Source organism: Sipha flava, unplaced genomic scaffold (assembly GCF_003268045.1).
Source record: "Sipha flava isolate LNK unplaced genomic scaffold, YSA_version1 34_pilon_pilon, whole genome shotgun sequence".
NCBI lineage: Eukaryota > Metazoa > Arthropoda > Insecta > Hemiptera > Aphididae > Sipha > Sipha flava.
In genome coordinates this window covers 990,829-1,062,917 of record NW_020273045.1, presented here as the reverse complement: position 1 = coordinate 1,062,917, position 72,089 = coordinate 990,829, and the positions used below count along the sequence as shown (strand labels likewise).

Genomic DNA, 72,089 nt, shown 5'->3' with positions numbered 1-72,089 from the left:
CGAAGGTATGTATATATTTTGACTTCGTAAAATCTTCAATCCAAAACCTTTTATCGGTCTGTTTTATTTAATTTGTTTAATGTATTTACGAGTACTAACACTGTTCACCAACATAATTTTATATCGAAAACCGTAACAATGAACTACAGACGATCCGATCGAACCTGTATCTTCTAAGAATCGTCAAAATGGTTTGTACTTACATCGAATGGCGGGTATATTTGATCAAGAATTTCTTCGGAGCGTCTTATACCCGTTTTGCTTAGATTTAACGTTGAATCCACTGAAGTGGTAACGATTTACGAAAAGGCTATTACGATACAGGCATTTTCTGAAAATCATTAAATATTCCAAACCTAATCAATTTTTCAGTATTATCGATGTGAATTAAGTTATAGTAAGTCATAGTAATTTATAATAGTTATATTTAATAGTTTCAAGTGTTTTTCTCTGTAATGTATAAATGTTATTATTGAACAAATTAATAAAATATTATATCTAAAAAACCGTTATTATTGAAAATTATTAAAAATATTTAATAACGTGATGTATATGTTACGGGTAATGTTAACATTTGGATAATTTCGATATTATCTGGCTAATGTGTAATTTTTCGTTTATAAGCAGGGATTATTAACATTATCCGGATAATGTTAACCTTAACCAGTCAATATTGGATAATGTTAAAAGTTGTATATTAAATAGACTATAGAGTTTTATTATCATTCTATACAATAATAAAACGTCGGACTTCCAGAGTATAATATTTTATCTTGACTTTTAACCGAATTAGTCAGTTATCTTACCGATAAAGTGAACAATGTATCGATATATCGATGTATTAATGCAAATCATTTAGCATTTTGTGCGATTCAAAATGTCACGAAAGCATGCCATGTAATAATAAAGGTTAAAACATTAGCGTTTTAATTCTATAGGTACCATTGATTAAATATACAATATTATAATTAATAATAATATATTATATTTAATCAATGTAGGTACTTAAAATAATATTTTAAGAAACGATTTATAACATATTGTATCATTAGTAGGTTAGATTATTAAAAATAAAAAATAAATTCATATTAATAATATTATGTAATTTATGGCAATTACTAATTTATTGTATGTTAAATGTATTTAATATTGTTTATGTTTTTCAATGATTTTATCTCATTCACGTTAAATTTTTATGGTTGTTAAGACATTATCCAAAAGTTCTTGGCTAATATCATATTATCCGGTTGATGTTAACATTAGCCAACATTTAATAATATTCATGGCGGGTAATGATAACAGTTGGCTAATGTTGACTTTAGCCGGATAATGTCGATATTATCCATTTGTTAACATTACCCGTAACATATATATATATATATATACAATGGTCGCCGCTTATATTGTTTACTGCTTATAACAATCAGCCGCTTATAGTGATCAAAAATGCCAGGAACGGAACAAATAGCCGTTATAAGTGCATTTTTCGTCGCTTACAGTGTTCAGGTTTTCGGTTATTGTGATCAGAAATATAAAACATGAGTATAATTTACAATAATATCACCTCTTTTTGTGTATAGGGAAAATGATTACGAATGACAATTATCTTAATTGTGAACTTTAATCCGCAATAGGTGAGTTGATTACCGGGTCATTAAGAGGTACATACGAGTTGATTCCTAGGTCATTAAGAGGTCCATACTAGTTGATTCCCAGGTCATTATATATTTTATTCAACATTTAGTAAAATATTCAGCCTATTAGCATAACCCAAGAAATAAATAACGGTCAAGTATTCATTGTAATCTATATATCACTCATAAATATTCCTATTTGCCCCCTTCCAAACCAGGCTTCAGATCCACCCCTGGACCCAGCTCTAGATATTATCATTGATTATAGAATAGATTTTTTTCCATCCAAATTGAACATAATAAGTACTTTAAGACTATTATTATTAATAAAATAGCACCGATCATAAAAAAATCCTAGATCCGCCACTGCTTATAATAATTTTATTATTTTAATATACGAGTCATATAGTAGTAGTCACTATTTTTCAGTAGCAGTTACTTGTAGCAGATGCTACTGCTACTGAAAAAAAAATCACAGTTTACCACCACTACTTGACTGAGAGATGATTGTAATTTATAAGATCTATTCTATGCGCGATAACTAACATACAATCTAGACTCCTGAACAGTTGAACGTTTTATAGACAATTATCATGGTTGCATAAGGTCAGACTTGGATCCAGAAGGGTTACTAGGGTACTATAGCACCCTCCTTGGCATATTGCCACCGGGTTAAAAACAAATATTTTACACGATACGTATTTTTCAGTGGGTCGGGTACGTTATACTAAATTGGTGATAAAAAAAAACAATTATTTTTTTTATAAATAATTTTTCCCTCAACAATACTGATAAGTGATAACCAGAAGTTGTGTCACGCTGTTTAAAGGTACGGTGTCCAATGCGCGACCGGTCGCCGCGACCAGTTATAATTTTCGGTCGCTGATGACCGACTGGTGTTCAATGCGCGATCGATCGTAGGTACTAGGTTCTAAATTTCGTCAGTAGCACGCCGATGTCTATCGAAGGTTGACGTAAAATTTGGTACCAACATGTCTGATTATGAGTTGCTGTGTATTTTTAATAATAATAAATTAATTATAAACTTACTAGAAGATGAGTTGGAAGATAATGAAATATTATTTTCGTATTTGTTGTCTAAAAAAAGGAATCCAATTGATTCCTTATTTTTAAACCACGATTCTGAAGGATATTTTAAAATCCTAATAAATAGACATTTGTTCGAAAATATTTTGGGAAATTTCTTTCCATTTTGCATCTTTAATTAATAAATTAAAATATTGCATGTGTGAACAGTCATAAAGCTCTGGATATTTACGCACGGATTCAATAAAAAGTTTATCTTCTTGTGATGTAAATGCTATAGCCGACATATTGACACCGAGAACGAATCGTCGACTGCTCTTGTCGCGGTATTGTCACGGGTCGCGACGGCAAATTATCTGTCGCGCGTTGCAGTCGCGGGTAGGAACCAATCAATGGGAAACGCAAATAATCGGTAGAGCGCGACCTGTCGCGGCGACAGGTCGCGCATTGAACACCGTACCTTAAGAGGACACCACAACGGGCGGTCATCGTTTCCGCTAAAACGAAAAGGTTCGATTTTCCTTTTCGTCAAATCTATTTCTACTTATATTATTGTGATGGCGTTTGTTGGCTTGTTTATCTGCAGTTCTATCGATTATTAATGTATATCGAGATTCGGGATAAGCTATCATTTTATATTGAAGATATATAAGAGATAATTGATTTAATAATACGTTCAATAATTTTCACGCATTATAAATAAATATATATATATATATATATATATCAATTATTCTGTAAGATGTAATATAAAAAAAACGATTAATAAATACAACAAACGCAATAGAAGAATAAAGAAATAAAAAAATATTAAAAATGACGTTTTTGAAAAAAGTATGCAACAATTATTTGAAATAATAAATAATTAATTGAACTATAAGAAATATTTGACTTTATATATATACAAATTTAATTATAAAATGCAATTAAAGTTCAAAAATATGAATTCGAAAATTAAGTCAAACAATTTTTTGGGGGGGTCAATAAAAACCATCTTTCCGTGGTGGCCCCTAGGTAACTCTAAATGGTTCTCAAACTATTATTTAGACAGTTGTCTAGAAATCGATTTGCCGGAAACGAAAATCAAGTTTTTTGGTGGAAACGACTGACACTCGTCACAACGGTCATTTCCACACAAAACACGTCCACCGAAAACAAACAAAACGACATCAAAAAGTGGTTTTAGAGTAAAAATACTTATTATGAAACTCATAGAGAACAATATTTTGGAGGAAACCAAATTGGTGTTTTTCGAAATATTAACTATTAAAAAAGACATCTAATGTACATAGGGTTGTCATACGTCCCGGAAAACCGGGATTGTCACCGGTTTTGGACTTTGCGTCCCGGTGTCCCGAAAAATGTTTTCAGGACGTCCATATGTCCCGGCTTAGACGTTTAAAGGAAATGTAGTATTGTTTAATTTTTAATTTCGATAATTTGATCTCAAAGTACATTTTTAATCGTAATCGATCAACAATATATAATTAAAACATAATTCGTAATTTACACATATAATATATACCTAATATATTTTATTTTACAAACATTTTTTTAAATATTATATTGCCGGCCATTTATAGTTCTCTTCAGTGGCGTAAATATAACTTTTATATGAGGCGGATCAGGGGTATCATTTGCAAACAAATCATTATTTTTATTTTATCATTATTTTTTTTTTTTACGTTTCTAAAGCTCTCACACTAAGAACATTATTTTGTAACATTTAGAAAAAGGCCTAGGGGAAATCTGACCTCCACATCCCCCCTTGTATACGCCTCTGGTCCTCTCAATATATTAAAAGTTGTATAAAAAGTATATTACTCAATTTCAATACTGTGTCCCGGTTTCACCTTATAAATTTACGGCAACCCTAAATGTATAGCAGAGTCAGGGGTTAAAATGAAGGGAAAAGTAGGAGGACCAATAGTCCCCCTTTAACAAATTATTCGTAAGGTATGCTGGATTATATTTGTGTAATTCGTTATTATTAAAAATGTAGTATTATTTGTGATTTAATTTTTTCATAAAATTTCCCATTTTAAGTCATAAGCAGAGCGGTATCCACTTTCCCACCTTTATTATGTTTATCTCTTTATAATATTATTCATTATGAATTAATTTTTTGTTTAAATTGTTATTTGTTTTATTTTTTTTTTTTTTTTTGTTATTACAGAGAAGATTTTTCTTTAAAATAAAGGTATTATAAAGGTCTTAGATATATTTTTAAACTGGTCACTTATGTTTATTCTTTAAAATATTTAGCACATTATTAAGACTAAAAAAAGGTCATGCCATGAGGATGTAGTCAGGGCTGTATTCAAAACAGGGCATGAGGGCGTGGGCCAAGGGCGCAGTTCGAAAAGGGGCGCAAATTTTAACACTACTTATGTAATATTTTTCACGAAGTATGAAAAATATGTAATTAAAACAATTTCATTTGATAATGTCATGGATAAATTTTCCTCTATAAGAGCAAGAAAAGTACCATTGTAATATTGTAATAAATACATTTTAAATCGTCTAACACAATTGTAAAACAAAAACATTTGGAGAAAATGACATGTTTTTATAATGTATTGATTGTTTTAATTATTTTTATTTTTCTAAATTATTTATTCATAGTTTTTTTATTTTATTGTTTATATTTTAATTGTTTTTGAAATTTTAAAGTAATACAAATAGTTATTAAAGTTTATTAGTAATTATTACCTTGTGTACTATGTTTTTATACATGATTTATATATCTCAAATGATTTTTTATACAAAAATTCAACTTCAAATCCGCCCCTGCCAAGGCGGATACACCATCTTGGCCCCTGTATAAGGCATTTACCACGGAACGGGTGACATGGATCTCTTTTCTATGTTTTTTTCCACTCCGTTACACAATTCTGTAGCGCTGAACAAGTATTTTTATGGAGCGGTTCACCCCTGTCTTTAACTTTGTGATGGTTGATATTATTACTATACTATATCATCATGTGGCCGGTCATAATTTTGCTTAAACTAATTTTTCTACTTAGTCTCACCAAATGAAATACAAAACAACGTCATTGACACAGCTTTTGGGATGATTAAATTAAATGTAGATAACCGTTTCGGTATTGTTTTGCGAATGCTGATTTTGCCTTGGGGTCGACGCTTTTTTTTTGTGTAACCGGCACTGCACGTTATCAATTTTATCTTTATCACTTTATCTGTTTGATAACGACCCGTCAATCGCGTACACGGTTATCTACCGTGATCGTTAAGACGCAGTCTCAAACGTAAAAATGTGAACTCTTTCGTCTCAGATCGTTTGTTTTTTTTTTTATTATTATTTGATTTTTAATTAATTTCTTTCTCAGTTTCGTTAAAAAACTTGTGGTGTCGTCCTACTTCATAGATGTCTACCCAGATTCCGTCCTCGTCTTTGACGTAAGTGCTTGGAATTCTATACCGTTAATACTTTTTTTGATTTATGTTTAGTTACTTGCATAGAATGTTTTTTTTATTCGAAATTATTTTAAACATATACATTCAAAATTAAAAGTTGATTTAGATTTCTGTAAGATATCATCTCCTTCATCATATCAAGAACTACAATCGTTATACTTTATTACATAAACCCAATAACAATACAGATTGATGATCGAAAAAAGTCAACAAAAATATATTATCAATTTAATTTCAATGAATACACACGTGCATTATTCTTAGTTCGTGATAAGTTTTATAGTAACATTTTAAAGGTTAATAATATCGTATTAGAAGATAGTTGGATGGAATATCTATTACTATTGATTTTTCTATACCTACGCAAATATTTTCTTCTCTGATAATCAAAACTTGAATAAATTCATATCCCATATGTGATAGGTATAATTTTATCAAATTAGATAAAATTACAATTCAATAAAAATAATGTGTAAATAATTGGTACTTAATTTAATATTTTATTTTTTAGGATGGTGGACGGAGTCAGATCTGTATCACCTATGTTTTATGATGAAGAAAAGATATTAGCCCAGGAAAATATAGAGCTCATATCCGGTGAAAATATCAAAGAAGATACTTTAGACAACAATTGTATGTTCAAAAATATTTTTAAATGCTTACGCTGTGAACTAACTTTTGAGAATGAACACCAAGTACATGACTGTATACCATTGCCTTTAAATGTCAATAAACAAAAGAAATTGAAAAGAGTTTTCATGTGTTTGCTCTGTGATAAACATTATCTCTTTCCATCATTAGCTATGCTCCATTTGAAAAGACATCAAAAATTTATGGATAATAAAATTGTAAACTCGTGTAGTATTTGTGATTCTATATTTCAATCTGCGAAAGAACTTAAAGTTCACTGTGAACAGGAACACAAAATCATTCAATATCAATGTCATATTTGTGATAAGTTATTCAAACAAGCTAGAAATTTACAGTATCATATCATGAGCCACTCAGGAGAAAAACCATTTCAGTGTGAGTTGTGTAGACATAAATTTACTAGAGCTGATCATTTGGCTCGACACAGAAGAGATAACTGTGACCAAATGGAATTTGAATGTGATTTATGTGGAAAAATTTACAACACCAAAAGAGGTATAGTTTAGTCAATTAGAATTTATGGTAATGGATCAAATATATTAACACTAATCATATAAATTATTTTCAGGAATTAGAACACATTTAAAAGTGCATTATGACAGTCCAAAACCAGGTGCAATATGGGCTTTGTATACAGAATCCGGACAGAAATATTATGAGTGTACTCTATGTGGTAAAACATTTACTCAATTTTCTAGATTCAAAGAACACATACGAACTCATACTGGTGAAAAACCTTTTGAGTGTCCCATATGTAATAAAAAGTTTACTTGCCATTATAAACTTAAAATGCATGGTGATGTACATTCAAGTGATAGACCCTTCAAGTGCAACTATTGTGAATTGAGTTTCAAAAATCGAAGGTACCTTAATAAGCACATGCGTAAACATGATGAGCATAAACAGTACCAATGCACAATTTGTGATAAAGAGTTTCAATGGTACAACAGCCTGAAATACCATTTAGCTTCACACTCTGGTCGTAAACCATATGTATGTGTTAGCTGTGACAAATCCTATTCCCATGTTAGTACCTTGTTAGCCCATCAACGAACTCATAATGGTGAGAAAAATCATGAATGTCATATTTGCAACAAAAAATTTGCTCAAGCTAGTACCCTGAAAAATCACCTTATTACTCATAGTGATGATAAACCATTTAAGTGTCATCTGTGTCCAGCTCAAGTAAGATTTTCATTTCTCAATTGTTAAAAAAAATTCTATAATTCTCTATTGTTACAGGTTGCTACATGTGCATCCCTAAAATCGCATCTGAAAACGCATGGCGGAAATTATCAATGTAGTTTCTGTGGCAGTACATTTTATTTACTATCCAACTTAAGATGTCATGAGCGTAAAATACATGGTAAAACTGATTTCTATGAGTGTGACCTTTGTGAGGAAAAATTCAGTTCTAAGTTACAAATGAAAGAACATTTTAAAAATGAACATAACATTCAATTAACAAAAACTATCACTGTATATGAAATTGATTATGCTCATGGTATCTATGATAGTTAACTAATTTGAACTTATATAATAACTGTAAACAAAAATATGATAAAAATGTAGGAAAATCCAATGAAAATTTCAATATTAATGAAGGGGTTATGATAGCTGAATAGAATAAGGTGGCTATGTTTTTAACACATAGTTATTGGTACAAACCTTGTAAACCATGGTATCGCTTTCCAGACGGGTGACAACCATTTAGAGAAAATAAATCTCCACTCTTCATACATATAATATATAATACAATACTAATTGAATTCTAAAAACAGTTACTGTTATTTCTTATTTACAAAAAATAATTAAAATAGTTTTTAAATTTTGCTCTACAGTTAAACCTCTTCTGAATTATCTTTATATATATTTTTTACTGTATGAAATGTATGCAAATAATAATATTGTACAGTATTATAATAGCATGTTAGTAGATACATTATGATGTGTATATTCAAAGGTGTACTAGCAATTATTTATTAAATACGATTCCATGAAAAAATTTGTTACGTAGATTGTCATTAAATAGACGTTTATATTTTAAAGTATAAATTGTTATATTATGTACTATAGTTGCGTTTTTATAAACAAATTGTTCAATACATTTAGATACATAATACAAATATTCAATTTATGTTCTATGTTGTATATAAATGAGAATTGGATGGAAAATAATTTGTATTTTAAGTGAAAAATGTGACTATTTTTATACAATTAATATTAAACAATTTTAATAAGTTATAACTTTATAATATTTATTTAATAAATGATTCAGTACGCAAAGTGCTTACACTTTGTAATACTATTAAATTATATTTCCATGAACATTTTTGTTTATCTTTTTTTATATATATTAAATAGATATCTAAAACAGTGATTCTTAAACTTTTTGAGATCACAGAACACCAAACAATAATATTTTTTTATGCGAACCTCTATAAAAATTATCTCCAAAAAAGAAGGTACACAAAACTTAGCAATAAATGGTAACATTAACAATACACTTCTTTTTTTTCTCTTTCGCCTTTATTTCAACTATTTGTGGTCGACCACCTATGTTCTAACACTAAGAATACACTAAAATATTAAATACAGCAAAATATAATTGAATTATTTATTTATGAGGTATACCGTAGCATTAAAGAAGTAACATTTCAATTCAATGACAGGAAAATAATAATACAACGAATGCATGAATCTTAATGGGACAGATGAACTTGTATTTTAATTGACTGCATAAATTATCAATGTCTGGAATAAGATTTGTTAATGAAAGTCTTAGTATCGACGTAAAATTCAACCAATTTCGATATATACAGTTCTCAGTGGCTGCTGATATTCCACATAAGTACGTTGAAATAAAAGGAAGAAGGACTCTCAATGCCTTTTCACTTAACACCTCGTATTCGTACTGCACTGCACGGCGCCATGTCACTCGAACAAAACGTATAGTATCGCTAACCATGGTCGACGGTCGTACTAAATCAAGCCGTCATTTTGTCTGTTATGATTACTTGGACACTTGCAACCTACTAATTTTTCGTTGTCGACGGTAGTTTTTCGACCTTTCTTATATTGTTTAAGTACGAAACACTATTATTGACTGTATAATATTATTAAATAAACATTGCATACTGTAACTGACTATTATGTAATATTTGAATATAGCCAATAGTAATTTATAAACATGCACGCCTAACATGACTTTTTCCCACAAACCATCTCTGATATTTGGTTTTAATTTTTTTTAATATTTTTAAAAAAACACTAGAGTTTTGAGGAACCCTAAAGTGATTTCCACGGAATACAGTTTAAAAACACTGATCTAGATAAGTAAAATATTTACGTAAGCAATTAATCCACGAAATGTATCAACAATAATAATTACATTTTTAGCGTTAAATAAATTTGCAAGTTATATCTTTACGGTGGATTATTAATTATTATAAGTAAATAATTTAAAATTATGGTATAAGTGATAATTGTGAAAGAATAAAAAAAAGTTAAAATTAAATATTACCTGTTATTAATTTGATAATTTTGTCTTAATGTATAATCACTAGGTAATTAATAGGTCTTGATGAGGTTTGTTATTAAAATGTTGTCATAGACATGATCAATTTTGGTGATTTAAAAACCATCTCATTTGCCACTAGTTTTTTATTTTTCAAAATCAAATTTTTAATAATCATTAATTATAATTAGTAATTTTTTAAATTTTTTCTAGTTGCCATAATTATCTATGAATTGAAAAAACACTTTATTTAATTACATTTATGTAATTTATAGATACAAACTAATATAATTAGCAGTAACAGAGAATTTAGTATTTGTTCGTACCAAAAAATGGTTGCGATTGTCGAGGAGAATGCATGCATTGAAAATTAAACTGAGTTTGCTACAGTTAAGAATTAATGTGAATCGTTCGTAACCTCAAAATTCAAGATATAAATGTAATTGAAAAAGTTAACTAAACTTGTACTGGCATATTGTTTATCTCAAGATATAGTATTCACTGGCTATATAACATATGCAACATAAAATTTGTGAATACAATAAGTGTGTTGTGTTGGGCCACTTTTGTTGGTAGATACATTTGTAAAGATTTGTTAGAAGAAAAACAAGTACATATTAGATCTTATTAAGAAAATTATAAAGTATAGGTACGTAATGGTTTATATTTCTTGCTGTACACGCATTACTACAAGTTACGAACGCCCATGTATATGTGTATGATTTTTTTTTCGACCGCGGCTAAGTAGAAACCGTACATAACTACGCGTTCTACACCTTTGATCACTACGTTATGGTGTAGACGACCAGTATTAGAAAAATCGTGTATCTAATTACCCGATTGTCATCGTTCGTGGTTCACTTACTAATTGTTAATTCGATATTTATTCTGTACGAATAGAATAGAAATAGTATCATAGTTGCCGTTTAAGATTACAGAAAAAGAGATGCAGCCGGAAACCATTAAAATGCCCATTGCTTACCAACTCGATGAGACATTCTTCACGAAAACGTGAGATATAGGAATTTACTGGTTTTACTTTTCTACGGCTTTAGTATCAAACCCCATTTCGATCAAAAACTATATACGGTTCAAATACTTAGTTTTTAAGCAAATCAATAAAGAATATAATATTTAATATTTATTTATATTAATATTTTAGTTTCACAAAAAATCTTGAAAATTTAATAAAAAGATCGTTTTACGTTTGTGTAAGATTTAAGAAAAAATAAAACATACATTTAAATTCGTAATACATTTTGGCAAAATGATAACATCCATGAAAATCCATTATTTTGTAGTAGGAAATTCATAAAATTTCAATTTTATATTAAAGATTTGAAAACTGAATAAAGGTTTTTTCATATGATTTTTAATAAAAAATAATTAAAAAAATGAATATTGTTTAAGACAAATTTTATAAACTGTTTCGTGACATCAACTCAAACGTTGAAAAACATGTAATTATACTAGGTAAAAGAGCTTTTTTCATTACAGGAAATATTAGAATTTATTGAAGGCTCTCCTCGAGGAGTTATTTATCGTGCGTCCGGTTACTATGTCTATGTTACCAGATAATATTCAAAATGCATTTAAAGAAGTGCAACACAAATACGTAGGGGAAACGATAGAAAAACTGAAAAATGTGAAGATAAACAAATGGTTTTCCCAAGGTGATATACAGCGTAATAGTGTTCGGATTGATATGCATTTCCATGTTTTTTCTGAACAATCCAAAAATCTATTTTAATAGCTCGTCCCGTAGTAAAATGTTAACAAACAAATAAATAAATATATAATAAAAACTAATGCGTGATTAGATTTTTTTTCTTTAGCCTCTGTATTTTAATTGATCGTCCCGTTAAATGTCAACAAATAAATAAATAAATAAACAAATGAGTGTGTTGTCATCAGTAAAAATTGAGCAGTGCAACACGAGTAGAACACAAAAGCTGATTTCGATTTCTCATTTTCACATTTCACATAGATTTCGATTGCACAGGAGCGATCGATCTCGATCTCGAATTCCTAAACAAAACAACCCTCGCACCATTCGCGTCACCACGGGGTGCGACTCCCCGAAAAAACTTCGGGCACGGGGCTGTGGTCCACGCGCAACCGTTGTCCAGCGCGTACACGGAGGCGTTCCACGTGGCCGTTGTCCACGGCGTCGCACGTGCTCTCGTCCCACGGGCAGCCGTTCTGTTGCGCGTCTTGCAGACACTACGCGTGGCCGCCGCCTCGCACGTGGCCGCGTCCCACGGGCACTCGTGCGCGTACCGCGAACACTCCAACTGGCCGCGGTAAGCGACGTCGCGGCAAGTGACCGCGTTCCACTGGACGCCGTTCTCGTGCGCGTACCTCAGCGCCTCCAGGTGGCCGATGACCGCGGCCAGCTCGCACACGGTCTCGTCCAGCGGGCAACCGTTCCGGTGCGCGTACGCCAAGCACTCCAGGTGCCCGTTGTGCGCCGCTTGCTCGCACACGTCGACGGTCCTCTGGAAATGGGCACCTCTCGGCGAACTGCATGCATTCCAAGTGACCGTGGAACGGTATATTGTTCACAAATTTCAATTATTGATAGTTTTTCATCTTCGTTCATGTGTTCGGTACGTATTAAATTTTTTATTTTATTTATTCGACTTGTTTAATTCGAATTATATTCAGCATTATTATTATTCATTTTTAACAATTCATAATCTTCTTCAATTTCATACATTATTTTACTTAATTTATATAATTTTATATTTTTATCTTCTTCAGATGTATTTAGTAAAACTCTCATATTTACTTTACCGCTTCATGCGAGGAAACCGATTACAAAATCCATTGAAATATACGGAAAACTCTCACCCGTATACAGATCCTATGTCATTAATCCACCGGCTCAATTTTATAACAGGTATTTCACGAACATTAGTACTGCTGGAAAGGTCGAGCCGTTGAGCGAGGGTTGAGCCATCGGGCAAAGTTGACGCCTCGTTGCTCGTCTCGTCGGCTTGGTTTTTGATGTTGCTCAGTGCATCCGTGCAACACTGTTCCACTTCGATTGGCACCGTTTTCAGATCGTCGTAAAAGAATTTCTCATCCTCGTCGCACACGATGTACAAAAGTTTAGCTAATGTAAACATGTTGCGGCTGCAAGGCGAAACGTTCAAATTTACAGCACGTCTTACAATGGTTAACGGTGGAACTGACAGATGCACTGTTGTTATAATTGTCTATTGTCTACCGGTAACTCATGACAATAACAACAGTAATAATTCACTAAACTACGTTTGGCTGGTACATTATTTTACTGTTTTTAATATTCATATATGTTATCGATTAAAAATAAAAAATATTAATTTGAAAATTGACGAACGTGTGAAAAACTTTACGAGTTAACGATAATCCCATATCGGAGAAATTCAGCGGTACCGATCCCTACATATTGCGGATGCAGTGTCTAATTGAGGTGAATGATCCCGTGGTGAACAGGGGTACACCGATAATGGATGTAAAAGTTATAAACATTTGGATTTTGTGTAAAAGACTGTTATATAACTAACTCACTTTACTCGCCATTTATTGCAATTATATTCAGATGATATTATTTTTACACAAATAACTTATGAAACAGACATCGGCGTCACTGGAGAAAGTTTTTACTTATTTGGAAATATTTAATGGTAAACCAAACAAAAAACATTAATGCAAACAATTTGTCAAATTATACACGACAATATTTGTTTGAGAATCGTACTTGAGAAAAATTAAAGAAAAATTAGAGAACAATAAGAAATCATTCATAAGTAGACCAAAAAAAATAGTCAGAAAGGTGTCAAATCATATTTACGAACTGAGCCTAATCTAAAGACCGAACTGTCAGAGTTAATAATTTATAATATAACTCATCTTAATTATACCTACCCTAAAATGTTAGGTTACCATTAAATTGTCCACGTTTTCGGCTACCAAAATTTCTGTCCTTCTTGGATTACTCCTTGCCTACAAAGGAATATCTTGGATAGAGATAACGATTTTTTTTATTTTCTTGAAAAAGTGCAGTAGCCACTTCTAATATACACTCTTTTACTATTTCGGAATCGGAAAACGGTTTTTGGTGCTTATTAAGAACTCAGCACACACGCAACGCTGCTTCAGTTTATTTACCTTGTTCACTCATACACCGAATAAGTGTAGTCGTACTATTTTAGTGAGATAATATACATGTATGGAGCTTATTTTTACGCACTTCACTGTCTGGAGGAAAATTTGTATGAAAATCTTTATGAGTACCTAATGTCTTAATGTCAATTTAAATTTCCACTTTTAATAATAGCGACAGTTGAATTGCAAATTAAACATACTGGAATGGCTCCAACCCTTTCCGGCAATACAAAACAATGCAGTTCTGTCCACTCGTTCATAAACTTTCTATTTTCGCTGTCAATTTTGCGTTTTTACTCAACATATTGAACAACGAAACACCCACTGTATCCACGCGAATGCATTCGTACTAAATCATTAACTAAATTATTTAGTAAATACGGATTACAGACAAATAATATAACTATTTCAATGGATAGCAACGATAAGCAATAAATGCAATTTTACCACAGATCTTATACTAGTATAAGATCTATGAATTTTACGCATTGGTATATTTGATGTGTGGTATTGTCACGACTCGGCCGTCGGATGATAACATCGTAATAAACCCGATTATTACCTGGCCGAATATTTGCAATTAATTATGATTAGAGCCCGGATTTATATGCATTTAAAAAGTGTCAAATGAGATGCAAATATGCAAAGAAAAAGTGGCTAAATATGCAATTATATGCATTATGTAACACTTTATAAAATGTGTTTTTTTTTTTTTTTTTAAAACCACACTTTTATACCAAATAAAATTCTAAATATTTTATCAAAAACAAAAAAAATTATAATATCCACTGCTTTATATTTTAAATCATTTAAGTCAATTTAAATATTTTAGGAAAATTAAAAACGAGAATACAAATAAAAAAAAAAAAATTAAAAATAAATATTTTAGATTTTATCAACACTTTAGATCATTTGAAGTTACCTATTCTCCTAAAACTAATCGAAAATTTTAAAACAATATAAATATTTTAAAATAATATTTTTGAAACTTAACATCTTTCATGTCTATTCGTGCACTATTCGAGGCGATTACAAAATTTACTGTAAATTAAAATAGTTAATTTATTAAAAACCCATTAAATATGCATGTTATACTCGTATGCGTTTATGAACAAATATATAAAAATATGTAAAATAAAATATGCAATACAAAACTAGTGTTTAAATTCGGTGTGATATGAATCGTGAAGATTTTAAAACTCCATAGACGTGCATACACTTAGTACAAACATGCAAATGCATATAAATCCAGGCTCTAATTATGATATAACTATAATCTGAATTTGATAAATTAAATTAAATAAATATTATCTATTAACAATAATACTATACAGTATGTATGTATATATATTTTATTATAGTAATTAACATAATGAAGTACAATGTGTTGACCGGGTCTAGAGTTTTAACTAACCCAGTGGTTCTTAATCGGTGTTCCGCGGACTTGGTATAAGTGTTCCGCCAAAATTTTAAAATCAGTGAAAAACAATGTTTAGCTCCATTATCTTAACATTTTGACTTTTATGGACTTCTAAAACACAAAAGTATAAGACGTGTATAACAATAATTATATACTGTATAGTGTATAGAATTATTTTAGGTTGGTTTATTTTTGTACACAAAAAACGTTATCGTTAACCTTCGAATTATATGTGTCAGTAAACTATATAATATACATTATTATTATTATTATTATTATTATTATTATATTATTCGATAATCACCACCGTACTGCGATAACATACGTCATAGATATCGACAATTTTAGTTTTCCGCACTAATAATAAAAGTTATAAAATACATTAGTATTAATGCGTTGCCCGCGGTTTTCAACGTTAGACGTGTGTACAACTTCGTAAATAAGGATTCTGTTAATTAGTAAGTTCAATTTGAAATTTATTTAATTAATAAAATATTCTATCAAATTATTCTAATTAGAAATTCATCTGTAACGACCATTTTAATAACAAAATGGACAAATTTCTTAAACGAAAACATGATTCTGGTACTGATAATGCAAGTACAAATACAAGCAATATCAATGATGATATTTTCAATAATGAGAATAAAATAAAAAAGGTCAATAGACAATATTGCAATGATTATTTAAATTTTGGGTTCTCTTATGTTTACGAAAATTATTGTCAAATTCCCCTATGTGTGGTTTGTGGGGAAAAGTTGTCTAATAGCGCAATAGCACCAGCGAAATTAAAACGGAATTTTTCATCTAAACACGCCAATCTCTCGTCCAAAGAAAAAATTATTTTGAATGGTTGTTGAACATCAACACGTCAAGTTATGAATTTACGTTAGAAGAAGAGGAAGAATTCATAACGCTAACAACAGATCGAACTCTCATTTTCTGAAATAACAGTAGAAGAATTTTGGATTTCAGTTCAAACCGAATTTAAAAAATATTCTGAAAAAGCAATTTCAATTTTATTACAATTTTCAACCTCATACTTGTGTGAGCTTGGGTTTTCAACATTGACGAATATCAAAACTAAGAAACGAGAAAGCCTGACAAATATTGAAGAGGAAATGAGAGTAGCAATATCCTACATACGGCCAGATATTGAAAATATCCGTAAAAATCATCAGGCACAAATAGCTCATACAAAGTATTTATTTCAAATTTTTACATTTTTTTTTAACTTTTTTTTATTATTTTATTACTTTTTAGTGACTAACACTAACAATTTTATGCTATACAATATACATCCATTGTTTAATATATTATAAAATTTAAAAATGTGTGTATTACTATTTTATTTTACGGTTGCGTTCCGCGAAAATCTTATAAAATGTTAAGTGTTCCGTTATTCGAAAAAGGTTAAGAACCATCGACCTAACCTAACCTAGCCGGATCCGGACCGCGGTCCGCCAGTTGCCGACTCCTGTGATGGAGTATGTAATCCCCGCCACGAAGGTGCTCCATATTCGAAGACTGGCGCACACGATTTGACGCGGTATCGCTGGACAACCAAAAATTGTACGACCAATGATTTTTCATTTATTTCTATTTAAAATCAAATGTGTTGCTTTCAATTTTGCCGACTGTAAAACGGCATAACTATTTTAACGACGAAACTTTCGTTATTTCTTCATCACCCCCGTGCGACGTCTAAATTCTCCACTGGTTGGGAACTACTGGTCGGCGGCGCGCGTTAATTGATTCATATCGTCACAGTACCACCGGCGTGTACGACGCCGAACCACTCGAGACATAATCTAACATGTGCAACGTAGAACGGCACAGTGTGTCACGAATAAATCGGACGTGGTCACGTACCGCGAACACGGTGTGGCGCGTTTTGTTGGGTATCAGTCCCTATTTTTTATAAAAATTCGTACTACACATTTATTTAATAAACAATGATATTATACAGAGCTCCTCTCTACCTCCTTCCATATGATTATAATTTTTAGTACAATGTCAGTAATAATTTTTAGTAATAGTTCTTTTTTTTAATCGAATTGCTCATTAAAATTAGTTAAACTAAAAACCAATCTGATATTATTTTTTAAACTGAAAATATACTTTTGTCTGGTATAAATCTGAAAACTGTTTACAAATTATTTATTTTAATGTGGGATATGTAACTTAAAATACAATAGATGTATTTAAGTCCTCATCGGCTATCTGCTTAAACCGACTTCCCGAAAAAACATCTTCATAGTAGCTTATTTATTAGTATTTAGTCGGTACACACTTCTCGAATCCCGTAGCGCACACTTGCAGTTTCGGACTACACACTTTGTGTTGGGGTTCACTAAAAAATAGGAGCTGTTGGGTATCATTTACGTTTCGTAAACGCGGTGCCCGCAACGTGCGAAGATGCTGCGCTCGAGAAAGGTGATCGCGCCCAAGTACCTACGGTTGATAACGATTTTTGTTCGCATCGTTTGTTTTGATTTCGACAAACCGACCGGTGTACGTATTACGGAAAATTTAACACCGGACGCGCGATATCGTTACGGAACAATAAACCGTTTCCTCCTGCGGGGCGGCACCGGTGTACCGCTAATTGTCTTAATTCAATCATGTGCCCCCTATCGGGACCGTCGCGGAGGATGTCGTAAATGAAACGGTTTCGACTGAACGGGGTCGTCTCGCGCGCGAATCGCATAAAATCATCGCGACCGTAGCGTAACGGACAGGGCCGTACTCGGACCGGTTTTCTCGGGTCATTTGTCCAGGGCCCGCGACCCTAAACCTATTTTTGAGCGGCCCGGGTTTATAAAAAAAACAACTCTTGAATCATGACTACAAAAAGATTTAAATTTTAACGGGCCGCTGCTGGAGCTTAGGTATCGACCAACGGGCACTACCGCTTTGTTGAATTTTTATTCGTATATTAATACTGTGTACCCGTGTATTATTGCAATGATAAATGATAGTTGCAAATCGTTCGATACATCGAAAACATTCGAAACAACTCAATTATTTGAAAACCATTTATTGCGACCGAATACTTATATTCTACTTTAATCTTATCAAGGAATGTATTTAATGTCATTTTGGACGAAGTAATTGCAGATATAAAAAAACAAACTATTTGAATTACTGAAAACAGTTATCGATATCTTTTCAATTCTTTGGGAGTTTAAATATATAACAGAAGGAGAAATTAAATTAAAATCTAGAAATCTGGTTTTGAAGTATAATGATGATTTACAAGAAGATTTAGTAGATGAGCCACAAAGTTTTAATATATTTATGTTACTTACTCCGGACATAAACAACTAAACCCCTTAGAATTGCTGAATCACTTGCAAACATGTTCCCTAATTTATGTATTGCATTACGAATCTTTATTCCTGCAACTGTTGCGAGAACGGGGAACGATCTTTCTCAACATCGAAGAAACTGAAAAATGTACTACGATCAACAATGACACAACAGACTCTCAAACTTAGGTGTTTTAGCGGTGAAGGCTCAAATGGCAAAGACGATTGACATGGACAGGGCCATTGATGATTTCGCAGCGAGAAACGCAAGAAGAAAAACCCTAGGACTATTTTAAATTTAGGGTTATTAATTATACAAGTTATGGTTATTAATATTATTATGTCGTTTTGTGCGTTATCATTTATGCGTTTGAGTGTTTAAATTTTCTTTGAAAAAGTGTCAACATTGTTTAGATAAAAATAAAACATATTAAAATAGCGCGGTGGCAATGATATTCGATGTTTAAATAATTTAACCGTTAGTTTTATACGCAATTAGACAAATTTTGCCGACGAAAACCGGGAAAACCCCTTTTGAAAAATAGGGAGCCCGGAAGGTTTAGTTCGTCCGGGGCCCGCCGAAGCGGAATACGGCCCCGGTAACGGAAGAAGAGAGAGAGAGAGAGAAAAGCAACACCGTTTTAAAACACAAAACAATGTGCCCACACGTCGTTGACAATCGATACGTTTTTGACGCGAACGCGTCACGTGAATATCGATTGAAACATTGAACATCGACGCGTATTAAGGCGCGTTCTCATGAGTCAAGTTTAGTTGATCGATTACAGTTGATTCAGTTGAATCAGTTTTTGTTCACACATTTCAACAGAAAATGTTTCAATTTTATTTTAAACTCAGTTGAAAATCCGCGGTCGACATGTAGTTGACACCAACTGTCATGCTTATTATAAAGTTCTAAGAATTTTAGCATCACGCTTTCAGACCACTTGAGGCTCATTTGTAAAATTAAAAACATTTAACACGTTAAAAATTAAAAAAAAAAAAAAAAAAAACCACAACTGACAATAAGATGCACGTGTGACTGCCCACCGGTCGAAAACAAACTGAAGTTCAACTTGAATCAACTGTAGTGTAGGTTGTTCTCACGCGTCAAGACGGGTTTCGACTTGAAAGGAATTGAAAAACAACTCATTACTTGAACGATAAAGATTGACCGGGTCAAACTTTTTTTGATCAACTAATTAGTTGTTCAATTTTATTGAAACAAAGGTTCTCACTAGAGATTTTATTCGATTTTTGTTGATCAACTGCGATCGGTCAACTAAACTTGACTCATGAGAACGCGCCTTTACAATCATCGTGGCGCGCGTGTTGTTCGCTCGTCCCGCCGTCCACGCGCGACAGTCATTCGTACAGCGCGCGGTGCGGAGCCTCCGCCGTCGGTAGATCATTTACGAATTAATTCGTCGCCGAGTGTAACGAACACCCGTACGGCCTCGAAATCGACACCGTCGTGCGGCTAGAACGAAACCAATGAAAAAACTCGGGGGGGGACTTTAAACGCAACCGAACCACTCCGGACACGTAGCCCGGTTGTAACGCGAAAAACGTCGTCATTGCCACTCGTCGCGAGCACCGAACTTTTCGTTCCTGTTGACCTGTGCGCGTCGCTTGTCGCTTTCGTCCGCACCTCTGTACGGTGAGTACGAGTATTTTTACCCGTGTTTTATTCAAAGCAAACGTTTACGAGATTCAAATCATTCCTAATACGGTACCGTGTAACATTTTTAAGTGCGCATAGTAAGATACGAGATTGGACGAAGCTTTATTTTTTTAGTTTTTTTTTTTTTTTTTTTTTTTTTTGAGCTTTTAGTGCACTGTTAAGCTCGACAGTCGAACATAAATATAATATACGTTTTGAAACGATTACAGATTTGAAATACGAAAGAGACAATAAGGGTGTGTAATGACGGGTACGGAGTTTGGATTGAGGACGTAGTGAATGTTAAAGGAGATATTGAAGGCCTTCGGAGAGTTAAATAGGACAAGACGTTTGGAGGATAGGCAAGAACGTTGAAAAAGAATATGATTTTGATTGCAAATACTAGACGAAGCCTTAACTGTTTCACAAAGTGTCTGTTAAAATAAAATAAACGTTAAACTGATCCATAACGTGACGTTTAGCCGTCCCAAAACAATTGATCGGAACGTCATGTTCAAAACCAGTACTGTCCCGACCAGGACGTATGACAACCTCGGTGCAGAGCAGCGTTTCCCAAAATCTTATGACCGCGGAACTTGTAGGAAATAGTTTGTGTTTCGCCGACGTCTCGAACTCCAACTTAACCCAAATTTATAGATTGTTTATTGAAAAACCAATACCTAGTCAAAAGAATTTTTTAAATAATCGTTTATTACAACTACCGGTCTCTGATATTCATATATACCCACGAGCGGAAGACGGGCATTCATTTTAGAGGGTGTAATTTTTCTGTAACAACTAATCTGATATTTTTAACTTTGTTTTAATACTGATATTAGGTTAAGACTCAATAAGTATATTAATTATTAGAAAAACAATTCTCGAGAAGAGTATTTGATTATTGGTCTATGATAGGGCGTAATTTTAACATTTTCCCTGGGCATATAAATTTCTAATTTATCCAATAATTTATAAATTATACCTCTGCATATACCTCGCGAGACACATTTCGGGAATCGCGTCATCGTGCATCGCGTTTCGCAAACAGAATAACATCACGATTCGTTTCAGACGAATCTTCACAAAAACGCCACAGGCTTCTTACGTTCCTAAAATGTCGAGAATTATCATGCTGGTGAAAGACACGTTTCGGAAGTATCCGATGGTTGCCAACTCGACGGTTTACGGTACAATGTGTGTCGGCGCGGAATTTTCACAGCAAATATTGACTAAACGGATATTGGTAATGTACATCTAACAACGTTATCCATTTGTGTTACACAGATACAGTAACGTAGTAAACACTACTTTTCATTTGCAGAACAAAACGGAGCCACCGCAACCGATTGACACTGATGTATTGGGACGGTACGCTATTGTGGGTACTTTGATCAGTCCGAACATATTATACTTTTGGTAAGATGAATTACATATATTTCCTAACAGATGTTGTACAGTAAATTATTTACAAATTGATCTAGGTATAAATGGCTTGACAAAACTTTTGTGGGTACAGCACCGAAAATAATTGTTAAGAAGTTGTTAATCGATCAATTCATCATGACCCCACCGTTTTACGTAGTGTTCTTTGTCGGTAAGTGAGATTGTAAAGAGTACATTATTTGGAACCAGACATATGTAATGTTTTTGCAATGGTGGTTTACAGCTATGAGTTTCCTAGAGGGTAAAAAAGATCTACTGGAAGAATGCAAGCAGAAGTTTGTTCCTACATTCAAAACAAGTTGTGTGTTTTGGTTACCAGCACAAGCTATTAATTTCATGTTGGTGCCGCCACCAGCTCGAGTGATTTATGTTGGAATGTGTTCATTTATATGGATTAATATGTTATGCTATATTAAACGAAATGATTACAATACGATCAAAGAAGAATAGTACAAACGCACAAAACCTGGTAACAAGTACCAAACACCTCTCATATTATGTGTTCATAATATTTTTACTATTATTATATTAGTATTCAAGTTGTTATTATGTAAGATTGTTTTTATTGGTGACAATGAAATTAATAAAATTAGCATAAAAAAAAAAAGGAAATGGATTACAAAATATATAACATACATTAATTTTCTACTGATTGATTTTAATCTTATTTTTATTTTCTATGAATTTTAGTAAACTCAAACAACTCTGAGTATAAATCTGTGACTTTCTTATAGTCGATTTATCATTTTTATCCAGTTTAATAGCATCGACTAAATTTTTGGCAGATTCTTCACTTAAAACTTCCAATGAAATCAAAGAAAAATTAAGTTGCATGTATCTAAAATATGATTGTTAAGAAAAATTAAATTTTTATTTTATGTAAAATTCAATATTTTCAGTTTACAAAAATAAAATAAAAAGTTATTAAAAGGTTTTTAGTTTTCTGACTTTTAATACCAAACACTTACCATCAAACATACCATGTTCAATGAATACATTTATAGTTAAAAATTATTAGAGCCATTATATACTATTTTTTAAATTTAATTTTATTAAAAATCTTTGTTAAGAATCAAATGTATGTCTTGAAATTATAAAATTCACTTTAAAATTATCATTTTTTATTCATTCACTTTTAATCAAAAAATGTATAAATTATGGAATATATAGATAATGTCTGATAAAAGCCAGAAAATTAATATTCCTTCTTTTAGGTTCCCTTGGTCAAACTTAGGATTGGGTTTTGACTGCAATGTAAAACATAGTACACACAAACAAAGGATACAAGCAATGGAGACATTTCCAGCAGTCTTCTATCCACATGATATGTTCAAAAACTGTATGTTTGAGCTCGATATGTTCCTCAAATGACATCTGTTCAACTGTGTCGTTGATTTGATCCAATTTAGCTTTGAGACTTTCATTGATATGAAACATACGGCCACTTAAATACAAGGGATAGGATTATAGCTCATTAATAACTAATTTATAAAATAATACACAATTTTACAATACATATGAATACTTACGCAAGTGAACGTAAAATAGAAAGTTGTTCATTTCCTACATATTCAAGTTTTTTTGCCACTCTAGTTCTGATATCTGGAAATTCTTCTAGAAAATCCAGATCCAAGGCGGCTCTGAAATAGTTTAGAGATAAGTAATAATAATATACAATTATATTTTACTTAAAAATAATTAGAAATAGGCTTCGAAAACTAGCGATTATAGAAACATACATTTTCAAATGTGTAAAACATAGTAAACCTACTATAACTCGAATCTAAATAAGTTTTGGTGTAGTAGAAATTAAAAAAAACACAAACATATTTAAATTAAGATAAACCATTAAAAGCATGATCTGTGGCGCTTGTTCACGAGTTATTCAAACATTTAAAATTAAACCTGATTGAGTGGTGTTGGTTGCAAAAGTGTTTGATTTTCACACATTTAATCGCATAATTTTACTTTCGTAAAAATGAGTTCATGTTCAAACCTGAGCAACAACAACCGTGCTTTACCTCCAAGTTACGTTGATTTTGTCCACCGTGCCAGCGTACAACTGCGAAGATTTATTCCAAGCGTCGGTAATTTCGGTCAGGTTAGCTGTTACGGTGCTGGACACGAATTCGATGCACTCCAGTATGCTGCTAAGGAACACGTACATGGTTCGATGGGTCAAAAATACCGATTAAGAAAACAACAGAAACAAAACACATAACTGATTCGTTTTAAAAATTCCAGATAGGTGCACTTGCCGCCGGTTATCGCGGTCTTTTCTGGACGTGATAAGTTTTAACATCAATGGGCGGTAAGAGGTTATCAACGAGAAACTCGAACGGCAGTGCGGCCAACTGTACCGCATTTGATGCACGTGCAAAGTCCCGGACTTGGAAGTCGCGAGATCTCAACGCGTTTTCTTAAACGAGCGTCTAGATACAGCGCAAGAGCAAATTCTATACCAATTGTCATGTCGTATTTCTTAATACTGATCACAAATCTATTATCGTGTACAATATATTGTTGCTTCAATTCTTTCTAGTTTCAATATTTCTTTAATTCGTGATTGGTTAGTGTTAAATTGTTAAATTGTAAAATTTTAAGTGCTGAACACATGAAATATTATAATAATATGACTGTTTGCGAATGCAGTATACATGTTCACTGTTAACTTATAATTCGTATAAAAAAAAATTGCATTAATTAATAAATAATTAAATTACAAAGGAAGCCCGAGAAGGAGAACAATAATAATAATAATAATAATAATAAATAATTGAATTACAAGTAAGTTAATGACTAGTTATAGTTTGCTATTCGTTCATATGCACGGTCAAAATATGAGTCTATATGGACATAAAGAGACTCATCTATTATCTGTTTTTACATTACAGTCTAAATAATACAGTTATTTAAAATTTCAAAAAACGTTTTGGCGTTAAAACGATTATAATATTTTGATAATGGTTAAGAAATATGATATGAGATAATTGATATAAAATTTGCTCTTGTGCTGTCTATAGACGCTTTTTTTTCTAAAGGTTACAGTTTCCAAGGCGCGACACGTCGCAGCGGCACAACTGTTTTTCGTTTTCCGGTCTTCGTAGAGTCGGTTCTGCACACGGTACGATATTGATACGATGGACGACGATTTAAAAAAATTGTTTCGGGACAGCGAAAGAAAGTTTTAAAGAAAAATGTATTATTCTTATACGTGTGAAACCGGCTTCATCGTTTAAAACTGATGACATTAATCGTTGGTATTTATGACAAATCATCATAAGACGGTCTACGAGCAATTGATGATTCATTTTATAAACCGTTTTGTGTACAGCCAGTCGAGGGCGTTGTTGATAGAATCGTTGAAAAGCTTGTTATTCATTTTTCGCTTTTTAATAATTACATTATTATTATTCACAGCAGAATTATTTATAGTTAACGTTTTAGAGTTAATGGATTTCATATTCACCTAGTCTTAGCAATTTAAAATTTTATTTTTAGTTCAGTTTTTTATACAGCGTTTGTCCAGATGATATAACCGGTTCGGCTTGTTCAAACATTAAATATGTTTACAATTATCTTTTATATGGTTCTTTTTGAGGTTTAAATTATTATCAGTTAATAAAAAAAGGTATTTAAAATTTAAAATTGTACGATCAAAAGTATTATATGATTTTTATGATTTCTTAGATTCAAAATTATATTTATATTTTATCTATGAAGATATAAAGTATGAACTAGTATGGTACTTATGTTTTCTTACGAATCTTTAGTTAAAAATTGATAAACCATAAAATTATATGTGTATGTACTTACAAGTTGCTTATTTTATAAAATTTCAGTTTTTTGAATGGTTTAATAAGCTTATGGCAAAAAACTTTTTGTTTAAAGTGCTTACTGAAATATTTTCCATAGAAGTTTTAATTCAGTTCTTATACTAATTTAAATATTTAAATGTTGGCTCTGATCAAAACGAATAATTTAACAATCTTTATATATGTTTATAATATATATATATATATAAATTAATTCGTTTATTAAAAGTTTAAGTTAAAGTTTTCTGAACTTAATTTTGTTCAAGCGTATACATTTATATATTAAATTTTATTTCATTTTTTTGTTATTTTAATCAGTTGAATTAGTTAGCTAATACATTATGAAATTAAACCGACGAACACAGCCTTTTTCGAGAGGGAGGTAGAACCTCAAACGCTACGGGCGCACATATCGATGGCACCAAAAAGTCTTACAAGATTATCTTAACAGTATCCAGGGGCGTCATTTAGGGTAGGGCAGGGTGTGCAACGGCACCTCTAACTAAAAAAATTTGACAATTGGCTCGCCATTAATACTCCAATGTGCCGTTATAATAAACTTATGCATTATGTTTTCATATATATATATATATATATATAATAGTATCTTTATATTTATTTTAATATTTGGTTTATCAGTTTTCTTATCAAATGTTTTCGGCCCGTGGGATTGATTTAAGCGTATTGGTGAGATACATTAAACTTGTCGATGTCTCCATATATCAACCATTTATCGTGAATCTATGGTGCCTCCAAGCCTCCACGCGCTCGTCGACGACGCGTTGTGGAATCAATTCATGTGTGCGAACCTTTTTGTATAACAACAACAACATCTTAGAAATGAAATGAAATTTGTTGATTTTACTCATTAATAAAAACTATATTAATTCTTTTCTAAATTGCACTTTTTTAATACTTTTCAAACGGTGTCATAAAAATGTCATGAAATAAAACTGTCATTTTTTTTAAGGCTAAAGAATATGATGTATTGATGTACATTGTTTATATAAATATAATTGTCTATTGATATTATTGTATGTATGGCCAAAACGATTGACAAATTGATTATTTTTAAAATCATATCGGTTTCATTATACCGCGATAACCATACTCTAAATAAATAAAATATATCACGATAATCGGATTATATTATATTATATTATATGCATATATAGATAAGATTATATATTAAACACAACAAATAATGAAAAGTTCATTTAAAATTATGAAAAAAAAAAAAAAATACTGTATTTAGAACCATAAGTATAATGAATGACTGGAGAAAGAAAACTGTTTATTCGAAGATTTGACGTTAAGCGATTTAGTTTATTTTAAGTTGTGGAGGTTCACATCAACCAACGTAGAACGATGTTTTTCGAGGTATAAAACTAATTGGCTCCTCCAAACCGAAAAACATTGGATTTTGAAAATTTAAAAAATTAGTTACAGTTCAAATGTTACACAAATATTAATTTTTTTTATTTAGGCCATACAGTACTTAGAATTATACAAATTAAAAAAATATTATAGAATATACAATATAAAACACTAGTATTATCTTGCGATGACTAAAGGAATATTTTTCAAGTATTTATGACGATGTAATTAACTAATAATCATGAATAATTCATCTTTTTGATAAATGCATCAATAAAAATAACTACATAAAATAACAAAAACATTATTTTTATATAATTCTTCAATATTCATTTTTGCTTTAACATCCCCAAGCACCACCCTATTTGTGCCATGCTAATGAGTATGTTAATAATAATATATAAATTGCAGTAATTTATTAGAAGATAAAATAAATGTATGAATTATAACGAAACATTATTTTTTTTAGTGCAATTTTAGATTCTTTAAAATGCAATTATCGATGTATCTTAGTGCAATACTGTAATCAATTTTACTACTATCTTACTACTACAACATCCATGCCCAATTTATTAATATTACAAAAAAATTATCATCACCAAACATTACAGAAAAACCGTAGGGTAGTAGAATTCATAAAAATATTAAAAAAAAATTACACATTATGATCAAAAGTGAAAATTGTTAATTTAGGATAAAAAAAAGGTGAATATTCGGTAACACTATAATATTGTAATATAATTATAATATAATAATAATATGATAATTATAATTATTAGAGATTAAGAGGAAAAAACCCTATGAAGAAAGAAAAAACCAAAAAATAACAAATCATATAAAATGTACATATAAAAATATAGCATTTTTACACAAAAGAAGGTAATGTAGTAAAAATTATGATAATATAAAAAAAAAAGTTGAATTTTTTTATAAAATAAGAGAAAACTTGGTAATATAAAAAAATAAATATGTTATGAAATTGGTAAAAAAAAAAAACCATGTGAAAGAATTAAACTAAAAATATTGACAAATTAAATGAAGTAGTTGAAAAAAGAAGTAAGTACCATACAATAAAAGGTATAAAAAATGTATAAAAAAAATATAAAAAATGTATAAAAATGTATAAAATTTATAAAAATTTATAAAAATATATAAAATGAGAATGTTCTAGATCCCGATGTCTTCATTCTATTGCCGATTGAACATGCGATTACGCATACGGTCTCTGTGGCGTTATTACCGATTTCGGATTTAATAGCACTTCGGACACTGTTGGTTCGATCGCTTTCCCGCCCTCGCTCAACCTGTCTATATACAGAACGGCATTTGAGGAGTTATTCCACCCTTCAACGCTGACGTGTTCGATCTCCACGCGCCCAAAACCATGGTCTCTCGACACTTCCACGGTCTGAGACATGTGTATGGTTTTGGACACGTGGAGAACGACAACGGGGGCGATCTCACGCACCAAATCAAGAATGCCGGTTAGTCCACCTTTCTGGCGGCTGCACAAACCTTCGGCACTGAACGCCGGTTTCGATCCCACGCCGGGGCCGTCTACGGCGGCGAAGTAATCACCGCCTCGGACGTTATTCCGGACAGCGTCACGAAGCTGTCGCCGACTCGAAACTCGATCCGGTGGGCGACTCCGAGCTCCGCGGCCTTCTGGCGGGCCAACCGTATTTTGACCGGGTCGATGTCCACGGCGATCACCTTTCGGCACGTGCGCGTCAGCCGAACGGCCAAGCGGCCGACGCCGTAAAACGGGTCGACGTCCGTGCCGAAAGCGCACCTCCGGGCCATGTGCACGGCCAACACGTCCGGGAACGCGGACACCGAGAAGTGCAACTTATCGGCAACAGGTCATCGCTAGAACCGCCAAGCGGCCGGTTTCGCCACAGCGTCGGAGGGACACGGGTCCCGAAATTTTTGGGCGGTGGTCGGCGGTTTCGGCGGCTTCAACGCGGCGGAACCATCGGAGGGGCCCGACGGCAACGTACTGGGGAAACTGTAGGTAGAAGCGATCGCTTCCACCACAGCCCCTCCGGTTGTCACAACCGAGTCTTCCTCGGGTCCGTCTTTGGCATTGATACGCTTCATATAATCCCTTATGGTTCTCAGCCAGTGCTTAATGTTCCAAGTTCCGTGGGCGGCGTCAGATGTTCCATATCGGTGAACGCTTCCGTGGTCACCGGCAGCTCATCCACCTGAACGCCGACGTCCGCTTACTTTATCTGTGCCATTTTCTTGGTCGCCGTAGCACCAGTATCTCGGTCCCCGGACCACCGACACTCTGTCTGGGTGTAACCATCCCGAGTGGTGGCATACAATTTTTCGACGGTGGTCGACTTCAGGATCACGTCCGGTGACCAAGTCGCTCGCTGCCGTCGACGTGGCACACAATTTTTCGCACCAGTAATGGATAGAGTAACGGGGGCCTGGTCGACCACCCCCGTACCATCGCGGTCGCTTGATGACGACCGAAGTGGGCCCGCTACATTGGAACCAGTTTTGACACCGGAACCACCCACTCCTGCCGACCACTGGGTTTCCGAAGCCCCTGAAGTGGTAACAATACTCGATTGATAACAACTCATATTGTGGTTTTTCAAGCGATTTCCTTCACTACATTTTAACCCTACTGCCAGGGGGTTTTTGATCAAGGTTTTCCTTCCTCTAGGACGGCTGCCACCCAAGGCAGAAGAGCCCTCCCTACCCTTTGTTGAGAACCGCTTTATCAGCCCTCAGTTCGTCGACCTGTCCAACATGGGAGACCCTGTTGGTAGTAAACTACCGTTGGCATAGCTATCGGAACTGTTGAGGGACGCAAGCCCCGCCACCACGTCAAGGTGGGTCCTCGTGGGGGGGTTAGTCAAGACGTCACGCTTGACGAGAAACATACCCAGTCGACCTCACTCATTTTGATTTATAAATGATAATATACTTCATCTCTCGTTAAATACTAACATAAATAATAAAATATAATATCAAATTAATTAATAATAAATAATAACATTAATAATTTAACATAAATTCTTATTGTATGTAAACTATTCAGATTGTATTTTTTCAAAATAAAAAAAAAATTAATTAAATTATATTATAGCTTTAACTGTTTATGTATAATCACAAAATATTTTATGCTCTAATAATATAACAAATAATCTGTTATTTTTAAATAAAAAATTTAAACCAATTACTACTTGCAAAATCAACATTATCCGTACCCGGGAATCCCCCGTAATGTAGTAAACTGGGCCCCTAAAATGTATGTCTGAAATTGAGGTTTTCCTATTTTAACTGATGTTGCATAGGTTAAATGTAATTTATTCTAATATATTCGCCAAAAAATAAATCATGTTTCATAATATAATAAATAATATAATATATATATTTTATTATATATTATAATAAAAACTAAAACTAAATTTTCGTGCAAAAATTTATTATGATAATACATCAGCTAAAATTGACTACAAATGTACAAATCATAAATAATTATAGCTGTCTGAAAGATACATACTAAATTCAAGGAAAACATATCGATGGGACTAATGACCACAATATTAATTAAAAAATTTGATTTATGTTTATTTAACTAATTATACATTATAATATATTAAATATACCTAATTAACTTTTCACTTCATTAAATATACATGTTTTGTTAATATAAAACCCAAAAGTATAGTAGGCAGCCCGTTAAATACAGGTATCCACACGTTTATGAGTATAGGATACTAGAATGAAACAAGTTATAGGAAAAATTTGTATCTGGCAATTGTTAATAATTTATTTAAAAATAAGGTTTATAAAACTTAAGAAAATTTTTCAAAAATTACAAAAATAATTGTTTATTTTCATTTGACCCAAAAATCTTCCGAAAGTTTTAAAAATTGACCCTTAAATACATCCTAAAATTTTCTTAAAAATTATTATTTTATTAGATATTTATTAGTCTAATGCTTAAAAAGGTTGGAAGAAGATTAAAATACCTTACCTGGTAGAAATATCTGCTCGACAGATGTCTGCATAGACTATCTCCAATGACTGGCGTATCCAATATTTCAAAAGTCAACAAATCGCCCACTGATCAGCGGATATGGGGATAATAGACAAATTAAAATTGCTTACACTTGAAACTTTAAAGTATTAATGGTTTCAGTAAATTTTAGAAGGAAATTGTATGTGTTCTCTTTTGACTCCGTTGTTGATGTGACAAATATTCCGTATGAACAATTTAATTTAAAACGTCATAGCAACGCGTTTTTGTTAGTAGCCAATAACAGTTATTGTGTGAATGATGTAATTTTTTTTCAATTTTTTCAATATACCAATCAAAAGCTAAAAGATTATTATTTTAAATGCGAAGGAGTAAAATCTTCCAAAAATTAATGTCATGTACCATCAAATAAATCTTCTGATGATAACCGTATATAAGTGTTTATAATAATGTTGATACCTAGTAGGTTATATATGTATATAAATAACATTTATTACAAAGTGTCGACATATAATATGTAATTTACTCAGTGTAATGCCCAGGAATTTTCAATGAGAGTTTAGGGATGTGTAAAATAATAATATAATTAAGAGATTGTGATTTGAAGCCAAAAATTTTATAAGGAAACTTTAATGGTTAGGCTATTCAAACTGCTTGTAACTCATAAAATTAATGTGTATACAAGTGTTGATAAATCATAGTTGTATTATGAATACATTTAATAAAAAAGACAATCGAGTCTTATCCTTTAACCTCCCCTCCCTCTGAACCAGCGCGTCATTTGGGATATGGCAGGGTGTGCAACGGCATCTCTAACTTAAAAATTGTTAGCAATTGGCTTGCCATTAATACTCCAATGTGCCGTTATAATAAACTTATTAATTATTTTCATATATTATATATTAAATTAAATATATAGTTAATAGTACCTTTATATTTTTTTCAAGTTTATTTTGTTAAATTTTTGGGTTTTTTAGCTTTCTTATCAAATGTTTACGATGCGTGGAGTTGATTTACACGTGTTGGTGAGGTTCTCTATACTTGTCGGTACCATGATAGATTAACCATTTATCATCAATTAAAGTACCTCCAATCCTTCATGCTTTCGTTAACGATGCGTTGTGGAATCAATTAATTTGTGCGAATTACTGCGATTTCGTCTCTCAACTGTTGTAACTTGTAACGTGTGTATTCTTATTTCGTTTTTTTTATATAACTACAATAACATCTTAGAAAGGAACAAAAAAAAAAGGCGTCGCTTCTCGTTTACTAGAAAGCAAAAAAAAAAAAAATGACTCCTTGTAGCCGATTCTTCTTGTCATAATTTAGTCAGCATGTTTAAGAAATCCGAATTTAATCATATGGAAATAACTGTAAGTTTTAATTTAATAATATGAATACACCTACCTATATATTAATTTATAATGTAACTTGTGTAGCAATGTAAAGATTCACTATCTTCTAGTCAAACTATCTTAAATGCAAGTCAAACCCGTAAATATCCGCTAATTTAAAATAATTAATAATTAATAATTTGATGTTTTGTACGATTTATTATTATTTATTTATTACAATCGAGTGGCGAAAACTCGAAGTTGAAGAGGGATAAAATTTCAATTCGAGATATCTAACTAATTTATAGGGGAAGTATTTTCTGGGGGAATTAAACAAACTTTGAGTTGTCAAGTTTTTCAAGTTATCGAGGTTTGAGTCATCGCAACTCGATTGTATTTATTTTTACGATTTATAAATAAAATTTTTTTTTTTTGATGTTTGACTTGGTATAGTTTTTATTCGTTTCCTTAATCAGAGAGTTATATTTGCTGCACCCTGTATTAATGATGTTTAATTTAAGAATTAAAGTGTTTTTCATTATACCTTTTGTCTTTTTTTTCAAATAATAGTGAAATGATTTTAGCTAGTTGCTTTACTTTAATGCCATAAAAGCTTTTAGTTCTATGAATTGCTAGCTATTTAAAAGTTGCATTAGTCGTAATGAGTAATTTCAATTAGAATCATAAAAGGGAAGGAAAACACATTTACATAGGTTTGCTTAGGTTACCTACATTTGTATATATATATAATTTTTTATTGTGTTCTGGTGAAATGTCGGAATTGGCCTGCCTAAAATTTTGCACACTTGGAAAAAAAATTGAAATGACACCCCTGACAGTATATCAACTCTAGTAATAGTCATACTTAATTTTTTTAAACGATATTTGAATTGCCAATATTAGTGTGTTATTACTAGGTAACGGATTTATATGTAATATTAATAAATAAATATGGAAGGTCAATTAGTAAAAAGTATGTGCTAAATACATCCAAATAAGTTGAAAAACAATTTCAATTTTCTATACAATTGCAATAAATATAAGGAAAAAAATACTAAATATAATTACTAAGTACAATAATAATTATAAAATATATCAAATTATGTATAGTATTGAATAATTATAATTTCTTTTAAATTATTGAATGACGCCTCTTAGATTTCAAAGTATTTTTTAAAACGGCTAAATGATCTTTCAATATCAACCGACGTAATTAGAGCTTATTTAAAGCGCGAAATATACAAAGGCAATAATTTTGAAGTTTTAGAAGGTTGCCTGCTAATCATTAAAATATAATAAGATATTATTATTGATCGTCTTTGAATCAAAAAATATTTGGATTTTTTTCTATAACAGCATGAATTTTCTTTTTTACAACATCTCTTATTTGTCCGCTTAAGAATTTTAATTTTTCCATCTCTGATTTGACAGATTGCATACTATCATTCGAGGACACATATTTTGTTTGTAATGTTGCAATCGAATACGCTAGAAAACTAAAATTCACCGAGACGAAAATAAAATAGTTTTCTTCAATGTTTTATAATATTTTGAGCTTTTCCAACAGTTATAGAAGTTGTCACAACAAGTCCTACACAAATATATTTGAAAAAATAAAATAAAAACAATGGTAATCTTCAGAGTTGAGATTTATATGCGATAAAAAATTGTAAAACATGCATTTTATTTATAAAAATATGCTAAAACAAATTTTTTTGTTTCTAGAATTATTATTTTTTATTACTTAAAATGTAAACTTATACTATTATATATTACATGCTGTTATTATATGTAGTTTCAAATGTTTAAATATGAATCACCGGCGATTTGAACGTGGAATAGATTTATATTGACTAAAACTCCTTTCCGTGTGACACGATGTTATTGGAGCATACTCAAATGACTCGATTTGTCCCGGAGTTTAATTAATATTAAAATCTTCTTCTACCATTGTATATTCATCGTTTATAACACGAGTTCTCAACCTGGGGGGCGCGCCCCCCTAGGGAGGCGTGACAAAATTTCAGGGGGGGCGTGAAAATGTTGAAAAAGAATACGAAAAATGAAAACGTTGCCGTTTTCTACGCCGTGCATTGCCGGTGTGTTGATCGCCGCCGGGGTCGATCAATAGACATACACCGAGCGATTATTATGATTTTATAAGATTATACAAATCATATATTTATGCTCTTTAGTATTCTGGATATTAATAGAAGCATTGTTTCGGCGAAAAACCGACACTCGACGCGATAAGAACAAGTTTTGGTGACCCGCAAAAAATATTACGATTTCACATCAATCTTATACCAGTGAAGAGGTGGGAGGGGGCATAAACTCATAAAATAGTTTGAAAGGGGGCGTGGACCTCAAAAAGTTGAGAACCCATGGTTTATAATATTACATATTTTTAAAAGTATTTCAAATCCCATATTATTCTTCAGTATTAGGCCCATTTTAGTTTTTACTAATTTTGCTCTGTTCCGTAACATTTGTATAGTTTCAATCTTTCACGTTTAAAATAGTTTTTAAACCATAATTAAGAGATAGTGTACTTTTTTCTAGGTTAGTATTCGTTTCGGTGAGCAAAACAATTAATTTTTATAGGAGCTAAATTAGTTTTTAAATATTTATCTTCAGACAATTCTTTGAATTTTTCAACAATATTATAAGAACTCGAATATCTAAGGTTGAAAATAAACGAAATCAACAAGATTCTTAAAAATACATAATTATGAAATCATACGCGTTACATTTAGAATATGGAAAACACAAATAGTTTTATTTGTTCAAGGATAAACAGTATCGTGGACATATTTAACAACCAATATATTTGGACTTGAGAAAAAAACATGGATACACATACAAATCCTTTATGTATCCCATGTCGTGATAATCATTATCAATGAACAGCTGGTGGACAACATTTATGGGACCGCCGTCAACGACAGATCGCCTGAATATAATACCAAGGCTTGGTGTTTAATTCAGCTTTTCCATGTTTCGAGACGCACTATTCCACTATCGGCGTGTTTCGTCGTCAAAAATCATTTGGCTAGAAAACGGTTGTCATGCGAGACAACCGCAGTGAAAATAATAAACATTGACCGCCGAGTCGAATCGAACGTTCGTTTGTGTCCTTCTAATTTGGTTCGTGTTTTTCGTTCGAACGCAACGAAATGAACACGTTTCATCAGGAGAACTTCCTCGGACGGATATCGAGTTATAATTTTTTTTAAGTTTGTAGATAACGAACGGCCGGAATACGTTTGGTTTAATGAATAAACTTTTTATTTTTTAACTTTTTCCAACTTACCACGCATGAAAGTGAGCCGAATAGATAGTACGTACCATCACTCCAGCCCAAACAGTTCGTAATTTTTAAACATTTTTACACAGACAGAATGCAATCTGTTTGATTACGTGAGACTTTGCTCAATATCAGTACTCTTACCGTTCTGGCTATTAAGATTTCCAGAATAATGCCGTCACCCCCGGTAAAAATTGCGATTAATCATTCTGTTCACAGACCAAAAAAATGTCTTACATTATCATGCTTATATGTTTATTATATATTTAATTTTTTGACACAGGTGATCATGAACAAGCTACATATTATTTCAACTGCACATGATTTGAGTAGTATAAAAAGACATTCTGATAAATTTACCGCTTTATGTTAAATGAAAGTGGAAAATGATTTTAAAAATGTGGTTCATGATATTGGTGTAGATCTATTTTATCTTCACTATCATATTGGAGAGCAGATTCACTTATATAGTAATTATGCACGCAAAAATAAGTGCCCACAAATCATTATAAACACGTTTGGTTCTGTGATTTCAACATTTTAAAAGTATGTTATGAAAAATATTATCTATAGATATATTTCTTTATAATGCATCGGTTTATGATCAGGAAAAAGATATTAATTTTACTGTTAGTAACATACTAAGTGAGATACATAGTGAAGTGACAATTTTTAATTGGCTCGCCAATTGGAAAAATTGTGAAGTACCGTTACCATAAATAACAATATGTGATCATTCATTAAAAACACTTTCGACAATCGTATAATGTTTTACTTAGTACTCTTCACTACACGGCTATATTAACATTTGTGCCAATTTAATACTGAATAATTTATCCGCTTATAAACATTGGATTCCAAGCTGTTTTGTAAGAATAAATGCTGCTAATTTCTTAAAATTTATTACTGATTGGCTGCCTCTCAAAACTTTAGGAAAAGAGTTAGAGAATTTATACTTCGATCATTATGTTTGCTAATCAAATGTCAGTCCCTAGATACCATTTCATACTTATTTTCAAGTTTGTTTACAGTGCTAATAAATAAAACGGATGGTGCAAATATTATAAGTGGCGAAAAAACTCAGTGTGAAACGCATAGACGACGAATTATCCTTGCTAGTTTACACGGTTCAATGGATAACGAAACACTGATCGGAAGGTTATTAGATCCGGAGAGTGATGAAGAAGTAGAACTTACTCCAGAAAATCGCAAAAGTTCAAATGATGCACTGGGAAATTTAATCAATTCATTTAAAAAATGGGCCGAAGGAATTCTTAATGAAAGCAAATCATTTTCAGAATTGATAAATAATATTAATTTTACCCGAAATAATTCCATGTATAATAAAATGCATGAACTTGATGCTTCTTTCTTCGCGTGTAATGATAACCATTTTTGGTTATAAAAATGAAACGGTAACAGTTGTTAAATAAAGTTTAAATGAATTAAACAATTTTTTGATGCCTAGAGATATTGAGTTGTTTTTAGAAAATCAAATATCTTCACTTCCTGGTACATCACTATTAAAATTGAACCATTGTTCATGTTGTATCAGAAGACATGTCAAAAATAATGAAAATGAAAACTCAAAAAATCATGAGGATAATGAACAGATAATCCATGTAGAGAGTGATGAATATATTTCACCAGTAGTTAACGATAAAAGTTATTTCAATAAGGGCGATACACTAACACAACTGTCTATTTCTCTCAATGTAAATCACAGTACAATAAAAAATATCGAGAGAAAATTTACAGAAGTTAAATATCCAACCGATAATTCACTATAGCAGAAAAAAATGGAATCATGATGGTATCATGTTCTCGTGATGTAAAAGATATGGCAGAAGAAACTACTTCGGCCGAAAATTGGAATAAGTCAACTAATAAGATGAGAATCCGGTCCAATATAAGCACAAATCCTCCCCAAAGACAGTTACAAAATATAAAAAGCTTAAGATTTTACTAATTTTAAAAAACGGTTCTCCACGTTTTCGTTCTGGGGAGTTTAAAAGTATTACGGTTAAGAATTACAAACAAGCTATGTAACACGTGTGCATTCGATTCACTTGCATCAATATTGATGGTACCATATTGTGATAGCATTAACTATAAAATAGCGGTTGATGGCAAAGAAAACGTTTTCCTGAAGTTCATTACTGGAATAGTTAAAAATGGAATTTCGGCCAAAGCATATTCGACTCGAAAGGAAATACTGGTAACTATGTTCATAATGAATACATAATAAAGTTATGTGGCAATAATTTTAAATAAAGTATCTACATCATCTAAATATAATCAGATGTTAGCAATCGAAAATATTTTAATGTTATTCGAATTTTCAACAAATAATTTACAATTTTTTGTTGATTTAACATCTAACTTGAAACGTTTTTAGAAATTGTTACGATATTGCGTTTTTTCCATAACCAAAAGAATAATGTATGAGACTCTTGGTTTTAAAACGCGTATGTATTATGCAGTTTGTGTAAATAAATATGATTTTAATTTTTAATTTTCATGTAAAGTTTTCATAAAAAAAAATTTATAGTTTTTGATATAATATTGTTTGGTATTAACTCTATTGCGACTTCGAAATTCATGCAGTAGAATAATCTATAGTATAATAAACATCAATTGTTTGAGCTGATATTCTTGTTGACAGATATTTATAAGTATATTTATATTTATTTTATAAGTATTTGCAACCTAATCTGGAGTATTTAGATTATAATACGACATTGGTGTCATGTGAGACCATAGTGGGAAATGTTCTTAAAGCATTGTTAATACAATTACCGACAATAATTGATGATATCAAATGCTCAATTCCCACGTGTATAAAAGCTGTACTTTTGTATTTGTCGTACATAACAATACTTAAGCATAAACGGAAATTTAAATCTGTTTGAAGAAGAAGTTAAAGCAAGATTAACGATTGAAACTTCCGAGTGTGAAAGTATAAATCGAAAAGGAAAAATTTGTAAAGGAATAAAATCGATTCGACCAAGAGTTTTAGCGATTCATTTATTTATTAAACTGTTCAATTGAGAAGGTATTTTACGACCATCACTTTTACGTTTTTATAATAAATAGTTCTTTATGTTGATGACATTTCAGAAAATGCAACTGATCAAAATGTCAGTTCCGAAGCGGTTCAACAAGTTTTAATAAGTTTGGAAAATGTGCCTCCAATCGTAAAAGTGAACAGAACTCAGTACCATCTGAGAGGAATATGTTCTCACACGCATGAACTGAGCGAACAAAGGAACGCTGTAGGATATTACCGCGCCTACTGCAAAAAAAATGGTGGAAATAACTGGGAGCTGTACGATGACCAACGAACAAAGTCCATCTCGGTAAACTCGAGAACGAAAGGACCGTGTGAATTATTAATGTACTCAATTTAAACAAATTGAATAATTTATAAAGTATAATTATGTTTACAAATCAATAAATCGAATTATTACTAAACTGTATTCTCTTTCCAATGACTGAATAATAAATGATAGGTATTCATTTTCAATGAATAGTCAAATGTATATTATATTTTTCTAAAATGGGCCAATATGATTCAATTTTAAATTGTCAAAGTTTGTTTAGAAATCGTCATGGCGATGAGAGTGTAATAGCACATAATTCCAATATTTAACTACGTGGCTATATATATATGTGCGTGGTTATATATATGCGTGGCTATATAAGTGGTGACAGTATTTTTATCTGAATGTTTTCAAATAATCTTATTAAACCCGGTTTGGAAATAATTTTAAGCTTGCTAAAAAACGGTCATCAAAAAATGTTCCTAATCTTAAACAATATTGTTGGTGACACAATTTTTATGAATACTTAAATGATTTTCTGATATTAAAATTAGATATTTTTGGTAACGAGACGATGATACCATAGGTAATGTACTAAATTGTTTGAAAACTGTATTTAAACATCCAAACGATGACAAAAAGTCAAAATATTTTAATCGGTTAAAAATGAAATTGTCAAAGCCTAGACAATTTAGTGACGTATTCAAATTTGCTTTCAAAATCAATATCAGAACATTATATTGGGCGTAGTTATTGAAGTCGTGAGCTATGTTTTCGACCGAAAATGAATCACGCTCCAGCCCCCTAAATTTATATTTATAAACGTCTGAGATGATTTCGATGCGATAGAGCAAAATTAAAGCTGATTTATGAATTTATGAAATAATAATAACAATAATAATAATAATTATAATAATCATAATAATGTATTTAGAATTTTCTGATTTAACAACTTGACGACCGCAACGAAGAGTGTCGCAATTCATTTTTTTTTGTTATTGAGTTAGTAACGCCATCTGTTAGCGCAATTTTTTCTCTTAACACCACAATAATAACAGTATCTCGACTGTAGCCGAAGACACTATAAAATATTATTTTCTATAAATATTAAAATGTTAATTTCCCGCGAAAAAAGTCTTATCATGAGTGACCACTAACTTTAAACAAGATTACCAACGAAAACTATGGTAACTCGAATATTATAATTTATAATATTCTATTGTTGGTTTTCTACTTGCTTACCTTTGTGGGTTTTAGCTTTTAGCATAATCAATCACAATAACGATTGATAACAAGTAATGAAAGTTTCATAATTTAACATTATTTAATTCAATATTGAGATATTATGTTATTAATTGTTAAAATATTAGCAATATTTTGTTTATTTTACTTTTGTGATAGAATACACAATGAATAATATTATAATTAACGAGTGCGAACAAAGCGTAAGTATTATTAAAATTTCTCAGATAGTTAAAAGTATAATAAATTAGGTGATGTATCATTATTTGTCACTATAAAATTTTCTGCAGGATTTAAGTAATGACTCGGATAGCATTTTAAATTGCTATAGTATTATGCATGGCATGATAAGCAGTGATGAAGAGTATCATAATGCTCATATTGAAAATTGTACAGTCATCGAAGAAAAGGTAAAAGTGCAATAAAAAAATAATAAAACTACAGATTTTCCACAAATTAGATAATAACTTTAATATTTTTATTTTTTTAATTTCTATAGTATTTGATTATACTTAAGTATACAAAATGTATTGTTTGGTGTCAACACAGTATATTGTAAATACCCAATATAAAACATAATATTGTTTTAATAAAAATGTGTAGGTATTTTTTTAAATGTTTATTATACCTACTAAGAGTAAGATTTTTTATTAAAATAATAATTATTCAATAACTTTATCTAAATTATTTAAATCATATTACTGTATATGCCATATTCCAAACCTGCCTACTTTCTTCGTTTTAAATTATATACAATATATTGTGTTATGACTTATAAATATTATAAAATATTATATGTATTATAATTATGTTGAGTTGTCATAATAAATATTATTTTGATTAACAAGACATTACAATTGTTATTACGTCTTAACTTATTTTTTTAATTATTTTTCCATCGAAAATAGTCGTAACTCATAAATTTTTTTTGACCTATTTTGTATGGTCAACAAATAGAGTTAGCTGAAAATAGAATAAGTGGATTTTAGGAAAGAACCTGATAGATTATGAAAATAATTTTTAGCTTTACAATTTTTGAAAACCAGAATAAGATTTTATTTTTGAATGTTTATATTGTATTTCCTGATTCCAAAATTTTGTAAAAGTGATTTACGACACTCTTTATAAGGGACGTCAAACTATTTCTTTTTAAAATTGAAATACCCAAGGTCTACGTAATTAATTATATTTATAACGATTCTCGTATTCGATTGTCCACGTAACACTTGCACATTATTATAACAACACGGGCGGTGCACAGGGCGCACCGAACATAAAGTTTGAGGAGGGCGAAGTTGATATTACCGTCCGGGTCACCCTGTTCACACGTCTCGGAGCGACCGGTGACGTTGGCCAAAATGGGACGGGACGCGGTTCGAGATAGGATCCGATGCGCACACCTCGTCCGGTCGGATCCGTGTCTCCGGCTTAAAAATTGCGTTTTTCAACACTTCACCGACCACCGAAACATTGCACGACTAAATAAGCGATGAACGCGTACGTTAAAGCTCGTGTACGTTGAAAAACGGTGAAGAAATCAATGAAACTTAAGCTGTCACACGGTGTCGTTGCATCACAGGCGTGTTTTCGTCGGTGGGTCCACGGGAACGGCAGGGCGTGCAGCCGCCCCACTGCCGGTGAACCGTGCCTCGCCGGAGAGGCCGTGACACAAGCAGAGTCGGTCCGGGTTTTTTGTACCGTTATCGTGGCGATTGTTCGAAAAACTACCCGCAGCAGGAGGAGCACCGACGTTGATAAGGTCTTCATCGGACGCATGGGGTTCGAGTCAAAGAGGAAAAAATCCCGAAGGCTTGGCCTTTCACCCACTACGTTCATATTTCAGAGAGGGCTCGCTTACGGATAAGCCCTTCTCCGAGAGCTCACGCACTGTAATACTGTCAACACGATTTGGTTCTACCGACCTCTTCCCGGACGGTTTCGAAAAAATGCCCTTCTGGCCCTGGTGGTTCAAACGCGCCTGTGACGGTCACTATGATCGTATTCGTAAAAATATTATGTAATATGTACATATGATTTGATTTTGAACGTGGCGTAGTTGGTGCGTGCCACTGCGGTATGATACCGTATTGTACCGCAGTACTGTACGGACATAATTGTTATTACGTTTCTTGAATAATGGTGCGCGATTACTTTTTTTTCACAATAATCGAATATCTGCATGATTTTCGATTATAATCGATAAATCGATTATTCGATTAACTGATTGTTAATCGATAAACGGTTATTCGAATGTTTATCATTCGTTAATGATAATCGATTAAAATAATCGCGCAGCTCTATTCTCGAAACGTATACATATACTATAATAATATATACCAGTATATATATATATAATATATATACGTATATTTTCTTTTTTTTTTTTCATCACGATATAGTAACATATTTTATTTTTCTTGGCCGGCACACACACAATAATGATATTATTACGAGTGTGTGTACCTCCCCTACACATCATCTAATAATTTAATATAAATCAAAAAGAAAAAAATAACAGTCTACATGAAAACGAATATTGTTAAACAATAATATTTGAATAAAATAAAATGTAATTGGGGATCAATATATACGAGTATATAAATATATAAATATATATCTATATATGTATACTCGGTGGATAGGAGCAGAGAATTATTATATTTATGTATAATCGATGACGTGTTACGCTTATACGCGCTGCAGACGTTAAGGCGCCACCACCACCAGCTCTTCCTCTTGTCTTTTGTATTGTCCGATCAGGTCGGGCAGGTCATACGCGATGGCCATGTCCAACTTGTTTATCGGACAGCCCCGGAAGTACGTGCACGTGTCTTGCAGCCGTTTGAACTCGTACACCGGGTTCAGGCGGAAGAAGTCCCGGTACACGTCTGGGTCCGGCAGATCGTACCGGGATATGTTGGTCAGCGTGCTCAGTCCCTCGTAGATGTGATAGTTTTGCGGGTTCTCGATGATGTCGTCGCTGACCGTCTTCTTGTTGCCGAAGAACGTCTTGTGGTTGTAATACGTGGTCAGGTAGCAGTCCACCATCTTCGCGTGATTCCTAACCCGGACCTGGAAACCGATTTCCGTCAACGTTATAATCACATAACACACAACCACGTTTCCCTGCGATGTTATCCAGTCGCGTAACGACATTATCATAATGTGAACGTATGCACGATTAAATTACACCCGCGGTCACGGAACGATCGTTTCAGACCAGGGGTGTAAAATTAATCAGGTCTCATGATGATGCCAAGCCGCGCGATGTCACTTTTTAGTGTAAACGTTTCTTTTTTACACTCCGTTTCGTTAGTTTTCAAAAATTGTGATTTTTTTTTGTTTTTTGTTATAATAATATTATGTAGTATCCTTAACACGGTTCACATAAAACACAAATGTATTTTCAAGAGAAGGCGATAATATGTTATTATGTAGAGTGTTTACAACGCGTAAACATCCCCCTCTATCGATTTACAGTCACATTGACCACTGTTTGCATGGAACCGTGCCGACAACTTAATGTTGAGTAGAACGTATAACACTTAATGTAAATCGTGTCACTATGTCAGTATACTATTCGGAATAGTTTCAGGACAAATGTGTTTACAAATGTTTACGTTATGGCAACCTACTATTTGATCTATATAAATTTTTCTTTGTGCCAAACGATTAAGAAATAAACATTATTTTTTGTCTCGTTTTGTATTTAACGTGTACAAATATTTAAGTTTCTGTAAAGAAAGACTCTATTGACTATATCTCGTTCGTATTGATTGTTATGAAATCTATGTGAGGCTCACTCAAATAATTCATATAGGAAAATAATTATACGGACAGAACGATATATTGTTATTCTATTTTCCAAAGTCTTATTATATTTCTGTTATACATAAACAGTGTCGTAGTTAGACAATTTACGCCCCTTACAGTGACTTACACATAGTGAGATAGATCCCCATGAGCTCTTTAAATTTTCAACAAAGCAAAGAATGTTATATACATTTATCTCCATTTATCTGCAACACATGCCTTGCTTGTACATATACATATACGTATAAATGTATATATTTATTTAATTACATTATACCCATTGTTCACCAAAAAAGTTGTATAATGATATTGAAGTTTGGTAGTTCATTGATAATACTATTATAATAAAAATATCGTAAACTAATTTAAATTTTAAAAGTTTTAATAATTCATAATATATACAAATATATTTCAGTGAAAAAATTTTCGACCACCTTAAATATTTGGCGTCCCCAAAATTTTGGCGCCCGGGCGGTTTTGACAACTGTACCCCTCTTAAATGTGGCCTTGTATATATGTATATATATATACATGTATAGGTATTGAGAATTTTTTTTGAAAATGTTGAAGATTTGCCAAGTGTCTCGAAGTAGTTCTAAAATGAAAACTACGATAATATTCTTATTATTTTTCAACGACCCATTAAATATCCGTGACCTATAGACATGATGTAAAAAATACTATTTAAAAGTATTTTGAGTACCTACAACTCAAATGCTTTAAAATACTATAAAAAAAATAAATAAAGTTTTCGTCGTACAATTATTTAGTTATGAGCATCTTTATGCATTACGATAGAAGTTTATAATGGTCGTTAAAGTAAAACTGTAAAGTATACATTTATTATTTAAAATTAATTTTTTATGTAGGTATAAAATGTAAATATATGTACTATTTAATTGTTATTTATGTCTTGTCATAAGATTGTCGGTCACTTAAAAGTACGTTTTAATTTGTGTTGAGTAAAAAGAAAGAAAAAAACGATAGAAGCAAAAGCAGTAAAAACCGTTGAAATAAAATATTCAATACCTGCCAAATTATTCGTCGGAATTTCTATTCAAAATATAATAAGTGAAAAACGGTGTTTAAACATCATAACGGTTTCTCGTGAATGCACATTCCCCCATCAAATCATTTTCTACAGGGCATGTTCTAAGTTTGAGTATTATATGATTACATACACTTCCTATATGAGTTCTTAGTCGTCAAAGAAACAGATAATGTACATGCAGTTGACGAGTGTGTCATATCAATAATAATAACCAGTGATCCAAATTCGACCAGAAAAATAGTATTATTTTATTTCGTGTTTCATTTAAGTCGAATTGGATTTGAAATGATTGTAGTCATAAAAGAAATCGAATAGTAGAATTAATGATGTGAGGCACGTGATAAATTGAATAATGATTCGGTCGGCCATAAGTTACATAGTAATGAATTTGAAATCGGGCGCAAGACCGAGAAATCGTACAAAAATCACAAGATCCGCCCTCTAAATTCTCAATCATGACCATCATCATCATTTTATCTCAGAATACTGTTATTTTCATTTGCAATACAATCCTGTACGGTAATCGTCTTTTACGGTCTTAACGTCCGTCATCGCGACCTGACTTTAACGAAACGCTGAAAAACACGTACCCGAATCCCCGACCCGTGATAACGGCAACCCGAGCGAAAATCGTTTCTCCGCAAATCCATCCGACAGTACCATTCCAACGATAATTCGGGGAGTAATCGGTAATAGAAAAAAATTAAAAGGTGCTGGACGACAAAAAAAAAAGCCAACAACAATAGTGATAATAATATATAAAAAGAAAACGGCAATGAACGCGCGGCCGTACGCGTACGTACCGCGAACCGTCGGGCACTGGCGATTTTGTTTTCGACTCGTCGGTCGACGGCCGACCGGATGTCCTTCAGGAACGACAGCTCTTGCGAGTGCAGCAGCCGGGCGGGCGATCCGATCTCGTACGGGTTAGACCACAGGGACACCGAGTAGATGACCGGAGGTTCCGCGCTGGACATGAGCGGGCTGATGTTCCATATGAGTGTGCCCTGCACGCGCATCAACTCCTCGGCGCGGATCTTGTCGGCTTTGTTCAACAGTATCCGGGTCTGAAAAAAAAAAACAGGACACTCGCACGTTTCAACACTTCAATGCCGATTGGCTTTCGACAGTATATGCCCCCCTCAAAACACCACAATATATGTCGATGATCAGCCATATTACATAATTTCTCCTATAAAGTTCCTCTCCCCCGACTCTAAATAGATGCTGGATCTACCCTTGACTTTAAGACATACTTGGTTCTCGCCGCTTCGCCGCCGGCCGATGATTTTTTTTCCTGATTAATCATCGCGACGTTCTCGCACGATTTTTATATTGTACACAGCAGACACATAAAACATCTCGAGCGATCGGATTTAACACTAAGGCTGTTCGTATAACTATTTCGAACGCGTGACACAGAAGTTGTTTTTTAAGAAGTCTGTTAAACTACTATGGGGTGTTCCCCGAGGGCTTGCACTATAACCGCGATAATATATAGCCTTCGTTATTGAAGATCAACAAACTCTAGGGTATTTTTGGTTTTTTATGACTCGCATGAATAAATATGACATTTATAAGTATTTTCAAACTCTAATAAAACGATTCAACATAAAACACAATTTAAGAAATATTTAATGCTTTTTATAATTTTTTATTTTGCTGGAGTCGTAAGCAACCATTTCATAGGCGTTTTATTTTACAACAAAATAGTATATTGTTTTACGCATAATTTGTGTTATTGGAAATTAATTTCTCCTTGGAAATGGATTCGTCCTACAAGATTAATTTTTCTTCTGTTAATTAAAAATAAACGATTCTATCGGATTACGGAATTAAGAATCGTTGGATCGTCAACATTTTCAAAAAAATGAAGTTTATAAAATGTTAAGTAACTATTTTTGCAGAAAAATATATTATTTATTTTTAAATTAATAAATATAATATTTATAGTCACCATGGATTGTTAAAAATTATATTTCATGGAAACAGAAATATTTTAATTAGTAAAAATGCTAATGGGATATTCCATTTATTTTTTATTTTTTATTTTTATCGATATTGAGCAATAGAAGACTGTATCCCCGACCATCGCGGTATTCATTCGTATATATTATATTCATTATGCTGTCACTCCATTTGCAATGGATTTTCACTAAGTTGAATAAAAAAAAAAAAAAAATGTTTGCCTTGAATGGGTAAACTTTATTATTTTTATTATAGGTACTGTTCAAAGGGAATATCAAAAACGAACTATTACAATTTGCAACTCGAATACATATTTACATATACACTCGATTTTAATATCTATCAACTGAAATAAATAATTTGTTTCCTGTATATTTCAAGAATAATATTACGGCATAATAAATGGTAAAATATACTGCAGAATGTCAAACTTTCGTCATCTATAATTTACAATTTAATGTTATCCCTTTACGAATTTGAATACGCGTTACAGGTATTTCGAAAAAATTACTACATAAATTCATAATTCAATTCCGTTGAAATAGAATACTGTCGTTATCCGATCCTTTGCTTTCTCCCCCTCTCTCTCACTCTTTCTCACCTATTCCATTTGCTAAATTGTATACAAAAATACGCGAAAATCGCGTGCACACGTACCTGATACTCTCTACCTTTGAGTTGATCCAATATCGCTTCGGTCTCCGGGCCTACGTCCAATTTTGACGGATCGTACACCAAGAATATCATGTCAGCTCTGTCGATGAACCATTGGCACACGTCGTTGAACGGGAACACGCGGTCCACGTGCTTGCGCATTTCTAATATCCCCGGAATCTCCACTATGTTCACCTGTGCGTAGAAGGTTAAGTCAGATTAGGCTGAGATTAGTGAGACATGAACGTTAATGGTCATCCGACGGTCAAACGTCAAAATTCCAACGGTGTAAAGTTTTCACGAGTACATTCTTATTTAAAACGCATTTTTTATTCACGGTAATATCGAATAGTTTATACCTATACACATATCATGTGTATTACGTCACAGTAAACGTTACGAACTTGAGTGTATGAAAGTATTACTCATAGGATACTTACCTTATATATTAGGATATATTAGATATATTTATTAGGATATTATTTTAGTCGTTTCGGTAACGCCATTCGACCGTAACTTTATTATTTCCATTCCGGAGATAAATCTATTAAAATTTATAGTTTAACTTTACAACTATAATACAATTATTGCTTAACACAAGCTTATTAGGTAAATGGTTATTGATTTTATAAGAACGTTTAAGATGAATTAGTATGAAAAAATAAAATACACAATTCGATGATAGAAAGTTATAAATTACTGTAACAACAGGTATATTCGTATGAATTTTCGATTTTTAAAGTTATTTTTAGTATATGTATTTGTCAAAATTACCTAACTGTCGGACACGATGAACACTACTTGATGACTGCCATCGTCAACGCAGCCTAAACAAAACGTATCACTTACCTTCTCTAATAAAGGATGAGGCAGTTTGAGTCCACGGAGTTTGTCCAACAAACCTTGACCGAATTTTTGAAGACCCGAAAACGTCCAGTCGGCCGCTAGTTGCGTACCGTCCAGGATCGCCTCTCGGTTGTTGTACATCATGATGTTGAAATACGCAGGTGACGGTTCCGCTCCTGAATTCGCAACAAGGCACAACACAGGTTACACTATATTCTTATAATATACGACAATACGCGTTCGGATCGTGTGAGCCCGCTGATTTTGTTTTTAAAATTTAACAATTTGAGATGGAGCGTCAAAGCAATACAATTTGTAATTCAATTAAAAATATGGAAATTCAGATTTTACGATTTAATTTTATGCAATTTATAAACATATATTTCAAATCGAGTTTTCGATAATGAAACGTAACAATATTATCACTAAGATGTTGTCAATCGGATTTCGATTTAAAATCTTTGAACCACTAAACCACTAAATTAAATTTTAAATAAACGATTTAACCCGAGCAATATTATAGTTTTCACCGAGGATTAACTGAAAAACGCCGAACATATTAAAAATGCTTATTACTTTTCACTCGTTATTTCGGTATATTTAGTATTTCAAAAATTATATTTGTTAATCACTTAGCGCGAAAAGTTGTATTATATTTTCGCACAGCATACTAAACGTATTTAACATCAGTTATTCATCGAAATCCTATATTTACCTTTGTATTAATATTATCGTTTGTAGTGATCGTACAGTATTTTTTGTGCAATTCCGATTTTGTATTTCGCTCAAACAGTTGTATCGGAATTCATTATGCGATTCCGATTTTATAATATAATCATCGTTTTTGTTATGATAACCTACTTACCAGTTCTTAATGAGAATTGAGAATGTTCGATGTCCAGGAGATAGTTAATTATAGATGATTTTCCACCACTCCATGGTCCCATGAACAATATAAGTGGCTTGGAGAATATTTCTGGTTCTGAAAATGAATGTAAATACAACCAAACAAGCACGTGCAATTACTCATACGTACGAACAGTGTAAGATATTAACTTGACCGTTACCTCCAAAATGTCTGTTACTCAGATCCCTGTATTTGAAAGTCATTTCTAATGGTTTGATAGCCGATTCGTAAACTTTTTTTAGCTCTTTCAGAGTTGTGTCCACAATTTTTGACAGAAAACCGTCATGCGATGCGGTCTCTTCGCCTATTTTTAACGTTTGCTTGATGTGACTTTTGTTTCTTAGATTTTTTGGCACAACTTCGTCCTAAATAAGAATATAGTGAATACAGTGTATTATTATATACATAACCGTATTGTTAATATTGTTATTTCGATATTACGTATAATAATCTTTAATAGTCTAATTTTTATTATCAAAGAAACACAATGTATTATATTTGAACTATTATTGCAATAAATGTTTTTATTTGCACATGGTATGTTATTATGAAGGGTGTTAAGTTAAAATTATATTACCATTGTCAAGTCTTCAACTGATAGATCTTCTTCGACTCTGATCTTATCTAAATACATCAAAATAATCATGAGCGAATAGGCATTTGACAAACATTCCACAGATTAATAATAATTACCTTCAGTCGATTTAATTTTTTTGTCCTTCGATGGTTTTTCTTCGTTATCTAGTTTCCAGTACATACCTCGTTGAGTTTCTATCAATTTTTCTTGGACCGCGTCCACAGGTTTTTCATCGGATTTCCAATATTTATTTTTTTTAGTGTTATCTTCTTCTTTCACTTCTTTTTGTACCTCTGTTTCTTCCGTTTTCCAGTATTTGTTCTTTTTAGTTGCTGGTTCTTCTGGTTTTGTTACTTCTATCGGTTTTACATTTTCGACTTCTTCCTTTTTCCAATATTTATTCTTTTTTGGTTGCTCTTCTTCTTTTTTATCTACTATTTTTTGCGTTTCTACAGTTTGATCGTCTGTATTCCAGTATTTATTTTTTTTGTTAACTTCTTTTTCCTCTTTCTTTTCTTCGACTGGTTTTTTAATTTCAACAATCTCTTCATCAGGATCAAATTTCCAATACTTAGGGTTTCGTTTTGGTTTTACGATTGGTTTTTTAACCTCTTCTACTTCTACAAATTCATCTGGGTCAAATTTCCAATATTTTGGGTTCCGTTTTTTTGTTCCTTTAAAAATCTGGTTAGTTTCTCTTTCTGAGATTTTTTCCTTTGTTGTACTTTTTTCGGGATTATCTTCACTTTTTTTGCTTGTTTTTTCTATTTCTTCTTCATCTGGATCAAATTTCCAATACTTGGGATTCCGTTTACTTTTCTTTGGAGCTGATTTTATTTCTTCAGCTTTTTTAGCCTTAAGTAAGTTGTATAATTTTTCTTCTTCCGGGTCGAGTTTCCAGTATTTAGGATTACGTGGTTTTGGAACTTCAACTGGTTTTGGTGGTTCTTCTGGTGGAAACTCATCAGGATCAATTTTCCAGTATTTTAGATTTCTCTTTGGTTTTTTTACTACAGGTACCACTTCTTCAGTTTCTTCATCTGGATCAAATTTCCAATATTTTGGATTTCTTCTCTTTGTCCCTTTAAATACTTGTTTAGGAGTTTCTAGGTTTGTATTTACTTTATTTTCAATTTTTTCTTCTACTTTTACTTCAGCTATGATAGGTTCTTGTATTTTTTCATTTTTTTCAATTTTTATAGTTTCTACATCAACTATAATTTCAACATTATCCTTAATTTGATCTTTGTTCAAAATAATTGTGACGGGTTTTTCTTCGGGTTCTATTACTTTATTTTCGACAATGTTAATAACATCAGGTTCTGGGCTTTCATCGTCCGCACTTACGATGTTGATTTCTTCATCTTCTTCTTCAGTTTTGTTCGTTTGATTTTCTTCGGGTAACTCAACTTGTTGAGTTTTTTCAAATTCAATCACTACATTGTCAATTTTTTCATTTGCATTTATTGTGTTCTCACTTTCACTTACATTTATTTCGCTTCTGGTTGTTTCTTCTTTTTTTTCGGATTTTTCCTAAAATCATATCAAAATATTTTTAACTGAACCCTGTTGTATAATTATTATAGATTATTGTTGTTATACCGGTTCGGACGGTGTACTCGGTCTGCTATCATCCGGAGGATTACCATTTTGAGAACTCGAGCCTGTAACATCATCATTTGGAGTGCTTCCACTTGGGGGGCTTTCATTTTGAGTATTTTGGTCGTGCCCTGTACTTCCTGAATACGACACACTTCCTGAATATAATATGTATTGAAATGTATAAATTTTAAATATCTAACTACCAATAGGTTCTGGAGTAACTAATTCTTTGATGGCTTTCTCTACGTATGGCTGACAGTCCACCTCCGATGGAGCTATAGACGCCGATGGTACACTGGCAAAAGTTTCACAAAATGTATCTAAACCAAAATCAGTGATGGAGTAAAAACTGATCGTGAAAAAATACAAATGAGCCTATAAGATTTACATTTATGCGGTAAAACATTTTTAATTAGCAGGAAGAAAAGTGTTAGAAAATAATAAATAAAATAGTTAAAAGATCGACGGCGAATGAAAAAATAAAATAAAAACGTACAGCAACATGGATTGTAGAAGAAAAAAAATTAATGTCGATTGATATAAAATAATCGTGTGCGAGATTATTTAAAAATCCCAGACGGTCGCTGGTAATATAAAAATAGAAAATTGCAACCAGAGTGTCCCAGTTGTTCTGTCGGCACACTATTAATACACAACATAACCTAATGCCCCTACATAAATAGAAATGTCGCGAGCGGTGGGACTGTGGTTCAGCAAGAGAGTTAACAATTTTACGAAAACCTGTGTGTATTAGGATCTTTTCTACGTGATCGATTAAATTCGTAAAAATACAATTGTAATGGTTTATTTTTAATACGTCGCACCGTTTTTTCTTTCTACAAAAAAATATTTGCAAGTCAAAATCATCCCATGGTTACAATACTTAATCATATGACTTTCACATAAACATGCACAGTCAAAAACATACATTGTTGTACTACATGTTATCTATTCGTTAGATTATATCATTATAGGATATTAATCTAATTTTAAACGAGCACATTGTTTTCAGAGACAAGGATTAAGTGACAAATAACGATGGCATGTTAAAAGGTATGAAGCGAAAAAAAAAAAAAAAGAACATTATGTAAATTATGCTTAATATGTAATTGCCGACAATAATAATTCTTCGTTACAATTATAAAGTACGCACGTTATTGGCGCTTGTCGAAAAGAGCAATTTTCTTAAAATGTTTTTGATATTTTCCGAACGGCGTGTTTATGAGATATTATGTTATATACTATTTTTACGCGGATAGTGTATTTACGGGCTTTTAGTCATGTTCCAATTATAATACTTCCCCCGCATAGGCCCGAAATAGGGTCGTTTGTGTGATTTATCGGCAAAAGGAAACTTGACGGTGCACGTAAAAAATATATACTTTTTTAATGTTAATATATAATAATAATAATAATCCCATTAAAAAAAAAAAAAAAAAAAAAAAAATAAAAAATAATAATAAAAATCTCACAAGTCATTTACAGGTAAGTAATGTATATTATTAAAAGGTGCAACGCACGAATATTATTATTATAATTATAGTAGATTTTTCACGCGGTTCAAATAATTTATATGGCCGGACCATATCAAAAATAAAAAATAAAATCGGTCGCGGTATTTGACGTTATTATAATATTATATAGAAAAAAAAAAGAATTACCTCTGACGCTAAGCAGGGCGATAATCAAAATCCATCTAAGATCCATCGAGCCCCCTAAAAGAATGAATATTCACTACCGAAAGCACATCACCACACGACACTCGGTTGACGCGTTCGTTCGTACTTACAGCCAGAGCATAACTCCCCGTCGTACAGTTCTGCGCCGGTTGGCAATGAGATTTTTTGTGAAACATTATTTTTTCTTTTTTTTTTTTTTTTTTCCACTAATTTTTTGGCAACTATTTTACTGTCGTCATCTGTTCTCGCGGCGCACGGAGCGATATTTCGAACGGTGCTAGCGCGTACACGTATAGAAAGAGACAGTGTGGTAGAGAGAGGGGAGGGTTCGCACAACATCGGAAGAAACTTATATAACGCACGTACGTTATTTTATTTAATATCAAGTTCAACTGCGAATCGGACACACACGTCCGTCAACCGTGTCAACCGTCGTAGTATGTTGTGTTATCGAAATCCCGTTCGTTGACAAACGATAGGAGATAATATTGTATTATTATATTATATTATAGATAATAATATAATATATATAGATATATTTGATTACAATAATACTTTGTATATTTTAAATTTTCGTTCGCGGACCCCCTCTGGTATACGTGCGGACTCTTAAGGGTCCACGGACCGCAGTTTGGGAAACGCTGTTCTAATATGGTGTTCCGGACGGATTTGGTGCTTCTCGCGCGATTATGCATACCGGCTTTGCGTTTGTAATAATATATTTTTAACCCGTACGATGTACGCGCAGCTTTCCGTGGCAATCGCGTATACCGGCTAGATAAAAATCGCGACGCGGCCGTATGATCGTCACCGCGCGCGTCTTTCTTCTAGCCGCTGTATTGTTTTTGGCAAAGGTCACGCGCCGTTCTCGGATGATAATTAGATTACCGAACGACGTTTCGGTCCGCCGGACGATCGAGTCCATTCCGTTAAAACACGTGGTGGGTTTTGCTAGGCCCCTGGTAAACGGATTGCACAAAAATCAACGGCAAAAACACACTTTTTGACGCCTCTAAATTTAGTGAATTTAGTTTTCTTGTCGTAGATTTTTCGAAGAATTCATTTTCACAAATAACACTTTTGTAAATCACCTAATCATTTCTTTTTTAACCGATTTGTTCAATTATTATTTGATTCTTTTGTAACTCTAGTCTTGAAAATATTTTTTTCACTAACAGCGATGAATAAATAATATAAAAAAAAACCACAGCCATTTAAAATTAATTTTTCTGTTTTTTTATTTGCTACAATTTCGTCTACGATAATTTCATAGTTTACGTGTTTTAGGATTCTTCCCTTTCTACCACTTAAGTGTCTATAATAATAATAGGCACTATACAATTATTGTATGACCATTAATTGGTAAAAATCCAACATTTCATTAAATAAATGATAAAAACTAATTCACATTAATAACTTTTAAATCTATTATAAAAGGAAAATAAGCGTGTTTGGCTGTATGTATTATTGTACCGATTTTTTGTAATTTACCACCGCCAAATAATATTACGATTATTTTATCAGCGAGATTTCAAAAAACGCGAGACCCTGGGCACATTTCCAGTTCGCTTCCCTCCCACATTGTGGCTGCCCTGCGTATGATGCTCGTGTAACGTATTGATATTATTATTTTTAAATCAAACCGTATTCTACCCCACTGTGTCCTATGGATCTATTAAAACATTCTAGAGGTATCCCTCAACATCACGTCATGGGAAAATATTTGTTGAATGATAGCGAGATTTAAAAAAAAAAAAAAAAAACGTGAAACGTGTCCTTTACAATAAACATCGTTACAACGTACAACATTGTATCGCGGGTCGATAAACACATAATGTATGTACAATCATCCTTTATATTACAATATCAATGATGGATACCATATCTATTTTCGCGCAGCAAAAGGATGACGTTCGACAAACGTAATATTAAACGGTACAATGTTCGTGCATTATCTGAGAACCGTTTTGGTTGGTGTTAAATGTGTAAAAGACATTAAAAGCTGTGTGAGTATTTTAGCTCTGGCCGCGGCGAGTTTGTTCGCAAGAATAATACCGAACGCGGTTACTATATTTACGCTTATCCACTCCGACCGATATAATACAACAATGTATCAATGCGTCTGCTCACGAACATACTAGTCGAGTCTCCTCCCCCCCACAAAAAAAAAAAAGTACATAAATACTCGAATTGAGTTCTTACAAAAAATGTATATTAACTATATAAACATTTGATTGTTAAAATTGTAACATTATAACTTGACCAAAATAACGGAAATCGGCTACATTTATGTAGAAACTCAAAATATTTTCAAGTTTAGTACCAAAGGCTTGAAAATCGAGTGCAAGGTTCTTCACAAGTTGTTATTGGCAGTCGATAAAATAATATCCGACGAGACATTTGCATGTAGACATATTCTATTTAACAAAATATCACGAACAGAATAATGCATGATGTAATCATCGAATGAGTAAATAGTTTCTACACTACTTACTGGATGTTTAAACTGTGCAATTCTGCAAAACGTATCCCTTTGAAATATTAATTGAAATAATTATTTTAAATTTTTTTTTATAATTGAAAGAAATAAGAAGAATGTAGAAAAGTGTTTGAAGAGTACGCTATCATTGTATAACAATTCGCTACACATATACAGTTTATAATATTCGGTTTTATGTGGGTTGAAATTTTCAATTTGAAACTATGAAATGACATAACGTTATAGAACCTTTAACGAAAACGTTTATTTCGCCCACAATATTACATCGGGTATTGATATGGACATGATATCATTATATGCGCTGCAGCTATTGTTATTGTAATGGCTGTTAAGCTCTTATACAATTTCAACGCCATGATAATATACAAAATCCAATTTGTTACATCATACATATACCCATCGTGTCCGGTGTATCTATCCATTTACGCGTTGAAATAGTATTGTTACAGCATAGCTATGAACTATGTACACAGCGCGTTAACGGAATATGATTAAACGATTATAGCGAAGAAAAAGAGGTTTATTATGCATCCGATTTATCGGATTATTATTGTCATACTTGCTGTTTCCACAATAAAAATTATTTATTTACTCATTTATTTTAATTACAAACCAAATACAATGTATTTTTAGAGGGATAATGGATGCCCATGGATGAACTCTTGAGTAAGAGGGGGGAAATAGTATATTATTACACTAATTCCATATACTAGTGTTTACGAATGATTTATTTGTAAATATTTTACTACTTACTAGCGGAGTAAGTAAAGAATAAATATACAGTTTTACATGGTACCATTACAAGTATTAAAGAAATACACGATATAAAATTAATAATAAAAACTTGAATTAAAATTAGTTATAATGGTTAATACTTGTAAATTAATATACAAATAAATAAATGCTTAGCCTGGAGTATTATGATATTTGTAACGTACGACCAGATTCGGATTGGAAGTTCATCATCAGGTACATGCGAAGTCAATAAAATCAAAGCGTTACAATGTCTATCAAGTGATATTACATTTCCAAATAAGGGAACGAAAAAAACAAAAAAAAATCATATTTTTCATAAGTTTGTTATTTACGGTTTAAGACTCGGTTTACCGATGGAAAAAGCCAACAGTTCTGTTCGAACGTCGAATCGCAACACGAACTTTCAACGGGTTTCGACGACAACGGTAACGATGTTCATCGAACGTTGAGTACACACCGTTGCGTCTTCCGGGACGGGGTAAGTTTCCCCGTGCGCTCCTTCTTTCGTCCACCCCACGCGTCACGAGTCGGAGTACACAATATTGCGTTACACGTGTGGACGTTCCTCGGTACCTACCCCTCGTTCGATCGTTCCGAACAGCGTTCGGTCGCATTCCGGGTGGAAAAAACGGTCGCTTAGGTATGCCGCGTACGGGAATGTCTCGGGTACGGATCCCCGTAGAACACGTACAGATACGTGGCCGTACGAATATTGGCCAGGTTTTTTGGACATCGGCCAGGGCGGCGTGCGAAACTAAAACGGTACTCTTGTTTTTATTCCAAAATCTAGCGGCAACCATCGGAATACTGCCGAAATGCCGTGCGCGCGCGAACGATTTTCGCCCGAGACCGATTTATTGCGCATATTTTTTACGCGCCGCAGATCGTTCCGCGTCGTCCCGTGAAATACGATAAAAATTATCGTACCGTTGTCCCCGTCGGCTGCGAGGAGATAAAACGTATCCTTAAAAATATTTATAAAAATCGCCTCCGGTAATTGCCGCGTGCGCGGAATACGCGACCGACCGCGACGGCCACGAATATGCTAAATGTTCGTAGTCAATTGCGTAACGTTATCTCGTACGGTCGCGTGATGATGTTAAGTTCGTATGAAATAAATGAACGCAATCACGCAACACGCTTGCACGTATGTTTGTTTGCGTTAAATTCATCGGTAAGGCGAACCGTACAGTTTACATAACTATTATTTTTAAACCGTTAAAGTTTGGGTCTTATTTTTTCCAAAAACATCAATCAAACCGCGAAGTTTTTTTTTTTTGTTTAAATTTAATTTAAATAAATGTTTTAATAGAAATTATTGGTCTTAGCATATGCTGATGATTAGGGCCCGGAATTATATGCACTAAAAACGTACGAAATATGCATGCATTTATGCGATGGTTATCATTCAAATATGCACTCAAAATATGCAAAAATATGCGAAAATATGCAAACAAAAATGCATGTTTATTGCTTATTAAATTTATTTAATTTTAAAATGTATACAATTCATTAAATAATTAATATTCAACAAAAAATATACTTTAAAATATATCAACTGTATTTTATATATTTTACTGAACTGTATGTTGTATTGAAATTAAATTGTATTTTAAATACTCATTCATCTAAACAATAAGTCACAAACGAAAATCAATTTAAACAAATCAAGAGGATTTTTATAATATTTTTAAAGTTACCTGGAGAGTTACTATCGTATTGGTGCTTTTAGCAAACTTTATCTTATTTAATTATAACACAAAAATCAAATTATATAACTGCACGATTCACGGAATTTACGATAGACGTGCGTTAAGTAATAAATAATAATATTAATAACTTCGTATTATTTTTTTTTAATATATGGATTATATTTCAGAAAAATGCTAAAATATGCATAGTAATTTGAAGTGTTCCAAATATGCAAAAATATGTCAAATTTTGCATACCAACACATTAGATTAAGATTCAAATTTCTGTCTTACCTAGCTACTTTTTAGTTTAATAAATAAAAATATGCAAATGTATACAATTTCGGGCCCACGTATTTCGTATCCGTCGTACCACGGTTGACCGTGTGTACTGACCGTCGAAATCAGAAAGCTGGTGAAAATACCAACGAGGGACCATTTTCCGATTGGAATATAATTTTCTTCTCGGATCGCGTCGGAGGAGAGCGAACGGGAGGAACGGTGACACTACTCGACGACGTTCAAGGTACAAACCGTACGGGGACGCCAATATACGAGTATGTCGTAATGTTATCCTCCGGCTCGCATTTTACAATCGTTGTTTTACTGTTGTAATTACTTATTCGTAAACGAACGACGTTGTTGTTTACACGATGCTAATGTGCGCTTTTAATTCTGTTCGCTTGCACGCTGAACAATAATCACGGTCGAGCTGTCGGCAATCGATAAACAAAAACGCGGTCGAATGTCGAAGTCCGTGTCGGAATCATCATCGAACGTGTAGTGTTGTGCGCGATCATATACACACAGTTTGCTGGGAAACGCGTATTATTATTGTTGTTGCGACGTCTTCGTCATCGGCTAATGTGTGTGTTTACACAGCAATCGTACGACGTTCGAAAGCTGCTAATGGACGAGCTACGAATTACCGTTCGTTATAGTCACGATCAGTGTTTAGCCAAAATAAACATTTTTTTACCAAAAATGAAGATAGTGTACCAAAAATCTATTACGATAAATACGAAAATAAGCTCGACTAATATTATATCTCGTTGGCAGATGAACGATAATCGCAATTCATCTAGATAAAAAGCAGATAAAAATTGTTAAAAAAAAAAAAAAAAAAAAATGATCGGGCCTATCATGAATAAAAAAATGTTGTTTTTGTTCGAGGCGTTTGAAAAGAGTATCGATTTAAAATGTTTCATTTGTTTAGAATAAAAATTTAGGTGAAAATTCTATTATACATATTTCTGAATCCCATTTAAGGTACGCGTCCATAGGTACGCATCGTACGTATCGTACGGATCGTATGAAACGGATTTTAGAATTATTAGTATAGTAAGTTATACATATGCGTCCACTGGCCGGCAGCGGACGGATCGCACGTATCGGTCCGTCGGTAACGCCGACGAAATTGATCGAAGGGGCAACTTTTCCGACTGGTGCGGATGACGTCATACGGATTTCGCTACGATAATGCGTATGTTAATTAAAAAAATCCGACCGTCGAATCGGCAATCCGATCGCTACGGATACAGCGGACGCACTACCACAAAATGATCCGTTTCATACGATTCGTCCGATACGTACGATGCGTACCTATGGACGCGTACCTTTAAGCGTTGATTTTAAGTTTACCGTAGCAACAGCTATCGTGCTGGAAAAACACTAGCGAACGGTTATTGACGGCGTATTGGTAATAGATTTGCCCGTTTGGCCGTTTAGCGAGTAATGGTATTTTAACGATTTATTTATTCATAAAATTAACGAAAAGAAAACTGCTCCACGTGGATCAAAAGATTTACTTTCAAGACTTAAATAGTTTTTTTTACCAAGAAAAAGTTGATGACGATTACCATGATTGTTAGTTATAATCCATTATCCAAAAACCTATATTGTCGTTACTATATATGATTATTTTTGGTGAAGCTCACAGATTTGTAATATATATCTGCGCTAAATAAGTGCTTTAACTGTGGGATCGAAGAAACCAATTCATTATCATGATCACGGCTCGCGTGCGTAAAGGCTGTGACGGGAGTGTCCGAGCGATCAGCTTGCTTTGGCAATATTGAACGGGAACGACTCATTGTTTCATTTAAAAATGCCGGTCGACATCCACTAGACTTATCTTGTAGTCCGCGAAACTAAGTACCGCCATCGGTGGAACTAGGGTGGATGGACCGGGGGAGGGGGGGGCCTAGCTCCTGTTGACGTATTGTAAACTCCGTTTGCAGCTAAGAAGCTTACAACAACGATTCGCGACGTCTAGGAACGCGTTTACTTACATTTTGCTCAGTCACGTTAAAAATATATTCTATATTTTCTTTATGCATAAGTATTTGGAGATTATCGGAGGCAAAACCAAAATCGCGTTTGCCCCGTAACCATTATTGTTTGTCATGTGTAACAGAGGATCATACAGGCCATGTTGAATCCAATCACGTTCGAACATCGCTCGTGTGCGCACCGTCGACACAACATTGTTGGGTAAAGGATTTGTCGAGTTCGCCTAGACCCGGAGCCGATCCCATCGGCGTGTTCGGAATTGAATCCCATCGGCCATTCGGTACTTCGCGTTATGCCTCCAACGCGTAACTGCGGAGTCGGTTCACCTTACCCTTCACACGTAGCCACTCGGCAGCGCTTCATAGCAGTGTTGATAATGGAAAAATACGAACGCATACGGATGGTTTCACATACGACCAAAGACGGTGACTCGGTGGTTGACTTCGCCGTAGAACGTCGCGTCTAAACGTCACGCTTCTCGTGACGAAACGTGTTTTCGGATTGGGGAATTTCACACACGACTGCAACAATCGCGCGACTATTTTTGTAAGCTCGTCGGCAACGATTGATCTATGTAACGAGTTCCATTTTAATCCATTTTAATTTCAGTCTTTATTCAATTAGTGATTCGTAGAACCACTGACGCGCTGCCAAGAAGCGCTGCGGAGTGGCTACTTGCGAAGGGGCCCGTTGGATCGCAAACACTTGACATCGGAACGGTGGGCGAAACACCGAGTCGGTTCTTGGAAACGTTGCACGTCCGGTTCAATAAACCATCCGTTTTACGATCCGTTGTTTATCGTGCACGCGTGACCATGTCGACAGCGATCAAGGAGGGTACGGCAGCGCGATGAGGTCAGCGGTCAGGTGGTACTGGTCATGCTTTCGGAAACGATTTCGCCTCGTCTCGTTGCTAAACGGTTTTTCGAGTCGTACTCGAACGTCAATCCACTTATGCTATTACCGCAAACGTATGTAGGTGTTACATCGCACACACACACACACACACACACACACACACCTGCTCACGCGTAACCGCAAGTATCCACTGTGTGCTCGTCGTACGTGATGATCGAAATTTCGTAATCGTAAAAGTCGCGTGAATTCGCGTAAAGTGCGAAAGTTTGGATTTAGATACGGAGCACTACGCATGATATAATTATGGCCGTTACCGCTGGTAGACGGTTGAAATTCTAACAGCTGAGACCCGACGCGACTTGTCGGACCCGAACCCGCGATAGGACGGTTGTCGTGTTTCGGAAAATTTGAGTCTTATTCGTAGAAAATAAAAATAAATTAAAGAAAAAACAACGTTCAAAAACCGTACACCGTACGCGGTCAGGAAAATGACGTACTCGACAACGCGCCCGTGCAACGCAGCCGTTTCCGAAAACGGAGATCCGACCGATTCGAAAAAATCGCCACCTTCCCTATCAGCACGACGGTAATGCCGGTGGCGGATCTCCCGATACACGGAGCAGGCAGTCGCATAGGGCGGTAAATTTTATAGCGCTTTCTTCATAATACATCTCGTTCGCACGAGAAGGAAACATAAAAAAAAAAAAAAATGTGAAGTTTCCCGTTTAACGTTTACGAAAAACAATGTAATGTGTGTATGTGTGTGTGTGTGTGGTTAACTCGCCTGTCCGGACAACGGTACATGTAAAAATATCGTCGCACGTTTTCGTTAAAATTCCGTGGACATTCATTGAAACGTTTCCGATAACAGTAAGAGTGAGAAAATAAACGACCGTTCAAAAGTTTTAACGGATCGAGGTATCTACTGTTATGTTTGACGATTGGAGTGAGGAGGAGGGGGGCACACGTTTAGTGCCTACGGCCGTGGAAAAAGTCGCCGCCGGGCGATACGTGTGGATCGCGATCGCGTTTCCTCGTCCTTTCGGAGGGAGGCCGCCAAACAGGATCAGATCGAGGCGGCATTTTTGGCGGGCACACGTAACTGGCCTGTAATTATTCGACAACCCGCATCGACGAGCGCCTCCACTGCCACTCCCCGACCGCGAGACGAACACGAGAAACATCGCTCGGAGACCACACACGCAACCGATCGTCGGGCGGCGTTCCGGACGCGCGCGCTCCGGGATCGTCGAATTTCATTTCGTTTTTCGATAATCTCGTATTCCGATTCCGCGTCGTCTCGGCCACCGTTCTGGGAACGCGATCAGCTTCAAGTGAGTACGCGGATATGTCAGGGGTGGCTCCAGGGGGGTGCCCTAAGGGCCGCGGTTCCCCGCAAACCCGTACCGTAATTATAAAAAAATGTATATTGTTAGCAAAAACTACTTGCACTATAAAAATTAGATTGATTTTTATTTTAATCTGGTCAACTAACAATCGAAGATAACTAGTAAATATGAAATAATTCTATAGGCACTATTATACACAATAAACATAATTATTCTTAATTTGTGTCTCACTTAGCATGTTTTTCGGTGTAGCAAGAAAAAAAATAAAATATGCAAATGCATGAAATTATGAGCCCTGTTCATAACTATAGTCATTAACCGTTGTCATTAGTAGTTACAAGTATTTCGATGAAATTAATATTGTCTGTCTTTAGTTGGTAAATATGCCGTGTATGCCTATGTGTTCCTAATATAACCATTTTTTTTATTATATTTGTAAGTTAAATAAGTAAATACTTCTAGATTGTCCTATGGACTGTAGTGGAGACCGAACATCGTAAACGAATGTATTAAAAAAATCATTATATTATACATAGGCATACATGGCAGATTTACCAATTAAAGCCAGTCAATATTAATTTCATCGAAATACTTGTAACTACTAATAAACACGGTTGATGACTATAGTTATGAATAGAGCTCGTAAGTTAATGCATTTGCATGTGTTTTTTTCTGCTATATCGGAAAATATGCTAAGTAAGATACAAATCCGTTTCACAACAATGATAATAAAAATCTAAAGTTTAATAGAGTATGTTTTTGCATGTTTTGCGTGTGTTGGCATATTTGGCATATAGTTGATTTTTTTGAGTTGTTAGCGCATATTTTTTTACGTAAATTTAGCAAAATCGTTATTTGTGGAAGTTAAAAAAAAATTAGATTAATTTATGCTTGATATCATGCTTATTTAATTTTCCGATTATGTTTAAAAAATGTTAGTATTTTATCAGTATTTTTATTATTGTATGACATTGAGTTTTATAAGTTAAAAGCAGTACCACGGAAAAAATTGTAATGCGCAACAACTACCAACCCTCCTTCTATTGACGTGTGCATTGCAATCTATCAATTTATTTTCGTCTCAACGTGTGTTCATGAATTATAATTTTAATAAAATTTAATCGAAGAAATAAAATATAACTTTTAAAAATATGAACAGATAATTATTACGGTTAAAAAGAAATGCTTGCACATAATTTAAGATTTTTAATGCTTATAAATGCATATTTTGAATTTTTTAGTGCATATTTTATTAAATGTTAGGTGCATTATTGCATGCTTATTTATGCGTTTTTTAGTGTATGAAATTTCGATCCCTGGTTATGAATAATATTATTTGTCGTTATGATATATAACTTAAAAATTACAAGAATATTATTGCAACACATAGGACACGGTTAACGGAACAATACCGCGATAAAAACGGTTGCGTTATTTATACATATGTATAAAAGATAATAAACATAATATAATTAAATAAATCTAATTTAATAAAAAATAAAAATTAGCTTTTTTGCATAGTTAAACAAATAACTAATTTTCAGTATAAAATATAGAATCATAATAATTAGCTATTAGGTAAATATACATTTTTAAACACTATACTATTGAAAGTATAGAAATTAAAATTAAAATGACTGAATTCATATAAAATAAATATATTATTTAAAAATAACAATATAATAAAATAAAAATAAGCCCCTTTGCATAGTTAAACAAATCATAAATCAGGAAATGTTCTCAATAATATACTCAAGAAAGTATGGAAATTAAAATGTAAATGGCTGAAGATATTTCAGAAAACTTGACTAGTAACATCTAAATAAATCACAGGTCATTAGAACTATTACTTATTAGTAGAATATTATCATAAAAATAGCTGTTATCAATAATAATGTGCCGGTTTTGTCGTTACTACATATATATATTAATATTTAACATATCTGTGGTCGTTACCTATTTATAGGCAGCTGATAAACTATACCACGTTAAATGGCAAAGCCCAAGATTGTACCGAAACGATATCATATAATATCAACTGATTAAATGACATTTTACAGTCACCATCTCAAACGTAAAAAAAAATATTTTTCAATATTTCATTGAAATATTTCATAAAGCATGAAATTTTCAATTATGAAATATTTCATGCGAAATATTTTAAATTTACAACCCTATTGACGACAGTTGGAATATAAATTTTTGCATATGAAAAAGCATAAATAATAAACTTAAAAGTCTTACTTTTAATAAAAATTATAATACTCAAAATAACTTAGGTATATAAATGACGATGACACAAGATCAATTTATTTGTTTTAGTGAAGGTGTGTTATTATGGTAACGGTACATAATTGTTATTTTAAGAAAGAACGGAAATGTTTCACGAGATCGGAAAAATCCTTCAAGACTATTATTTCAATATATATCATATTATCTTACTGTTTTTGTGTATTATTATAAGCGTTGAAAACGTTTGCAGAGCATTTAATCTTCCACGAAATTCTTGAAAAATTCCAAAACCTGCTCCCTTACTTATAGGATCGTCCGCTGTTGAATTACTTTCATCCTAAAAGATCATTTCATCAGCCATTCAAAGTTCTCGTTACACTCGAAAGTGCTATACGATAAATAAATCGAAATGATAAACACAAATGTAAACGGTAATCGAAATTAAAACATGACTCTCTATGTATAATATTTTTGTCACACCTGTACCGAAAGTTTGGTTTTCGACCACGGTCGAAGCATTGGAATGTCATATTTATCTGTCCAGCGAGCGGTAAGATGGGAATTCCATAGTGGCAGGCGGTAAAGTGGAAATTCCAAAAAGTGCAGGGGTGATGGAAAGGGGAAATTTCCTAGAGCTCTGGCCACGTATTCTCAGCACAACCAGAAACTTAAATGTATACCACGGTTCGTACAAAACATACACTTTCGGTTAAATCTTATACACATATCACAACCTCCTTGCACGACGCATAAACATTTAAACATATTTCGTTTTCACTGTTCCCATACAAGTGCGTTGGACGTTACGGATAAATTTGTTTTGCGCGATTTTTATAAACAATTCGAATTAGAAAATGAGATCGTTTGCGCAAGTGTCACGTCGCCGTTCAAATTATCTCATTTTGTGCAAACCGGAGCACCCGATAACGGTGTCGGCGTGTGATGTTCGAGAATTTTCGATCGGCGCTGTTTTTTTATCGGATTAAATCGGATTTTTTATCGCGGTACGATTATCACCGGTCCGTGGACGCCATTACTGCCAGGGATTTTATCCGCCGACATTTTCTCTGCGAACGTCCGTCTCATCGTTTTTCCTGTGCCATCGGTCGTGTGTTTTTGTAGTTGTGGCATAGCACGGTGGAGTCGCCATCTCCGGGGACGAATTCGTGTGTGTGACGACTGTTCGAACCGTAGCTTACCCGTGTCCGCGAAATTTTCTTTCGGTTATCGTCGTGCGCGGAGAAGCCAGTTTTTGTAAATCGAGACCGACGCCGCTGATCAACCGATTCTTCTGCCGGTCGTGGCGTTCGTCGCACGTGTGAACACGGTCGCGTGGGCATAACCACTCGAACGCCAGACCGTCCAAGGTTAGACTTCCGTTATATTTTTTAAAAATATTATATTTATTTGTATACGATTTGTCTTGTTATATTATTACAACGCGTTTGGAGCATATGTGATTTTATTTTTATACTTAGATTTATCATATTTATTATTACTTTTTTTTGTTAATATTACTGTGGCGCTTTTGGCCCGTTTATCCCGGCATTTGTTATAATTTCATTGATAATCCTTGTTAAGTGTTTTTTTTTTATTGCAAACGACGCTAGTGCGTTACACAATCGAACCAGTGATGGTTTGACTGCGAAGAGCGCCAACAAGCATAAATACGAGAGATGACAATCAGTATAGTAGTTGTAGTGAATCATTAACTTCACCATACATGGTTAAAACGGCAATTGCTGTTTTACTAAATCTATTGTCTGAAAAATCAAAAGAAAGATATATAATGACTTATGAATAACTTTTAAAATTGAGAAAAATAAATAAAACTAAATCGGTGTCGGAAAATGTGTTTCTTACAAATTTTAACAAATTATCTACAGAAATTAAATCGTCAACTCTATGGTCTATTTATTCAATGCATAAAAGCATGAAAAATATGAAACGTTGGCACTTATTTAAAATTACAAGTTTTTTTTCAAGAGAAAATCGGTGGTTAAAAGTAAAAATTCCAAAGTTTTGACTACAACCGATATAAATAATTCATTGACGAAGCTGATATTCAATATTCAGTAAAAAGGTAGGTGAGATATAATTGTTTTGTATACATTGGCTATTTATTTTCCGTTAATTTATTATGATATATGTAATATTCATTAGTGTAATATATATTATACATTAAACTTCTTTACTCAAAAACCAATTGTTCACGATCATTTACTATTAAAAAAAGGGGAATTATATGATATTTTTAAGAAATACATGGATTTATGATCCACAAATGTAACGTCAGATAGATTTTTTTTTAGTTATAAAAATGGTTAATGCATCAAGCAGGTTATTGGAAAAAACAAAATTGGAAATATGCCTAAAGAAATTGCAATATATTTAAATTTACTGTATTCCTGAGCTGATACAGGTCATTTTTTCCGCCAAACTTGAGCAACATTACTTTTCGATTCTGCTGGTGATGTTACAACTAGTTATGGAATAATCAAATGCAATAATCAAATGATTTTGATAATCGAAATAATGATAGCAAACATAATTACCAAAAGCTAATCAATTAAATCATTCGAAAAATTGCGTGTTTTACTCATTTCCCATTGGGTACTAAATTAAGAAGTCGACTGTCCATCAATATTGTATTGTAATTGTTAAAAATAATAAAATTACAGAATTTAACTTAAACTATAGGTACCTATTAGGTAAGGGGCTCAGGTCTTATAATTTTTGAGAAGGCCTACCGGAATTTTCCCATCATCCCGGTGGGCCAGTACGCGTCTGATCAAGCGTATGATTTTTGTATTTTGAAATTTGCGATTTTAAGACAAGATTATGTAATAATTTGTTACCTGAAACACTATTTCTATAGAAGCACAACAATTTAAAAACATTTTATATTATCCAACGCACTTCAGGTACCGTAACGGCGTGAAATATAATTTCCTTGTAAACCTGTTACCATCTGGAGATATTTTTCATTTTACGTTCGTTTTGTATAAATCACATTAACCTGAGTACTATTGGTACCTACGTTTAGTTATTTCCTTAATATAAGCATAATTCAAAATATCTTACAAAATATCAAAATCTTTACAGTCCGTTGTTAGGTACATTCTGTTTTACTATCCATCTATACTCGTATTTACATTTCAAATGCATGTCATTCCAATAGGTCGTCAATAAATGACATTGAATTTTAACCATTTAAACCGTTATTGTATTATCACGAGTATATCTTTAGCGAGTTCAATATGAATTTATCGTTTATGATAAGTTAATACGTACATTACGTTGTTATAACAGAAATAGACACATTTTAACATGGTTAACTTTGAATTACTCTTTTCTCCATTGCGCTTGGTTTTAAAAATGTATACAAATAACGCAACTTTAATATCTTTGGTTTGTATAAAATACACAAAGTCTTTTGCAAATTTTGAATAATATATTTTATTTATTCATGCTTATCACGCATAACAGTGTGTGTTGTCCGCGAAAAGTGATGCGACGAAGTACAAAACCTCTCTCGGTACGTCATAGTACGAGTATCGTATTTTTTTTTAAATATTTTTTAATTTTTTTATAGTGATTGCTAACGTGAATATATAATAAACTAGTATATAACTCGGACTGTTATTTCCCATGATCTGTTATACTATGGATTATATATCGCTTATAATAACTTGGGTACAAAATTATATTATGCACCGGACGGTCTGTGAGCACGGCGACCTTTGATTAGCATAAATAGAAGCTATTATTGAACAAATCGTATTTATTACATTATAATACGTGTGATCAATTAGTATAGAAGTTTATGATAAAGCGATTTGATGGTTTATATACCTGTGTATGTGTAGAATTTGATTTGCATATTTATAAGCTCTGTACGATATGTATGTAGGCACAGGAAGACAAATAATAACACATAATTTATACACTCAACGTGGCGGCGCACCAACTCGGAGATTTTCTTTTACGCGGAGTTCTCATAGGTTGAGTACGAAAAAAAATAAAAAATACAAATAACAATCAGTTGACAAAAAAAAACTGTAGATCGAAACGAGTTCTGCTTACGCAGCAGTAATAATAATATAACATAATATAAACAAAAAGGTACTTAATATTATAATTTACAGCAAATGAGTATATTTAAAAACAATTTCGGTTTACCGGTGTGCATATTTACTCGTATTTCAATTGATTATTTAACAGACGGTCGTTTAAGTGAATATATTCATTGCAAACTTACGTCTTACGACTTTAAAAGGATTTTATACACGTTATAGTGTAGGCAGTGGGTGATTAACATCTGCGAATTACGATAGAATAATTGAAAAAAAAATTTAAATACACGATAAAAACTAAATGCAATATATATATACATACACAGGCGTGTTTTCAGAAATAACTTATTATGAAATACGTTTAAAAATTTCACAAAAACCAACCGACACGTATGAAATGAAATTTGAACGTCTCTCAATGTTTATTATGTATGTATATACTTTTAAGAATCCAATTCATTTGGTCGTTTTACACTCGAGTAACTATGATATTCGTCCATTTTTTTTAAAAAATTTTGCATTGATTACTATGCTTATCGTGCAATGGGTATACACACGCGTATAAAAATGTTTCACTTTAACATTACAATATCTCCGTTTGTGTGTTCGTGTATGGCGTTTATTAATCTTTTGTCCATTGTATTGAAACTCACGACAATTAAGCGCTTCGCATTCGCGTATGCATGAAACAATGGTGTTCATTATTATGGAATAAGAACTCTTATGTTTTTGGAAACTGAACAGTTTTGCCGAAAACAGTAAAATCTCATGCCAAGTCATGTATAATTATCGCACAAAACCACCAGACACTCCTCCATTCGTTGTAGTATTGTGTGTTGCAACAGTTTCGTAAAACTATTTCTGATACTTGTATGATTAGTATATTATTAAGCGTTTATTGTTGTTGCGAGCTTAAACCGTTTTGATTTGTTTAACATCACGACTACGTTATTGAATGTTTATTTCGTTCAAAACAATAAGCGTGGTAATCCGAGATAATTATCTAAATTCCATCGTTGCACCAACGATTAAAAATCTTAACTTCACGACTTTTAGCTAATAATAACAACTGTTAATACAGTTTTTTAACTACAATAATGATAGACTTACGATCCGAGTTCGTTTCGATTATCAGCGTCAGAAATAATAGTAATATACGAAACACGATAATCCTCGTGGTTTACAGCTTAAATGCAAACTTTACAATTGAAATGTTAATGAATGTAACTTGGTACAAAATGTCCTCCTACCGTTTGCCCATAAAAAGGGAAAAATAAACGGTTTCGTATGAGTTCCATACATAATCTTTTTTTTTATCTTGAGACGAGACCTACTTGGGGTGATGTTGTATAGCAACATTTTGCTATATTTGCTATATTGGGGATATTTTCGTTTTTAACTATCCAAGCGAGCGCAGCGAGCGAGTGACCCCGCTAGGTCACGAAGTGCACTTATGTTATTTTAGATAAATGTATACGTAATTGATATATATATATATAAATTTGTGCGGTATTGAACGATTTAATTTGGCGAAAATATATAGGATTAAGATATAAAAGTGTGCGGTTATGAACGACGTCCATTGAATCGTATTTAAAACACTTATTTTTCTAATATAATACAGCCTCTAAGTTGTTCATTTTCTTTTCTCTTTTTTTTTACAGAAGACTTATGAGTTGACATTTTATTTTTAAATACATTTATTTTTCATCTTAAATTGTAAACATTATATCATTAACAAAAAAAAAAAAATCGATTAATTTGTGGTGTTAACACTTTGAAAAATGTTGTATAATGTTCATCTTATTGGATTACAATTACGTTTAGAATTTAAACACAATCATAGTACATTAGATTATTAATTTTTTGATTATCTGATATTAGCGGAAAACTGCAAATTATGTTAAATTTCGACCAGCGACGTTTACTTTACTTTAAGTTAGAAGAACAAATATAGTTAAAGTTTAATATTGTTCTTTTTTTACAAACACATTTTAACGTTTTAAAAACGATATCACTGAACAATTTTACGATATCATATTATTTTTTGGAAAACTGATCGAAACAAGGAAGTTTAAAAGATATTTTTTAATTTTTCATAAAATAACATCATAAGAAATTGCATTTCTTTTTCCATATACGGCTTCGAATGATGGCCACCACAATTCCATCTTCAAACCGGCGTTTAAACAAAAATATCATTATATTTCATGTGAAATACCGCGTAAGAATGAAATGCGTAAGTGTTGAAAACACGGTTGGTGTTGTATGCAATTACGATCTATAACCGGAATTGGATACGATTTGATTCCTTATTTTTAATTTCCAATTACATATGAGAATCGATAAACATTATTCAAATAAAAATATTCGCTTGACTGGATGAACCACGTCGAGTTGTTCCGATATACGTCACTATGTATTAGCAGAATTATTATTTGTATACAAAATTCAATTTACACAGGAATCGTACTCATTAGTTACTTATAAGTTAAGACTTATGGTCTTATTTTCGTATTATACATAGGTTATAAGTAGGGCAAAGGACATGTAGCTCTAAA

The 72,089-nt window shown here is 32.8% G+C and overlaps 5 protein-coding genes across 7 annotated transcripts; 3 read left to right on the top strand and 2 right to left on the bottom strand.

Moving 5' to 3' along the window:
• Window positions 1-5,903: 5,903 nt before the first annotated feature.
• LOC112687519 (zinc finger protein OZF-like) lies at window positions 5,904-8,794 on the top strand. Its single transcript, XM_025560264.1, has 4 exons — window positions 5,904-6,101; window positions 6,631-7,265; window positions 7,339-7,955; window positions 8,013-8,794. The coding sequence occupies exons 1-4, from the start codon at window positions 6,070-6,072 to the stop codon at window positions 8,289-8,291; spliced, it is 1,563 nt and encodes a 520-aa protein (XP_025416049.1). The 5' UTR covers window positions 5,904-6,069; the 3' UTR covers window positions 8,292-8,794.
• Window positions 8,795-16,227: 7,433 nt separating this feature from the next.
• LOC112687521 (mpv17-like protein) lies at window positions 16,228-22,825 on the top strand. 2 transcript variants are annotated; one of them, XM_025560268.1, is made up of 5 exons: window positions 16,228-16,317; window positions 21,905-22,076; window positions 22,155-22,249; window positions 22,315-22,427; window positions 22,500-22,825. In XM_025560268.1, the coding sequence occupies exons 2-5, from the start codon at window positions 21,948-21,950 to the stop codon at window positions 22,724-22,726; spliced, it is 564 nt and encodes a 187-aa protein (XP_025416053.1). In that variant the 5' UTR covers window positions 16,228-16,317; window positions 21,905-21,947; the 3' UTR covers window positions 22,727-22,825. The 2 variants fall into 2 exon arrangements, with proteins under 2 accessions (XP_025416053.1, XP_025416051.1); XM_025560266.1 differs by lacking the exon at window positions 16,228-16,317 and adding an exon at window positions 20,370-20,830.
• On the top strand, window positions 16,326-17,234 carry LOC112687522 (SCAN domain-containing protein 3-like). The gene has a single exon (XM_025560269.1). It carries the CDS (start codon window positions 16,411-16,413, stop codon window positions 16,717-16,719), a length of 309 nt encoding a protein of 102 aa, XP_025416054.1. The 5' UTR covers window positions 16,326-16,410; the 3' UTR covers window positions 16,720-17,234.
• On the bottom strand, window positions 22,820-24,571 carry LOC112687520. Its single transcript, XM_025560265.1, has 4 exons — window positions 24,298-24,571; window positions 23,806-23,916; window positions 23,562-23,720; window positions 22,820-23,114 (listed from the first exon to the last, which is right to left on the bottom strand). The coding sequence occupies exons 1-4, from the start codon at window positions 24,441-24,443 to the stop codon at window positions 22,922-22,924; spliced, it is 609 nt and encodes a 202-aa protein (XP_025416050.1). The 5' UTR covers window positions 24,444-24,571; the 3' UTR covers window positions 22,820-22,921.
• An 18,702-nt stretch (window positions 24,572-43,273) lies between these two features.
• LOC112687372 (sarcalumenin) lies at window positions 43,274-53,921 on the bottom strand. 2 transcript variants are annotated; one of them, XM_025560030.1, is made up of 11 exons: window positions 53,757-53,921; window positions 52,299-52,415; window positions 52,096-52,232; window positions 50,610-52,026; window positions 50,494-50,540; window positions 50,077-50,281; window positions 49,875-49,991; window positions 49,013-49,185; window positions 48,167-48,358; window positions 46,345-46,608; window positions 43,274-43,749 (listed from the first exon to the last, which is right to left on the bottom strand). In XM_025560030.1, exons 1-11 carry the CDS (start codon window positions 53,800-53,802, stop codon window positions 43,384-43,386), a joined length of 3,081 nt encoding a protein of 1,026 aa, XP_025415815.1. In that variant the 5' UTR covers window positions 53,803-53,921; the 3' UTR covers window positions 43,274-43,383. The 2 variants fall into 2 exon arrangements, with proteins under 2 accessions (XP_025415815.1, XP_025415816.1); XM_025560031.1 differs by lacking the exon at window positions 52,299-52,415 and having other exon boundaries at window positions 52,096-52,250.
• Window positions 53,922-72,089: the final 18,168 nt, after the last annotated feature.

Coding starts and splice junctions, on each gene's coding strand:
- LOC112687519 (XM_025560264.1), top strand. CDS start 6,070: ATGTCTACCCAGATTCCGTCCTCGTCTTTGAC. Junction 6,102..6,630: donor ATTCCGTCCTCGTCTTTGAC/GTAAGTGCTTGG, acceptor TTTATTTTTTAG/GATGGTGGACGGAGTCAGAT. Junction 7,956..8,012: donor GTCATCTGTGTCCAGCTCAA/GTAAGATTTTCA, acceptor CTATTGTTACAG/GTTGCTACATGTGCATCCCT.
- LOC112687522 (XM_025560269.1), top strand. CDS start 16,411: ATGGACAAATTTCTTAAACGAAAACATGATTCTGGTACTGATAATGCA.
- LOC112687521 (XM_025560268.1), top strand. CDS start 21,948: ATGTCGAGAATTATCATGCTGGTGAAAGACACGTTTCGGAAGTATCCG. Junction 22,077..22,154: donor TATTGACTAAACGGATATTG/GTAATGTACATC, acceptor TTTCATTTGCAG/AACAAAACGGAGCCACCGCA. Junction 22,250..22,314: donor CCGAACATATTATACTTTTG/GTAAGATGAATT, acceptor AAATTGATCTAG/GTATAAATGGCTTGACAAAA.
- LOC112687520 (XM_025560265.1), bottom strand. CDS start 24,443: ATGTACGTGTTCCTTAGCAGCATACTGGAGTGCATCGAATTCGTGTCC. Junction 23,917..24,297: donor AAAATCAACGTAACTTGGAG/GTAAAGCACGGT, acceptor AAACTATTTCAG/AGCCGCCTTGGATCTGGATT. Junction 23,721..23,805: donor TCTATTTTACGTTCACTTGC/GTAAGTATTCAT, acceptor CTTGTATTTAAG/TGGCCGTATGTTTCATATCA.
- LOC112687372 (XM_025560030.1), bottom strand. CDS start 53,802: ATGGATCTTAGATGGATTTTGATTATCGCCCTGCTTAGCGTCAGAG. Junction 49,992..50,076: donor GAGTAACAGACATTTTGGAG/GTAACGGTCAAG, acceptor ATTCATTTTCAG/AACCAGAAATATTCTCCAAG. Junction 46,609..48,166: donor TCAAAGGTAGAGAGTATCAG/GTACGTGTGCAC, acceptor TTTTTTTTTCAG/ACCCGGATACTGTTGAACAA.